We start from the raw sequence: 72,089 nt of genomic DNA, 5'->3' as shown, positions 1-72,089 counted from the left end.
TGTGTGCCTACTCTGTCCCTATCACTTGTCTGCTGCCCACAAACTGGTGCTGCCTACTCTGTCCCTATCACTTGTCTGCTGTCCACAAACCTGTGCTGCCTACTCTGTCCCTATCACTTGTCTGCTGCCCACAAACCTGTGCGCCTACTCTGTCCCTATCACTTGTCTGCTGCCCACAAACTGGTGCTGCCTACTCTGTCCCTATCACTTGTCTGCTGTCCACAAACCTGTGCGCCTACTCTGTCCCTATCACTTGTCTGCTGCCAACAAACTGGTGCTGCCTACTCTGTCCCTATCACTTGTCTGCTGTCCACAAACCTGTGCTGCCTACTCTGTCACTATCACTTGTCTGTTGCCCACAAACCTGTGCTTCCCACTCTGTCCCTATTACTTGTCTGTTGCCTACAAACCTGTGCTGCCTACTCTGTCACTAACACTTGTCTGTTGTCCACAAACCTTTGCTGTCTACTCTGTCCCTATCACTTGTCTTCTGCCCACAAAGTGCTGCCTACTCTGTCACTGACCATCACTTGTCTGCTAACCACAAACCTGTGCTGCCTACTCTGTCACTGACCATCACTTGTCTGCTGACCACAAACCTGTGTGCCCACCCTGAGTGTCACTGCTACCCATGAACCTCATTACTTGTCTGCTGCCCACAAACCTATGTGCCCACTCTTTCCCTAAATATGATTTTTCTGCTGCCCACAAACCTGTGCGCCCACCCTGTCCCTGTCCATCACTTGTCTGCTGACCACAAACCTGTGCTGCTTACTCTGTCCCTGACCATCACTTGTCTGCTGACCACAAACCTGTGTGCCACATGCTCTGGTGATTGCTTACCTGCAGGGATGTATTGTAACAAATGACACATCAGAGTTAGACACTGTGCCATGGTTAAACATTGTGCTAGTGCAATAGACAGCACTCACAAAATTATCACAAGGTGAAAAAAATAAACTTACTTCTTGTAATTTGAGTGAAAAATAGAAGCAGTAGGAATTAGTGAATACAATATTATCAATCTTGCTACATACAGTATATATATATATATTTATTTATTTTTCGTTTTGTTTGCAATCTGGCTCTTAATAGGAAAACACGTTTCTTTTCATGGTCTCAGGATTTAATGGGGTTTTGCTTTTTTTCTCATAGTAAACAGAAATATAAATTCACTACATAAATATACGTTTACATTAGGGACACAGTGGGGGGTTTTCCCCATAGAGGACCATTATTTTAATTCATGTGAATATTCATTTATTTTCTTCCTTTTTAAATCTTCCTCCCTTATTTTCCTCTGTCTTCATTTTTAAGTTATTTAAAGGACCAGTCAACGCAGTAGATTTGCATAATAAACAAATGCAAGATAACAAAACAATGCAATAGAACTTAGTCGGAACTTCAAATGAGTAGTAGATTTGTTTTCTGATAATTTTAAAAGTTATGTCTATTTCCACTCCCACTGTACCGTGTGACAGCCATCAGCCAATCACAAATGTATACACGTACCATGTGACAGTCATCAGCCAATCACAAATGCATACACGTTTATTCTGTGAATTCTTGCACATGCTCAGTAGGAGCTGGTTGCTCAAAACGTTTAAATATAAAAAGAATGTGCAAATTTTGTTAATGGAAGTAAATTGGAAAGTTGTTTAAAAATTGCTCTATCTGAATAATGAAATTTTAGTTTTGACTTCAGTGTCCCTTTAAGCCTCGCCACTCCCATGACTGACGATTTTTTTGATAATAATGTATGTATTGTATATTTTATACTTGTTTATTTTAATAATGTTAGATGCTACACAAACCGTGTTAGACTGGATGATAACTCAGTATGAAAATGATGTTGTTTTAATAAGTGGCAATGTTATTTGTTCTTCTAAAAAATAAAAAAAATTACCAACCTGCAAATCTTCCCATATATACTGATGCTATTATAATAGGAAAAAGATAAGAAGCTTCCTATAACCTAGCTAATTGTAAGCTTTGGGGTTATAAAAGTGACTCCACTGTTTGTTTTATTCAATGGCACACACATATATAAAAAATGGTGATAGTTTCGGCACTTTCATGAATAAAACATCCAAGAAAATTAGACCTCCCCCCCCCCAGGCAAGATACAAAACAATGTCAACTCACTAATGTAAACTATTTCAAAACACCAAAGGCTAGATTACAAGTGAGCTTGCGTATTACAAGTTGAAAGTATGAGCGAAACTGACTGACTTCGGATACCGCACTAATTTCTTCTCCTTTTAGACTTCTATGGGATGCACTGTAAAAAACAAAACTAACAATTATCGATTGCACGCTAACCAGACACCTCATTAGACCAACTGCGCTACAGCTGAAGTGATTTACAAATACTTTACATTCCAATGTTCTTCACATAGAAGAATGTGAAATACTGTATATATATATATATATATATATATATATATATATAAGTATTTTGTTAAAAAAAACAATATATATATATATATATATATATATACATACTATATATATATATGAATACAAGGAGAGAAGCGCTCTACCAGGAACAAACAGCTCAGTAGCTTGTTCTATGGCGATTTACCACCTAGGAGCAGCCTCTTTCTTTTAGCCCAGTTGTGCTTTACACAGAGGAAGACTTTCCTGAATTATTTAAGTCTGATCCCACCAAGTAAAGTCAGTCCAGCCCCAAAATACCAGGCAATTATCCTCTGAACAAGGAACATGACAACCCCAGATGATCGGTTCAGCCTTCTGTGGCCCTCGTCAGTGAGGTGCAGCCATATTCCTCACTGGGCAAGGAGTCCACGTCTGGTTTCTCCCATCACCCTTAGGGAGACCTCACTAGGGTCATAATACAAATGCATACACAGAGACATATATGAAAATATACACAACATGTAAATTAAGAGACCACTGCAAAATTGTTAGTTTCCCTGGTTTTACTATTAATAGGTATGTGTTTGAGTAAAATTAACATTTTTGTTTTATTCTATAAACTGCTGACAACATTTCTCCGACATTCCAAACAAAAATATTGTCATTTAGAGCATTTATTGGCAGTAAATAACAACTTGTCAAAATAACAAAAAGATGCAGATTTTTTAGACCTCAAAGGATACAAATAAGAAGTTCATATTCATTTTTAAACACAATACTAATTAACTCACCTTATGCACTTGTTTGGTTTAATGTTTTAAGCACTATTGTGAAATTTACTTTTATGTCCCTTTAACATTGCTAAAATTACATTTTTAATGTGCAGACAGCCTGATGTTCTTATAGTGGTTAGGTCACATTAACATGTGTTTGCTACCCATGCATTCTCCATGTGCTACTGTTAATGTCTTGTGAAGTCACCCCATTTAAAGTCATTTAAAGTCAGGAGATAAATGTTTTTGTACATAAACCAAAGCAGGTCATGTGGGAATTAAGGTTTTCTACTACTAGTGACAACAAATGACAGATTTTTTTCCCCTGATACCAGCATACTGCAAAATACTGCCACTAGTATTTAAAAGAGCTCCCAATTGTCCTGCAGTTTGTACCATGGATCTGATTAAGGAGCTTTATCTGCCTTACTTTTTGCATTCTTACCATGAAAATCCAAGCCTTCCAAACCCCACCCAGGGTCTCCCCACAGACTCCCCTCCTTGGACACTGTACCCAGTATCAACCAGGTTCTACCCTGATGTAGGGTTGCCATATTGCCGCTTTAAGAGAGGACACTTATGAAAAATACATGTCACAGGCTGTTTAAAGAAATGTTTGAAATATGATCCATTATAAGAACCCTAACATATGTATTTATTAATTAAATATTGGGAAGTATGATTTTCATGCTGTAAAAAAAAAGCATATGTAAACACCACTAGACAAATGGATGCAAGTATAAATTAATATTAAAAGATAGCCAAACCGTATTAAGATTTTGTAAAATATGTAATAAAATAGCAAAACCTTCATAAAAAAAAAATCTTGGTTACTCAGCAATAGTTGGAAAATAAAGCCCATAAGTCTCTCTTATCAGGATAATTCACATTAATTTAGGGCCATATTACAAGTGGCATGCTAATTAACACACTTGCTCGAGCCTTACTTACGCTAGAATTAAGCTTTTGCGTGTGTCAGGTTGCACTTGTATTATGGGTTGGAAGTAAACTGTTTTCAGTCGTGCGCTAACCTGACGAGTGCAAAAAAGCTGAACTTATAATATTGAGTGCATGTCAGGTACTCCCCAATAGAAGTCAATGGAGAAAAAAAAATGAATACAAAACATCACACTCTTGCGCAAACCCAATTGCATATTCTCATGTGCACTAAACCGACATTAAAATATAAATATTTCACATTCCAATGTTCTTCACATAGAAGAATATATTCTATTTATTCATAAATAAATTTTTCTACTTATAGCTGATGGTGTTTTGAACATTGGAATGTCAAATATTTACAGTAAATACATATATAGTTAGAACCTTTATTAAATATGAATATTGCATAAATATGCTTTTCCATGTTTTCATCTACTTAAAAGGGATACTAAACCCACATTTTTAAGCAACTTTCTAATTTACTCCTATTATAATTTGTTATTTCTTCTCTTGCTATCTTTATTTGAAAAGCAGGAATGCAAAGCTTAGGAGCCGGTGTTCTGTCGAAAGTATCAAGTCGTCGAAAACTCCAATTTACGCCACTTCTGGTAGCAGATTTCGATGAGTTGGCTCTAGTGCGCATGCGCACAAGCATCTGACATCATTACACAAACCCCGTCGGGTTTTCCAATCGCTGTAAAGGTTTCTGGGAGTTGTAGTATTTTTTTTCTTAACTTTAGAGTTTAAATATTTGTAAGGCACACAGCTACAATGTATTTGTGTCACAACTAATAAATAATTGTAAATAGGCTTACAAGTAGAGGTAGGTAACTTAAATCTGTGAAGGAAATATCCACTATTGCCCTAACTGAATCAAAGCTAAGTAATTTTATTTTGGAAAAAAATGTTCCATCATTCACACACTAAAGTTTATTAAATCAAAGTTTAACCACACATACACTTAGCAGAAGCTAAAAATTAAAAACACTACACCTAAGTTGAACTAAGATTTTTAAATTTTAATCTGAAATCAGTATCACTGGTATCAAGCAGCAAAGGATTATAGTAGTAAGCTAAGCCCTTACAATCCGAGGGCTGATTTAAATTTTAACTTTAACAATTTATTAAAGCTGCATTTTTACCAGATCAACTCAGGTGAGCAAGTTAAAAGAAAGGGGAAAGACAAAGCTTATCCCCAGGACCCCCAGGGGTCCTGGGGATAAGCTTTGTCTTTCCCCTTTCTTTTAACTTGCTCACCTGAGTTGATCTGGTAAAAATGCAGCTTTAATAAATTGTTAAAGTTAAAATTTAAATCAGCCCTCGGATTGTAAGGGCTTAGCTTACTACTATAATCCTTTGCTGCTTGATACCAGTGATACTGATTTCAGATTAAAATTTAAAAATCTTAGTTCAACTTAGGTGTAGTGTTTTTAATTTTTAGCTTCTGCTAAGTGTATGTGTGGTTAAACTTTGATTTAATAAACTTTAGTGTGTGAATGATGGAACATTTTTTTCCAAAATAAAATTACTTAGCTTTGATTCAGTTAGGGCAATAGTGGATATTTCCTTCACAGATTTAAGTTACCTACCTCTACTTGTAAGCCTATTTACAATTATTTATTAGTTGTGTTCTGTCCTTAACTTCAAATCTGTGGCAGGAGATCTCTGTGGTTAGGAGACTATAAAACTCAAATTGGGCCACCTGCCCTTAACCACTGAATCTCTTGTTATACTATACTTTGCCCTACCCCCACCCTCTCACTCTAAACAATGTATTTGTGTGTCAGGGTGTCACTGATTATCAAAGTCATTGCTGTCTTATATAAGTTTACTAGTAACGCATCTCTCCGAATCAGAAACACATGAAATGTCACTTTTGCTAGTGTAAGGACTTTTTGTGATATACACTAGCAAAAGTGACATTTCATGTGTTGCTGTGTGGGACAGACACGTTACTAGTAAACTTATATAAGACAGTAATGACTTTGATAATCAGTGACACCCAAATACATTGTAGCTGTGTTTCTAAAGTTGAGAAAAAAATACTATATCTCCCAGAAACCTTTAAGGCGATTGGGAAACCTGACGGGTTTGTGTAATGCTTTCGGGTGTGCGCGCATGCGCACTAGAGCCAATTGGAGTTTTCAAAGACTTGGCTCTTTCGACAGAACACCGGACCATTTTTAGTTCAGCACCTGGGTAGCACTTGCTGGTTGGTGGCTAAATATAGTCGTCAATAAGCAAGCCCTATATAGGGTGCTGAACCTAAAATGGGGAGGTTCCTAAGCTTTACATTCCTGCTTTTCAAATCAAGATAGCAAGAGAATGAAGAACATTTGTTGATAGGAGTAAAATACAAAAGTTGCTTAAAATTGCATGCTCTATGTTAATTATGAAAGAAAAAGAATTTGGGTTTGTATCCATTTAACTGCAAAGGGCTCCAATGCACTTATATATATATATATATATATATATATATATATATATATATATATATATATATATATATATATATATATATATATGTGTACATATGTATTTTTGTGTTCATATGTGTATATATGTCTATATATGTCTGAAAATACATATATACACATATATATATATATATCTTAATACATATACATCTTTAGAAATGTATATGTATCTCAATGTTAAAGCCCTTTGTGTGCCTTTTTTTTTTCTTACACCTGAGGTATCATATCTTTGAGCCCTTATCATTTTTATTAGATGGTGTTATTATGAGTGTAAGTGTACTTTGTACTGTATTTTTTATGTGTTTTGAACAACTTTTTTATTATGCAAAAAAGTTAAGCAGAGCTCTGAGGTTGCGCTATCCCAACGCTAATTAACTTTAATTGCGCTTGAGTGATTGCGTTTTCTTTCTACTCCTAATATGAGCGATAAACCCAACAAGCACAAACACCCACGATAAACCCCTTATTGCTCACGCTCCACTTGTAATCTGGCCCTTAGTTTTTAATTCATTCAATCTTCACTGACTCAAATGGACAAATAATTTGGGGTTTTAATATTTTTTTATTCAATAATTCAATTTTTTTCATAGATCATTATATCTCATCAAGGTTCATAAGAAAATGTATCCCCAGAAAATGCATTGTATGTATAGAGACTAAGGGCTCAATTTATCAAAGCCTCAACTGATAAAACGCTTGAATTCCTTGTTGCAAGTTTGATCCGCCGTAGTAATCAAAGCGTCAAGATCGGCAAATGTTGAAATTTGTGACGTAAAATACGATCCCGCAATCTCAATCCAACGCAGATAGATGCTTGCATCAATACAGATGTTTCAAATTCACATTCGACTCTATTTGACCCTTTTCCCATTTTATTAAACATTTAACAGGTACGATCGCGTGTATTCCTAGTTTTCAATCCACCACTCTTGAGGTCACGGATGCCTTAGAACTCAATGGGAGTCTGAAAACAATGAACGCTTATGTTCGATGCTGCAAGGGAAAGAAGTATATTACATAGTAAAAGTAAATTAGAAACTCTATTAAAATTGTATACCCTTTCTAAATCAAACAATATTATTCCTCCCCATTTAGTGCTCTAGCAGATATAGGGATAAAAATGAAAAAATACATTACTACTTATGGATTATGCTACAAATTTGTCTCTCATTACAAAGCAAGGGGACAATATTATTTCTACAAATTTGTTGAAAAGTTTTGCCCCAAACTTGTCGCACTAATAGATATAGAGATAAAAATGAAATACACAACATAATGTCAATATATAGCAGGGTTATAATACAATTTATTTATTATTATTCTTTAAAACAAACCCTCAATAAAAATGCATATACGAAACAATTAACATCAATATGTATTCCTAAATTCTTTAAGATTAGTTAAAGTTATAAACATATTGAATTATATTTATAGAAACCAGATTATAAATCAAATGATACACACTTAAACTTTTACAATATTCTATACAAAGATCATAAAAAAATATACCTTTACAATTTACCTTATTCACAATGAATCGCATTAAAATATCACAATAAAATACCAGAATATGGACCGCTAACTTTAACAGTGCCTAGTTAAACAATATAACAAGATACTTTAACAGCCAATTTCTATGCCAATTTATCTGAGCTGAAATAAATATTATTTAGCTACAATAAGGCAAATTCTAAAATATATATATATATATAGTTGCAAATATTAATTACTTAGCACTAAATATGACTAGTTATACTACACAGGACTATGAACATGGGCTTAAAATACAAATTGTGCCCTTTTAAAACTACTAATTGCAATCTAGTTGTAGTTACCAAATACCTTTGATTTAAATATTATATATATATATATATATATATATATATATATTTATCAATTGCGTATACTTTAACCAAAGCCTGTGTATTTTTCTCTCCAAAAGTTAATGCTTCTTTTAAATCTGTCTGTCTCCTTTGTCTCCTGTGTGTATGGGTCTTTATCACAAAAAATAAAGAATCGCTCCTCCTTTCTTTAATCATTCCTACAAGATTTTGATAGGCACTTACCGGTGCTTGTATCTGTTTCGCCCTCGGATCTGAACAGCTCATAGATTATTTTGGGAAACGCCTCCCTGAGTAGCCAAATACCTTTTGGTTGTAATACCATTTTTGAACTAAAAGTGGCAGCAGATAACGAGACATGCAGTTTTACCATCGATACTGCTACCGTTTAATTATTTAAACTTTAAAATATTTATTTTATTTACTATAATTTCCAGTATTAATAAATCATATGTTAAATATACCTGGCACCATATAGTGCCATTTTCTCTGATTATTTTAATATTAAATATGATATTTCTAGTAATCATATTAATAAGCAGTTTGCTGTTAATTATTTTTCTTCACAGAATCATAGCATTCAACCTTCTGGCATTATATTTTATCTTAATATGAATACAGTATATTTCATATTTCTAATAAAAAATGTTTTGAGTGCATAGACTTATGTTTATGACCAATATTCATAGGGCATCTTGTTGTCTGAAAAATAAAGAAACAGATGTTACTTTGAAATGAGTCAAACATTTATACATTTATTATACAGCTACTTATTAAGTTCAGCAAATACTTATCTAATATGTTACTCATTTAATTTATTACAAACCTGAAATGCATTTCTCAGATCCATGGAAATATACATTTTTATACAATACTGAGGTATATTTTACTTGAAATTTAAACACAAGTTGTACTTTAAAATGAATTTAAAAGTTACAATGCAACATGTGTTTCTGCTTAGCTAGCTTGATGTGTATTTAGTTGATTCAGGGGCAATTAACAGGTCTAATTACTATCTTCCTGGGCTTCTGAGCATATCTTCCACCAAAATACAGAATATTGTCTACATCACCCCAGGGGTCTGTGCTGAACTAATGAGACAAATGTTCTCTTTTGAACCCTTTAGATGTATAAGGTAGAGAGGGAGGAGGTTTGATAGGCAATCTTTGAAAACAATTCATTTGTTCTCAAATGTTCTGTAATAAGGAAAAGGCATTTCATGCCTGACCTCAGATTTGCAATACACAGAATGTATTCAGCGATAAAATGAGCATGCTCAAACTTAATATTTGATAGATTGCATACTTATTGTATCTTATTATACATAAATGTATTGTCTACTGACATTTACAGATACCCTGAAAATAATATAGCTAACTTCCTTTTTATTTTTTGGGAAAAATCGCAAAACTCCTAAAAAACTCACACACTAGTGAATTTTTCAACCACTTTTGATTGGAATATGCATAATCACATGATTTATGACATCAGCCAATCTGATTAAAATATACATATCTATCACTAACTTATCCTTAGAGAAGGATTTTAAAATTCAAATTGATGTTTGATTCAATATAATCTTAAGATGATAGCTTAAAGGGATAGCCCACCTAACATTAAACTGCCATGATTCAGATACAGCAGAAATTAAAATCACCTCTTTACTGTCATGCTATTTTCAGGGTATTTCTTCCTTCTCTTGAATTTCTTTTTCAAAAAGAAATGCCATCTTATATGCCAGCCCATTTTATAACACATGTGAAGGGGTGGTTTTTAAAACTAGATTGAAATCAGGAGGGGTTACACAGGTACAGAGAGAAAACTGGCCCAGTTCTTAAAATATCTATTGATTGCAAATAAATACATATGATACCCTGGTTACATGTTATATTTGCAATTATTCCTGCTCAGAATAATAATAAATTTACACTATATACATATAGTGGTATAAATTAACACAGCGATATAAAAAGACAACATTTTTTAGACCAAAAAAAGGAATTTAGGGACATGTAAATATGTTTGCAAAAGATTTCTGACATAACACACACACACATATATATATATATATATATATATATATATATATATATACAAGTATGTTCAAAGATATATGTACAAATTCTAGCATTAATAATCATTTATAAAAAAAAATAGATAAAAGCATATCATGACTTCTAGAAATACAAATACACATTAATTTATGTGAAAGTATCATATAACAGATTTGTTTGTATAACAAATATGTTGAGATATAAATGTAGATATTTCTTGGACATTAACAGTTGAAAAATAAAAGATTAGCTTTAGAGAAATGTGCTTGTTCATGGACAGTAATGAAATGGTATAAATAAAGTTGGGAAAAACTTGAATAACCGCGATATCGATGAGTGTTAGTTAACAACAGTCCGATGCTCTTCGCACCATACTTGACGCGCATGTTTTTTATGGCTTTTTTGATAAATAAGGGTATCGTATTCAGATCCGCGTCAGCGATGTCTGTCAAGTGTATTGACACCGGCGAATGCACTGAGATTGACGCTTTGATAAATTGACCCCTAGAACTGAAAACATGTAAAATTGATTTCTATAATTTAATTTGTTCATTTTTTTAATGTATATTATAGCTACATGTAATACAGTCATGATTTATATTTTAAAACATAGCTTTTGTGGCAGTTGATAGCTGGGATGAGGTTAACCAGTTATGGTATATGTCAGCTACAGCTCCAAAAACCCTTTACACAAACCAGTTACTAATTCAAAATTATATTTTTACTAGAAACCACTATGTCAGTGGTTAATATGGTTTATACAAATGAGCTTAACCTGGTGCATCAATTTCCTTTTTCTTATTTTGTGATTGACGCCTGTGGACTGTGGTGAAGGTATATCAACCCTATTCAAAGTGGCCAACGTTATTGCTTAACCCACATAGGTCTAGATTACAAGTAGTGTGCTATTGTAAGCAATATCGTGACCATGCTAACTTGTGAGTGCATTACAAGATGAAAGTAAACGCAACGAGTGCAAACAATTTTTTTTTATATATATATATATATATATATATATATATACATATATATATATATATATATGAAAATATTTCTATATATGTGTGTGTGGGTGTGGGTGTATGTATATATATATATATATATATATATATATTTACTTTGGAGCCCTTTTCCACTAAAATAACCTAAAACATAAAAAATATTTTTTCATTTTTATTCACTTTTAATATTTTAGAATCTGTTTTACTGTGTATTTACATTCGAATGTTCTTCATATAGTAGAATTTTTAATTACATATTCCTATATATATCTGTATATATCTATAGCTGTATATAGTCATATAGATATATAGGTATAGATAAATATTTTTATCCTAACGCTGCTTTTAACACCCGCTGGTATTACGAGTCTTGCAGGCACAGGTGTACCGCTCACTTTTTTGCCCAGACTTGGAAATACTGTAAATCCACTTACGTAAATTGTGTATCCACTTTTCTCAATGGGACTTGCATAGTGCCGGTATTACTAATCTGACAAAAAGTGAGCGGTAGACCCTCTCCTGTCAAGACTGCTGGTACCGCATTTTAAAGTCAGTAGTTTAGTTACAACGCCGTAGCATAAAACTCTTAACTAAAGTGCTAAAAAGTACACTAACACCCATAAACTACCTATTAACCCCTAAATCGAGCCCCCCCCCCCCACATCGCAAACACTAAAATAAAATTTTTAACCACTAATCTGCCGAACTGGACATCACCGCCACTATAATAAATATATTAACCCCTAAACCGCCGCACTCCCGCCTCGCAAACATTAGTTAAATATTATTATTATTATTTTTTTTTTTTAAAGGCTTCGGGTTTGCCTACGCTGCATCCAGGTGGATTCCGAAAATGGCAGGGTTCTTTCACCACCCTGCCATTTTCGGAATCCACTGGGATGCAGATTCGCTGCATCCAGGTGGATTCTTTCGGCTGCACACACAGCCAACATTCTTTTGGCTGCCTTGCGCAGCCAACATTCCATTGAGGATGCGTGCGCAACTGGCGACACCAATGGACTCGTTACAAATGTGATTATAGTACAGATAAGAACTTTCGCAGACTAATGTAATCAGTTTGTCTACCCTGGTCCTAAAATCATATACTGCACTCCGCCAGGTCAGCTTTAGAAGGTGAAATACAAATTATAATAATAATGATATTATACTTGACATTTCATGTTTTTCCCCTCACTTAATGACAGCCTAAAGGATTCATGGCTTTCTATAGCAATCATAGGGTAATATGCAGTAGTTAGAGCACCCACAATCAGCAACTATACACTATTGAAAGGATTACTGTGAACTAAGCAGCAAGAGCAGCATAACACACCATGGGGCTGATTCTAAAAACATTGCCAGCCTAGACTGGTTTTCCAGTGTGACACTAACAGGGGCAGCCTTCATGGAACGAAGTACACAGAAGAACCCGCCGTATGGGGAAATGTTAGTATCGCGCTAATACAAATCAAATTGCACTGCATTACACAGTGCAATTTAGTGTATCTTAAAATTGCTGTTATTTTCGTATGAATAGGTTTTCTTTTTAAAGTAATTAGTGTTTTGAGTATTTTGATAAAAGCTTGTTACTTTTTAATTTGTGAGAAAAAACAGTGAGATCTGTAGGGAGAAAATATTTACAGAATGATGCTGGGATTTGAGAGATCATTTCATATACGCCCATGGAACGCCCATGTGCAGACCATTTTATGACAAAAAAACAACAATTACACGTTGTATTTTGTACTTTTAAGTAAGGATTTCTATGTATTTTTTGCACATCCAGTGTCATTAAATTACTATTTATGGGGGGGGGGGCGGAGCAAGCCGGGCATATGAGCGGTCGCACCTTTAGAGAGCTCTGCTCATAAACTTACTATATCTAATAGCTAAACCGCTCGGTATTGCCCCAAAACTCGCAAAATTCACAAAGCTAGCCTTTGAAGCCTTAGAGGTCTGATCTACAAGACTTGGTAAGGCTGCGAAACCTCAAAGTTCTCACACGGAGCTTTCTTCTATCTTCAACTCACTCTGCCTGTAAGAGGAGCGGCCATCTTGCTGACTATATAGAACCTATTACCCCAACTAAGCAGCTCGAGATATAAGCCTTCAGTACATGTACTCCGCTTGACTCACATCCTCCCCCGGCCCTATATGCACCGGCTGATCATAAAGACTAGACTTTCAAGTTTTACAAGGAGACGCAACACTGCATTAGTATCCAGCGCACGCTACTATACCCTATGATGACAGCCTCTATGGTAGCCTTGTTGCGACTACTTACAGATAAAATGGAGAGACAGTTTGATTCCCTCCTGAACATCCTACATGAGGAAGGAGATCTACCACCCGCAGGAAGCACGGAGTATCTATTGTCACAGGCCTCCTCTAAACTGCAGGATAGACTGGCAGAGGATAAGCTCGCGTTGAGAGACATGAAAGCACTCACTCCCACTGACGAACGGCGGACCAGCTCCGGCCTGCAAAACTGGGTGAGAAACTACTCTGATCTGAAATCAGATTCGAGCGATAGCGGGGACTTTTTCATGGCTCCTATAGAACCTTCATATGGCCTCCCGGCTGGGGGATTCCAGATCCCGTCCACAAGCAAACTACACCCTAAAGCTCATATGCCTCTAGACACAATCCCTGAGCTATCTGGAAGCTACTCAAACGTCTGTGCAGACAGATGCGGTGTTTGGCTCATGGAGACAGAATCTAGCCGACTCCACCGCAGATCTCTAGCTTTACCCCCTATAAGCCCACCCGCGCCTGTTCAGCTACCATATAAGTTTCGGTCGGTGATGGGGCAGCTGCGGCATCTTAGGACCCTCATGGCGGATATACAGTTTTCAGTTGTTTTTATGGTCCTAAGGTTTCAGAAAAATCTCCTTGCTCTAGAGACGATCGGAACTCCCCTAACTTTGTTCTGCTGTAGGTTGGGCATTGGATAATTGACTCCATTTTTAAAAAAATAGACCGATTTCTGAGACTTAACCCTCCACTCTCCCTCATTTGAAGGTTAACTTTAATATTTACAGAGAAGCCTTGCTCGGTCCTCTAAAAGTTCTATCAGTTCTATTAGCTTCTCTAGTTTAGTAGAATTGTAATCAAATTTTATATAGTTAGATGATACTGTTTTCCTACATTTAATGCTTTAACTATCTGCATATATAGTTGCTATACATATCAGTGAACTCCCTTGATCTATAATGATACTGTCCACAGCCTACAATAATCCAACGAGCCCACAGAAAGCAATGATTGGACTAGATATTGAATCTGCTGACCCCTACTTCTAGAGTTATTGAGTCTATCTTAGACAAATGCAGAAATTTGATGTGAGGCAGATTATTGTCACTTTAGAGGCATAGTTGCTGAGTCTTGTGTCAATTGATGTCGTTAATGATATACAACGTTTGCTTTTTTTTCTCTTATTATTGTTAAACAATAAGATATATATGCACATAGAGTGGCTGTCAAGCTGTTATAGACCATAGGCATGCTAGTTACTAATGATCACTGTCATTTATTACTTCTAGTATTATTCTGGCACTGTTACATTACTTGCTGTTAAATGTATTTTACTCCCCAAAAAAACATTACCATGATACAATGCTGTACTATTAAGTCAAAACTAATTGGAATCTTTTTGACTAGCTTAATGTTCATAATATTTCAAGGCCTAAGACTTGGACTCACTCAGCTGTACACACTAGGTTGTTGTTGTACCACAACTGATATTGTCTAATATCAGCCTATGTTTTACTAAACTACCTCCATAGTACTCCTGAGGCTATTACGTATGTTCAGATATAGCTTCTTACACTTTTTATCTGAGCTGTATTCACACTTAATTATATAATCATCCATTTTGACACATATATTAGAACTCTAGAGTAGGCCCTAGACACTCCCTAATAATTGGGACGGGTGTAGTGATTTCCTCAACTTATTACAAACTACTAAATATCACTGAGAAACGCTTACTTAGTCAGCTCTGTATTGTACTCACTCTGCTTAACGACCCCTATAACTGCTTAATTTCTGCATAACTGCTACCGTTAACTCATATTTAACATAGCCGATATACTCTACTTCTCCTATTTGATTATTACCAGAGTGTTGTGGCTTTTATGGAATATCTCTCTTTGGATGTTTTCCCTATGCTAATGTTGAGACGTAGTACTTAGCTTTATTACTGTTTAGTGTAGCACAATTACATTACTATTCTATCCTTATGGGGAACAAGCCGTTAGTATACCACAGCACAGCCGCTCTATACACTGCAGTTTTAGGTTTAGCACTCATATATGGCATACATAGACTTATAAATTAATCCATTCTGCAGTCTTACCAGAGTGAGCTCCGCCCCCCTGCTTTCTCCTCCCCCTTCCCCTCCCCCCCAATATTCGAGTGGCTCTTGCCCACTGCAATCCCTCTTCCTTCCAGTGTTCTGCGACCTACTTGCGGTCATGCTAAAAACTAACCAACCACATCACCACAGAAATACTCATCTTACTCATCCTAAAGATGTGGAGATCAGAATACAATTATTAAAATACAAAATGAAGTTTCCTTCTAGTTTGCCCAACCATTTATTTGACACCTCCCTAAACATGGCATAGGTATGTTAGAGCTAGCCTTATTGTATTATTATGATTTCTCTGAGCCCTTAAACTGTACGACTTAACCTGATATATAGGTCAGCTATTCCTTTACTAGCCTAACAGATATAATTGGTGTCACAGCCTTGATGTTGTATTCTCATATTAATGTTATGATTGGACAAATGTTTTGTATTTTTTGCACCTTCTGAAACTCCAATAAAAAATCTTTTAAAAAAAAAAAATTACTATTTATGCTGTGCATATTTGATGCAATTTATTCCTTTGTAATTTACATTTAAAGTTTATGTTTTTGATAAAATACGATTTTTGCTGAACAATTCTGTTTGATGCACCTTAACAAAACATTTTTTCCTGAGTATTTTTGTGTGAATGCTTCAATTATTTTTGTATGACTTTTAAATTACAATTTTCATTCTGCACTTGGAAATATTTGCATATCCTTCCCATAGGAAAATGCAGTGTAATCCCCTTAGCCAATACACCCTGTTTTCAGGGTAAAAAGTAATTCATAGAATTTTACCAGGGAACTAGAAGCACTGGCAAAATGTCTTATAGAATCTCGTCAGCCCAGAGAGCTTTATAGAATCAGGGTCCTGCCACTTAAAGAAATGTTAAAATATGTGCAACATGGAGTGTACACAATCGACTGGGAGAAGTGTGAGTTCCCTATAGAGCTGTCAAATTTCACATTTCTGTTATGTCTTACTATAAAATATATTGTATATTGTATAGAATCTGAACATAGACGATGCAGCATACTGTTTTTTTATAGTTAATTACATAAGAGTCAAGCATTAAAAGCACAGGAGTGGCACAACAGAAATTTACATTGGCATGTGTGCCACAGTCTGAAAAAAACAGAGAAACACTGTTTAATTGCTGATGACTATAAAATTAAACTTTCCAAGTATGTTAAAAAAATTGTTATAAAACTCAAACTATCTGGATTTTCTGGATACCAATAGACAGAAATGAAATTAATATACTGATGCAAAAAAAGTAATGTCCTAATTTTTTAAAGGGACATTGTACACTAAATTTGTCTTTGCATAAATGTTTAATATGATCCATTTTTATAGCCCACCTGGTAGTATTTTTGTAAAAATGTATAGTTTAGCTTATTTTTAAATAACGTTGTGCTTATTTTTAGACTACAGGGGTCAAGTTGAGTGGGAACGTATGGGAACGGAGTTTCTGCACTATTTTTTGCAGGAGGAACTAAGTTTCCATTGGACAGAGAACAGAAACAGTTCAGTAAACACTGCTGTTGCTGGTGGTGGGAGGAGCTAGAGCACAGTCTGGTTAGAGGGATAATGAGATCCTCTAGTAATGGGCAGTAAAACTTCCTACAATACATTAAATGTAACACTGTGAGTGGTCCTGCTGTGTTATCACCCCGCACTGTGTTTAACACATGGGGGCTGATTTATTATTGTGCGGACGGACATGATCCGATATTGCATACGCTGTCGGCATTTATCATTGCACCAGCAGTTCTTGTGAACTGCTGGTGCAATACCGTCCCCTGTAGAGTCGCAGTCAATCGGCCGCTAGCAGGGGGTGTCAATCAACCCGATCATATTGGATCGGGTTGATTTCCTGCGATATCTGTCCGCTGCTTTAGAGCAGGCGGACAGGTTATGGGGCAGTGGAGCCTGAAGGCTCGCCAGAAACAGGAGGCATCAAGCTCCATACGGAGCTTGATAAATAGGCCTCATGGTGCTTACATTTCTGTGTGGCTTGCTCTGGGGTTATTTAGCTCACGTTTGCAGAAATAGGACTATTGCACCATAAGTGGGTGAGACTCTGTGACAGAGGAGGATTCTCAGGCCCAAGGCAACCCTTCAACCCTTCATTGGATTTAATTTGCTTTCATTAACCAGAGTGTATAGATTATATACTTATAAATACAGTGTGTGTGTGTGTGTATATATATATATATATATATATATATATATATATATATATATATATATATATATATATATAAAATGAGATACAGACCGCACTCCAGAATCCAAAATGACGTCCAGGGTGCACCAAACATGTAAATAGAAATTGGAAAGAAAGAGCACTCCACAGGTCTTGACAATAATAGTAATATTTACTGTGAACGTTTTCAGACAAAAAAAGTCTGTCCTCAGACAAAGTTTTGCAAACACACCCGCCACCTTATAACCCCACAACTAAGCCCACACCCAAAGGTGATGTCACCGTCCCGGGCAACGTGACGAACAGCTGTTAAAATAAAAACAAAAACAAAACATGACAAGGGATATGGTACATGATAAAGCAATGATACCTCGTAACGAATGAATCAAAACAAAGCAAAAGAAAGGCAAAAGGCAAAGAATAGGGAAAAGGTAAGAAAACAAAGAACATATGTTAAGCAACAATTTCATAGTTATGAGAAGAGGCACCAAACAAACGCTATGCAGCGAAAATGATAGTATAATATAATACACCAGATTCTGGGATATATGCAACAATATGCAATATAATTGAAAAATGATATTAGTCACTATATACAAAAAACCAAGTGAAGATCTTATTAAAAGAGTGCATGGCTCCCTTTTTTTTAGAGAAATGTTGTCTTCTCTTGACTTGTAGATAAAACTATATGAGGGTCTGCACCAATATCAATGTTTTTTAAAATAATATTTTTTGAGGAGTTTATCTTTTGATTTGTGTACTTCACAACTTTGAGTATATCTTAATAAAAAAGTAGCATGTAATATGTGTAGACTTGATGAGTATTTTTGGTTCTTATCTACCATCAAAATCTATGTTTCTATGTTTTAGACAGCTTTTAGTGTTGTTGTTACCCATTTAGAAGATGAATCACCAAACTCCATAATAAGACCTAATCACTTTTAGTCAAAACAAGCTTATTTTAAGAGCTATAATTCTTAAGCAATATATAGGAAGTGTAATGCAGGTCTCTCCTCTCTTGTGGTCATGTACAGCACTTAACTGTTATAACTTATTCTGTGTACAGTTTAAAGCAACATTTACTTTTATGACCTTTTCCAAAAGGAGTAATCAATAGCAAAAGAACATCTGAGAGTGAATAGCATCTGGATAGATATTACCAACTTACGAAATATTTATGTCAGAAATAAGCAGTGAAACACTTTAATAATTATTTATTTACTTATTTATAAAGCATAAATATAAAGTTTTAGAATAAATATTTTGTGAGAACAAAACTAAAACAAATATATACTGATTAGAAGGAATTATGTCCCTGCCCTCATGGGAGTTTTCAGTCTTAATAGTTCATTGGAGCATTAAAATTAAAGGGATATTATACCGATTTTTTTTTTATTTGTTATATTCCAAAAAGAGTATTGTTTTTATATATATATATATATATATACATACACAGGCAAAGTGCACTCCAGATCCTCCTCACACAACAGCTTCGGGTGCTAGCAAAAGCAAAGTACAGCCAAAAACAGAAAGCACTCCAGAAGTCTTGTTACTTTTATCACCTTTAATAGTGAACGTTTTCGGGCTACAAACAGCCCGTCCTCAAACTTACAAGGTTAGCAAACACTTACCACCCCACTGTGTTATAGACCGCCACCAAGACCAAGTGCGCCACGCTCTCCGCAGTGGATGCGCCGCCCCTAGCGAGTGACGTCATCGCCCGAGGCAACGTGCAAACAACTAAAAAAGGGCAAAGACAACAGTAAGATATGCGGGCATAAAGATGAAAAATTCTAAGCATTATCATAATACAGTAATATGCATTACAGGAGGAAAACTGGTAGATATATCACAAAAGTAGTTAAAACAAAAAAAGTCGTAAAGACAAACAAACTACCAGAGACAACGGTTGTCATGGTAACCGATAAACAATAAAGATACCAGAATAATACCTCAAAAATACAAAGAACTAATGCATAGACGACTATGGGGCTCCACAAAACAAATAGGATTACCAATCTGGTAAATAATTTTATAATAAACACTTATGTAATAAACATTATTGTGTAGAGTGGAGTCGCATACCCGGACAGTCAGAGAAGAAAAACAAATGATATTTATTATTTCCAAATATAAATAAATCATGGCTCTCATTAATAAACAGCAATGTAGAATGTTCATGGACTCCCCATGGATACATCATTCAACCCTGGATACGGGTCATAGAAACACCTGCCAATCCAGCTGTGTATTTAGACCATAAGGTACCAGTGCTTATATCTATACCCACCTACTAAAGCTAAAACAAAAGGAGAAAGATTTGACCCTACATGGGGCATACCTCTCTGAATATTATCGCAGAGGCTTTATCCCAAGGGGATTTCGTATTAGAAATGTGCCCACTTTGGGAAGAAATAATCCTGTGTTTTGTGATAGGTGGTGCAGCATTGAAAACAAATGCTCACTAGACCTGGTATTATTAGTTATACAGGAAGTGGGCAGATTATTGCAAATAATTAAAGCAGAGATTATTGCCTATGAAGTACCTAATTTGTCCAGATTACAGGCGGATCAGACGGAGGATTGGTTGAACAAATTACAGAGTAAAATTGACAAGTATGAAACTGACCTGATACAATTTAAAAACAAGAAATTGGAAGCTGTTATCAGCGACTACAGAGACAAACGTGTCTATTTATGGCAATTGTCTGCCAGTGAGAGACAAAGACAACATATTGCCAGGAGGAGACGACCACGCTATTATAAATCCCAGGATTTAACTACTATTGAGTGATGGTGTATGGTATACCAGCGGTTGCAGGAATCTATCCACTAAAGTGGCTATAGGCTGTTGTATGGACCCTATTGATGATACAATGGGCCTTCCAGGAGGAGGTGAAATCCCCTTATGTATTTTGGGGAGAGTGTACAGGACTGGGGTTCTCGGGTATGGGACCACCAAATAAAGATAGGTGTCTTTATTGATGAAGCCTTGTTTATAAATCAATTTGATGTATGTGTCAAGTTGTTTCTTGAATGTCTGTGTGGGGTCATGTGGAAGCGGTCTGTACGTGTCACCATTCGCAAGCTGTGATATAATCTCTGTCCTATAGTCCTTATAGTTAAGAATAACCACTGCCCCACCCTTGTCAGCTTCACGTATGATTAAATCTTTATTCTCAGCAAGATTTTTTAAGGTTTTCCAATCATCCTTCGAAAAGTTATTAAACGTCTCCTTCTGTTGTAGTGACAATGAGTGATTCACATCCTCCTGTAGTCGTCGCGTAAAGGTGTTTATACTAGCGTTACCAAAATGAGGAGTATAAGTAGATTTTTTCTTTAATTGACTTTGGTCAGTCTCAGTTCCTCCAAATTTTTCTTTCAAGGATAGTAATCTCTGGAATTTCTTGGTATCAATATAAAAATCAAAAGGGTCAGTTCTGGAAATTGGAACAAAAGTGAGTCCCTTATTTAATATCTTAATTTCAGAGTTACCTTTGTATAAGGCTGATCCCCCAAGAGTAGGTTTCAAGAGATCTAGGTCTCTACGGGACTGGCTTATTAAAACTGACCCCATACACAGTTACAAGTCTTCAACATGGCTGGACATTAAAAAACCTGGGGTGTTCCGATGTCTAGGTTGTACAACCTGTGGGGGGTTAATCACTGGATCAAGTTTTACCCATCCACATAAACGAAAAATTTATAAACACAAATTCCGCCTGACATGCACTACCACGTATATAGTGTATCTTTTGCACTGTATTTGCGGGCTTTATTATGTAGGAAAAACTTGTGATGACTTACGCACTCGGATGGCAAACCACAGATCTGCAATCAAGTTGGCACTTAACAAGGGTGCGTCTGAGCAACCAGTGGCCAGACATTTTCTGGAACATCATCACAGCATCATGGATCTGAAGTATACGATCATAGACCATGTACCACCACTACCCAGAGGGGGTGACAGAAACGGACTTTCGAATTAAATACACTGGTACCTTATGGTCTAAATACACAGCTGGATTGGCAGGTGTTTCTATGACCCGTATCCAGGTTTGAATGATGTATCCATGGGGAGTCCATGAACATTCTACATTGCTGTTTATTAATGAGAGCCATGATTTATTTATATTTGGAAATAATAAATATCATTTGTTTTTCTTCTCTGACTGTCCGGGTATGCGACTCCACTCTACACAATAATGTTTATTACATAAGTGTTTATTATAAAATTATTTACCAGATTGGTAATCCTATTTGTTTTGTGGAGCCCCATAGTCGTCTATGCATTAGTTCTTTGTATTTTTGAGGTATTATTCTGGTATCTTTATTGTTTATCGGTTACCATGACAACTGTTGTCTCTGGTAGTTTGTTTGTCTTTACGACTTTTTTTGTTTTAACTACTTTTGTGATATATCTACCAGTTTTCCTCCTGTAATGCATATTACTGTATTATGATAATGCTTAGAATTTTTCATCTTTATGCCCGCATATCTTACTGTTGTCTTTGCCCTTTTTTAGTTGTTTGCACGTTGCCGCGGGCGATGACGTCACTCGCTAGGGGCGGCGCATCCACCGCGGAGAGCGTGGCGCACTTGGTCTTGGTGGCGGTCTATAACACAGTGGGGTGGTAAGTGTTTGCTAACCTTGTAAGTTTGAGGACGGGCTGTTTGTAGCCCGAAAACGTTCACTATTAAAGGTGATAAAAGTAACAAGACTTCTGGAGTGCTTTCTGTTTTTCGCTATATATATATACACATAAACATATTTAGGCATATGTATGTATATATATATAAATAAATAAATATATATATATATATATATATATATATATATATATATATATATACTAAATAAATCAACTTTTTCTAGAGGAATTGTCCATTTCAACCAGTAAGCAACACATACAAAGGAATACTAGCATTCCCTATTAGTTTTATTTTAATGTTTAACAGCCTTTTTCCTAGTGCTAGATGATCCAAAGCTCTGGTGAGATTATCTAAGAAGTATCATTAGTACTATGAGGTCATTAAAACATTTTTAGAAAGTACAATTTATCCTTGAAAGATGTTTATCTTGGTTTCTTTGTTTGTTTGTTTGTTTTTAACAAAAACAATATCAATAAACAAAGTTTTACAAAACATTTGTTCCTTGTTTGCAAAAAACAAAACAAAAAACATTAAAGGGCTAGCCAACTCCAAATTTTTTATTGTTTAAAAAGATAGATAATCCCTTTATTAGCCATTCTCCAGTTTTGCACAGACAACATGGTTACATTAATATACTTTTAACCTCTGTGATCACCTTGTATCTAAGTCTATTTTGACAGCCCCCTGATCACATGGCTATTTGTTTATTAACTATTGACTTGCATTTTAACCAATTAGTGCAGCGTCATGCACAACTCCATGGGAGAGAGCACAATGTTATCTATAAGGCCCACATGAACTAGCAGTCTCTTGTGAAAAGCTAATAAAAAAGCATGTGAAAAGAGGCTGTCTGTAGTGGCTTTGAAAGGGGCAGAAATTTAGAGGTTTATATGTTATAAAGTATATTAATATAACAATGTTGGTTGTCCAAAGCTGGGGATGGGTAGTAAAGGCGTTATCTATCTTTTTAAACAATAGCAATTTAGGTGTTGACTGTCCCTTTAATGACAACCATCTTAAACCAGCTGGTATATAAGTTAAACACATTATTACATACATAAGAATTTATCACTGAACCTTATACTTTTGTATTACTGGATAATATAGGGAGGGATGAGGACGAAAAGGAAAAAGGAGAAAAAAAAATATGATTTTGTCAATACAAAAATCTCATATATGCATGTAAAAAATCACTAGTTCCTTCAAAAAATGTAATCTTCAATCATTTCTAAATGACATCAAGAACCTCCCCTGGCACAGATTAAACCTAATTCCAGATTTAGACTCTGCAGTTGAATTCTTTCAGTCCAAACTCCTTTAGTTTGGAATTTGCATGCCCCGCTGCATAAGGTGAGAGTAAAAGGAGCACATATGAATTGGATCACAACTAACCTCATTCAAATGTATCAGTTTAGGGATTCATTGTGGTCAAAGTTCAAACATACTGGCTCCATGTATATAGACAATGGCAAAATATATGCACTAAACAAACAAAATTGGCCAAGGCTCAATATTTCTTTGAAAATCTGAACAATAACATATCAAACCCTAGAAAGTTTTGGAAATTCATAAATAACCTACACACTCCCCCAATCCACTCCCAACCCTCCACTGTCAAAGTGGACCAGCAAACCCTGCAACTTCCCTTAGAAGTAGCAAATGCCTTTAACAATTATGTCAGATGCTCCACCACCCTGATTGACAAACTGATAAATGACAAACATCCTGAAACTACAAATGTGGATCAGGTCCCACTAAATCTGCGAATACCCAATAATAGAGAAGTTCAATATTAGACCTGTACCAATTAATGTCGTTAAGAAACACCTTAATAATCTAAAAATGAAAAACCAGTCTGGACCTGATCAAATCCCAGCAATGCTGTTGAAGCTCAGTGCGCTGGCAATTGCTAAACCTGTCACAACCCTAATTAATGAATCCTTGGTTTCTGGATACATACTTAAACTTTGGAAGACTGCAAGACTAGTGCCTATCCATAAAAGTGGTGAGTTAACCTCCGATACTTACTATCGCCCAATAGCATTGCTCCTAGTATTGTTAAAAATCTTAGAAAAATGTGTCCATACGCAATTATATGAGTATTACCAACAATCTAACTATCAGTTTTTCACCCAAATCACTCCACTACAACTGCCCTCCTAAAAGTTTGCAAAAACATCCAAACTAGCATGGAACAAGGAGACCTAACTGGAGCAATTTTCCTTGATTTTGCAAAGGCCTTTGACACAGTAGACCACGACATACTACTGCTCAAACTAAAAAACTCAGGTATTGGTGATCATCCGCTAACCTGGTTTCGATCATATGTATCAGATCGATTACAATATGTCTCCATTTTTTCTGACAGTGACCCCCTCCCTCTTCCAGTCACGTGGGGTGTTCCCCAAGGTTCCATTCTCAGCCCCCTACTATTCACATTATTTATAAATGATCTGCCAAATGTCTGCAAATCCTCAACTGTACACATGTACGCAGACGACACAGTAATCTATGCAAACAAATCCGATCTGCCGCAGCTTGAGGTAGTGCTCCAAGACCAGTTCACAGAGGTAGAAAAGTGGATCTCAAAAAACAAATTCTTCCTAAACACTGACAAAACTGTCACAATGATCATTGGGATGGTACCTAAATTACACAAACTGCAAAATTCCCATCTACGCATCAAAACAAAATCAAATTGCACGCTTACCGAGGTCCACTCTTTCAAATACTTGGGTATGTTGTTAGACCCCAATCTATCTTTTGGCCTCCACATAGAAAAACTTGCATCTAAACTCTATAAAAAACTAGGTGCCCTGTACAGAAACAAATCCTGCCTCAGCCCTACAGTAAAGGAAAAGATTTACAGCAAATGCTGATGCCAATTATGGATTATGGGAATGTAGTATATGCACCTGCACCTGCACCGCAAACTCACCTAAATAAACTTAATACACTGTATAACTTGTTCTGCCGCTTTGTGCTACAATGTAACTACAGGACCCACCATTATGACATGCTAAAAGAACTAAACTGGCTGCCGCTGGAATCCAGACACACCCTCCATCTTTCCAGCCTTGTGTTTAATAGCTTTTCTGGGAAGCTCCCACCCTACCTGAGCAGAATGCTCTCTCCAGATGTTCCCACCTCCCATAACCTCCAATCCAGTAGCAGCACATTATTTAGTCTGCCTCCAAACAAAAAGAAAGCAGCTCGATCCTCCTTTTCCTACAGAGCACCACAATTATGGAACGACTTCCCGCACACTTTAAAACCTTCCCCAAGCCTAAAATCCTTTATGAGATCCCTCTTTGCATATCTCAAAACAGAATGCACCTTTCATGGTTGATTGTATATTTCCTACCTGTTCTATGTTAAATTTTGCATATATTGTGTATTAATATTGTTTTTGTATTTTATTGTACCCTCTTGTATCAATGCAGTGTTTTGTGGACCCAGGACATACTTGAAAACAAGAGAAATCTCAATGTATCCTTCCTGGTAAAATATTTTATAAATAAATAATAAATAAATATAAGCATTATAAATTTTGTCAATACAAAAATCTCATGTAAGCCTTCTAAAAATAATAATGAAGGCTACTACTCTATAACCCCATTAAAGTGTAGAGAAAAAAATTCCATGCAAAATAAAAATGTATAGAAATCTCAGATGAGCCTTCTCTAAATACTGAAGAATACAGTGCAACAATTTAATCAAAGTAAACACAGATATAAATAAAATGTAGCGCTAATTCTCCCCCCTAATAACCTTTTATACAAAAATAAATATATTCTCAGCTGTTTATCATGTTATGTAGGTTATGGGTATGAAGGAGAGAAACGTATTTTACAATATCATGATGAAAAAAATCCCCCAAATATTTTTAGTGATTTCTACAGACAGCATCACTGACGAGGCCCACACTAGGCCGAAACGTACATCTGGGGTTTTGCTGTTTCTCTCGTTCAGAGAGGGATTACCTGGTATTTCGGGCTGGACTGTTAAGTCAGGATCAGACTGATATGCTTCAGGAAAGTTCTTCTCTGTGAAAGGCACATGTTGAGCAAAAAGAGTCTGCTTCTTGGGTGGTTACTAGCCATAGAACAAGCTATTATGCTATTGTCCGTTTCCAGGTTGAGCGCTTCTCTCTTTTTATTTAAGCATCACTATAAGGGCCTGATGTTCTAAAGTTCTCTACTCAGGTGAGATGATCTAAAATGATCCTCCAGCACTGAGAGTTTTCTCCCAATAATTTTCTATACTTTATTAAGGGGTGTTTCCTGAATTTCTGTATGTGAAGGAGAGACAGGCTCAGTGCAATATAGCTTTGTGTGACATAAGAGTTCTATTACATTTACACTTTGTGCTTTGTATTTTATATTACTTTAGACTTCGGATTATGTCCTTTAAGTTTTACTAAATTTTAGCTTTGTATGTTTTTTTTTCTAATTTAAATCATTTAGATTCTGTATATAGCAGTGTGCTTAAGACTGTGATTTTAAAAATTCTGATTATGCTGGGAAAGTTTTTGTTATTATAGAAGTATCACAATTTGTATATTTCTGTATATATTTTACACTTACATTAAACTTTGCATCTGATCTATGTGAATTAAGCCTGAGTTTCAGAAAATGGGAGGGACATGGGAAGTAGTGGAGTTCCCATGGTTTCTGAATCTCTTTCACAACCCTCATGATATTCCCTTAGCTTTTTACACCAATAAGTCTCACTGATTTATCTCACCAGCTGTATGCAAGCAAAGTTTGCTTAACATTCACAATACACTTATTTAACTGTCAAACAACAAATGTATACTAAACTAGAAGTAAATGCAAGTTACATTGCAGTGAAAACATCTCAGTTAAATTTTTATTTGCTGCAAACTGAAACCATAAATTCACTCTCCCCTATGAGATTTATTATCCCAGAGAGCTTCAATACTTTCATCAGGCCCTATGACAGAGCAACGGGAAGCAGCTATGGAAAAGGTGGTATGGCATATGATTGGCTGTCCTAAAGTATAAAAAACAAAAACAATGCATCATGGGAGCAGTTGAACATGCAATAATCCACAATTAATATTATAGTTTTTTTTTATTATTATTTTTCAGCTTTAAGATAGACATAATGCAATGTACAGTAGACACCATCTCTTTAAATAAGCACCGGTGATACATTTTCATATTTTGTTTTTCCCTGATTTAGAAGACATACAAAGACATAGTAGTGTTCAAACAAATTTTAGAACTTTTGCAAAACTCAAAAGCTTGAGGACCACTGGTGTGGCTAAATCCTGTAAGTGGATTTAAAGGGACACTGAACCCAAAATTTTTCTTTCGTGATTCAAATAGAGCATGCAATTTTAAGCAACTTATTACTCCTGTTATCATTTTTTATTTGTTCTCTTGCTATCTTTATTTGAAAAAGAAGGCATCTAAGCTTTTTTCTTGGTTCAGTACTCTGGACAGCACTTTTTTATTGGTGGATGAATTTATCCACCAATAAGCAAGGACAACCCAGGTTGTTCACCAAAAATGGGCCGGCATCTAAACTTACATTCTTGCATTTCAAATAAAGTTACCAAGAGAATAAAGAAAATTTGATAATACATTAGAAAATTGCTTAAAATTTCATGCTCTATCTGAATAACAAAAGAAAAAATTTGGGTTCAGTGTCCCTTTAACATCCAATCAGCCAATAGGATTGAGCTCGAATTCTATTGGCTGTTCCAATCAGCCAATAGAATGTGAGCTCAATCCTATTGGCTGATTGCATCAGCCAATAGGATTTTTTCTACCTTAATTCCGATTGGCTGATAGAATTCTATCAGCCAATCGGAATTGAAGGGACTCCATCTTGGATCGGATGACGTCATTTAAAGGAACCTTCATTCCAGAAGAGCCTTTGGATGAAGAGGATGCTCCGTGTCGGATGTCTTGAAGATGGACCCACTCCGCGCCGGATGGATGAAGATAGAAGATGCTGTCTGGATGAAGACTTCTGCCCGTCTTGAGGACCACTTTGCCCGGCTTGGATGAAGACTTCTCCCGGCTTTGGTGAGGACTTCTGCCCGGTTGGGTGAAGACGTCTACCGGTAAGGGGTTAGTGTTAGGTTTTTTTAAGGGGGTATTGGGTGGGTTTAAGAGTAGGGTTGGTTGTTTGGGTGGTGGGTTTTAATGTTGGGGGGGTGATTTGTACTTTTTTTTACAAGTAAAAGAGCTGATTACTTTGGGGCAATGCCCCACAAAAGGCCCTTTTAAGGGCTATTTGTAATTTAGTGTAGGGTAGGGCTTTTTTTATTTTGGGGGGGGCTTTTTTATTTTTTTAGGGGGATTAGATTAGGTGTAATTAGATTAAAATTCTTGTAATTTGTTTATTATTTTCTGTAATTTAGTGTTTTTTTTGTACTTTAGATAATTTAATTTAATTGTATTTAATTGTATTTAATTTAGTTAATTTATTTAATTATAGAGTAGTGTTAGGTGTTAGTGTAACTTAGGTTAGGTTTTATTTTACAGGTATTTTTGTATTTATTTTAAGTAGGTAGTTATTAAATAGCTAATAACTATTTAATAACTATTGTACGTAGTTAAAATAAATAGAAACTTGCCTGTAAAATAAAAATAAACCCTAAGCTAGCTACAATGTAACTATTAGTTATATTTTAGCTAGTTTAGGGTTTATTTTATAGGTAAGTATTTAGTTTTAAATAGGAATAATTTATTAAATTATAGGAATATTTATTTAGATTTATTTAAATTTTATTTAAGTTAGGGGGTGTTAGGGTTAGACTTAGGTTTAGGGGTTAATAACTTTAATATAGTGGCGGCGACGTTGGGGACGGCAGATTAGGGGTTAATACATATAATGTAGGTGGCGGCGGTTTCTGGAGCGGCAGATTAGGGGTTAATAATATAATGCAGGTGTTGGCGATGTCAGGGGCGGCAGATTAGGGGTTAATAACTATAATGTAGGTGTCGGCGATGCTGGGGGCAGCAGATTAGGGGTTAATACATATAATGTTGGTGGCGGCGGTATCCGGAGCGGCAGAATAGGGGTTAATAATATAATGCAGGTGTCGGCAATGTCAGGGACGGCAGATTAGGGGTTAATAAGTGTAAGATTAGGGGTATTTAGGGTGTTAGGTGTAGACATAAATGTATTTTCCCCATAGGAATCAATGGGGCTGCGTTAGGAGCTAAACGCTGCTTTTTTGCCAGCTCACTGCTAACGTAAGCAGCGCTGGTATTGAGGTTAGATGTGGAGCAAAATTTTGCTCTACGCTCACTTTTTTGTGGTTAACGCTGGGTTTGTAAAAACCCGTAATACCAGCACTGTCTGTAAGTGAGCGGTGAGTATAAACTGCTCGTTAGCACGGCATAGTCTCTAACGCAAAACTTGTAATCTAGCCGTTAGTGTATTGTTGAACTGTCTTTAACATTATTGGAGAAGTTTCACACCAGGTCCATTTGGAAGAAAAAGATACCTCCATAATTGTCAGCCTTAATCCCTTTATTTCCCCCATTTAAGCATCCAAATAAACTTGTGTTTGCTTTGTTTACCCTTAAGATATGCCTAATCTTTTTTTTTTTTTACTTTTCCTGTGATATAAATCAATAGCGGCTAGATTTAGAGTTTTGTCGGTAACGACCCACGTAGCTAACGCTGGCTTTTTTCTGGACGCACCTTTAAAATAACTCTGGTATTGAGAGTCCATATAATGTCAGCGTTAGGCTCCAAAAAAGGAGCGTAGAGCATATTTAACGCAACTGCAACTCTCGATACCAGAGTTGCTTACGGACGCGGCCAGCCTCAAAAACGTGCTCGTGCACGATTCCCCCATAGGAAACAATGGGGCTGTTTGAGCTGAAAAAAAACCTAACACCTGCAAAAAAGCCGCGTTCAGCTCCTAACGCAGCCCCATTGTTTGCTATGGGGAGACACTTCCTACGCCTGCACCTAACACTCTAACATGTACCCCGAGTCTAAACACCTCTAACCTTACACTTATTAACCCCTAATCTTCCGCCCCCGCTATCGGGGTGTAAGATTAGGGGTATTTAGGGTGTTAGGTGTAGACATAAATGTATTTTCCCCATAGGAATCAATGGGGCTGCGTTAGGAGCTAAACGCTGCTTTTTTGCCAGCTCACTGCTAACGTAAGCAGCGCTGGTATTGAGGTTAGATGTGGAGCAAAATTTTGCTCTACGCTCACTTTTTTGTGGTTAACGCTGGGTTTGTAAAAACCCGTAATACCAGCACTGTCTGTAAGTGAGCGGTGAGTATAAACTGCTCGTTAGCACGGCATAGTCTCTAACGCAAAACTTGTAATCTAGCCGTTAGTGTATTGTTGAACTGTCTTTAACATTATTGGAGAAGTTTCACACCAGGTCCATTTGGAAGAAAAAGATACCTCCATAATTGTCAGCCTTAATCCCTTTATTTCCCCCATTTAAGCATCCAAATAAACTTGTGTTTGCTTTGTTTACCCTTAAGATATGCCTAATCTTTTTTTTTTTTTACTTTTCCTGTGATATATATCAATAGCGGCTAGATTTAGAGTTTTGTCGGTAACGACCCACGTAGCTAACGCTGGCTTTTTTCTGGACGCACCTTTAAAATAACTCTGGTATTGAGAGTCCATATAATGTCAGCGTTAGGCTCCAAAAAAGGAGCGTAGAGCATATTTAATGCAACTGCAACTCTCGATACCAGAGTTGCTTACGGACGCGGCCAGCCTCAAAAACGTGCTCGTGCACGATTCCCCCATAGGAAACAATGGGGCTGTTTGAGCTGAAAAAAAACCTAACACCTGCAAAAAAGCCGCGTTCAGCTCCTAACGCAGCCCCATTGTTTGCTATGGGGAAACACTTCCTACGCCTGCACCTAACACTCTAACATGTACCCCGAGTCTAAACACCTCTAACCTTACACTTATTAACCCCTAATCTTCCGCCCCCGCTATCGCTGACCCCTGCATATTATTATTAACCCCTAATCTGCCGCTCCGTAAACCGCCGCTACTTACATTATCCCTATGTACCCCTAATCTGCTGCCCTAACATCGCCGACCCCTATATTATATTTATTAACCCCTAATCTGCCCCCCACAATGTCGCCTCCACCTGCCTACACTTATTAACCCCTAATCTTCCGACCGGACCGCACCGCTATTATAATAAAGTTATTAACCCCTAATCCGCCTCACTAACCCTATAATAAATAGTATTAACCCCTAATCTGCCCTCCCTAACATCGCCGACACCTAACTTCAAACATTAACCCCTAATCTGCTGACTGGAGCTCACCGCTATTCTAATAAATGTATTAACCCCTAAAGCTAAGTCTAACCCTAACACTAACACCCCCCTAAATTAAATATAATTTTAATCTAACGAAATTAATTAACTCTTATTAAATAAATTATTCCTATTTAAAGCTAAATACTTACCTGTAAAATAAACCCTAATATAGCTACAATATAAATTATATTTATATTATAGCTATTTTAGGATTAATATTTATTTTACAGGTAACTTTGTATTTATTTTAACCAGGTACAATAGCTATTAAATAGTTAAGAACTATTTAATAGCTAAAATAGTTAAAATAATTACAAATTTACCTGTAAAATAAATACTAACCTAAGTTACAATTAAACCTAACACTACACTATCAATAAATTAATTAAATAAAATACCTACAATTACCTACAATTAAACCTAACACTACACTATCAATAAATTAATTAAATACAATACCTACAAATAACTACAATGAAATAAACTAACTAAAGTACAAAAAATAAAAAAGAACTAAGTTACAAAAAATAAAAAAATATTTACAAACATAAGTATTACAACAATTTTAAACTAATTACACCTACTCTAAGCCCCCTAATAAAATAACAAAGCCCCCCAAAATAAAAAAATGCCCTACCCTATTCTAGATTACTAAAGTTCAAAGCTCTTTTACCTTACCAGCCCTTACCAACCTCTTCTTGCTCCGCTTGGATGAAGAATTTGGCTCGGCTGGGTGAAGACGACTCAAGGTAGGGAGATCTTCAGGGGCTTAGTGTTAGGTTTATTTAAGGGGGGTTTGGGTTAGATTAGGGGTATGTGGGTGGTGGGTTGTAATGTTGGGGGGGGTATTGTATGTTTTTTTTTACAGGCAAAAGAGCTGAACTTCTTGGAGCATGCCCCGCAGACGGCCCTGTTCAGGGCTGGTAAGGTAAAAGAGCTTTGAACTTTAGTAATTTAGAATAGGGTAGGGCATTTTTTTATTTTGGGGGGCTTTGTTATTTTATTAGGGGGCTTAGAGTAGGTGTAATTAGTTTAAAATTGTTGTAATATATTTCTAATGTTTGTAAATATTTTTTTATTTTTTGTAACTTAGTTCTTTTTTATTTTTTGTACTTTAGTTAGTTTATTTCATTATATTTATTTGTAGGAATTGTATTTCATTTATTTATTGATAGTGTAGTGTTAGGTTTAATTGTAGATAATTATAGGTATTTTATTTAATTAATTTATTGATAGTGTAGTGTTAGGTTTAATTGTAACTTAGGTTAGGATTTATTTTACAGGTAAATTTGTAATTATTTTAACTATTTTAGCTATTAAATAGTTCTTAACTATTTAATAGCTATTGTACCTGGTTAAAATAAATACAAAGTTACCTGTAAAATAAATATTAATCCTAAAATAGCTATAATATAATTATAATTTATATTGTAGCTATATTAGGATTTATTTTACAGGTAAGTATTTAGCTTTAAATAGGAATAATTTATTTAATAAGAGTTAATTAATTTCGTTAGATTAAAATTATATTTAATTTAGGGGGGTGTTAGTGTTAGGGTTAGACTTAGCTTTAGGGGTTAATACATTTATTAGAATAGCGGTGAGCTCCAGTCGGCAGATTAGGGGTTAATAATTGAAGTTAGGTGATGTTAGGGAGGGCAGATTAGGGGTTAATACTATTTATTATAGGGTTATTAAGGCGGGAGTGAGGCGGATTAGGGGTTAATAACTTTATTATAGTAGCGGTGAGATCCGCTCGGCAGATTAGGGGTTAATAAGTGTAGGCAGGTGGAGGCGTCGTTGTGGGGGGCAGATTAGGGGTTAATAAATATAATATAGGGGTCGGCGGTGTTAGGGGCAGCAGATTAGGGGTACATAGCTATAATGTAGGTGGCGGCGCTTTGCGGTCGGCAGATTAGGGGTTAATTATTGTAGGTAGCTGGCTGCGACGTTGTGGGGGGCAGGTTAGGGGTTAATAAATATAATATAGGGGTCGGCGGTGTTAGGGGCAGCAGATTAGGAGTACATAAGTATAACGTAGGTGGCGGTCGGCAGATTAGGGGTTAAAAAAAATTAATCGAGTGGCGGTGATGTGGGGGGACCTCGGTTTAGGGGTACATAGGTAGTTTATGGGTGTTAGTGTACTTTAGAGCACAGTAGTTAAGAGCTTTATGAACCGGCGTTAGCCCAGAAAGCTCTTAACTACTGACTTTTTTCTGCGGCTGGAGTTTTGTCGTTAGAATTCTAACGCTCACTTCAGACACGACTCTAAATACCGGAGTTAGAAAAATCCCATTGAAAAGATAGGATACGCAATTGACGTAAGGGGATCTGCGGTATGGAAAAGTCGCGGCTGAAAAGTGAGCGTTAGACCCTTTTTTGACTGACTCCAAATACCGGAGGTAGCCTAAAACCAGCGTTAGGAGCCTCTAACGCTGGTTTTCATGGCTACCGCCAAACTCCAAATCTAGGCCTAGGTTACTACAAACATAAAAAAAACTTTCATTAATTATTTAACACTGATGTGATCATCTTTACAAAAAAAAGCATAGGTAATTGAAGTAAAATTAATAGGTAGATTCAAAACTATTATTAGAATTCTCAAGAGTTTTATTCCATTTTTTTTTTCTTGGAGTAGGACTGTGGCAGCTCTTTATGAAACCATTAGCAGATTGAAATCTCAAGACAGGAACAGACCACATGTAGCTCCCCCCCCCCCCAAAAAAAAATAAAAAAAATATGTTTTCCCAATGTAAAAAAAATGCATAAAATAACTTGATAGTCAAAATCAGCAAACGGATGATAACTTTTAAGGCTCAATTGGGCCCCATTTGAAAGTGCCACGAAGCAGCGAGATATTCAAAAGAGCTGACAGTACTGTTTAAAGGCAGCATTGCGAGAGGTGTTTTTACCATAGATTTCAGTGGGTGGTGATGCTTCTCTGATACTGTTGATTTACTCAAGGCAGCGCAGCATCACACCTAATGTAAATTATCCCTTTACACAGTACTGTATGACAATACAATTTACATGTGTCAACAGAAACTCAATCCCTGTTCATTCAATACAGTTCAATAATAAACCAATAGGAGATGGGGGATTGTGGATATATATGTGTATACATTGTTCAATCTATATGTATTGTATAGTATAATGTTAGAATGTGTATGTAAACTGTGTAGACTAATCTTATATTGTGCAATTTTACTTATTTTATGATTGCTAATGCTTATTCTCAATATTCAAATTTACATTATATTGCAAACACGATCGCAATATTCATATTTCACAATATTGTGCTGTTGAGTTTGTAATATTTATAGTTTATATAATATCGCAATTGCGCAATTGTGTTTTACTTATAAAATATATATAATATATAGATATATATAAATATAGAACGCTACAGTGCAGGGGTGTATTATGGCCTAGGCCAACAAGGCACAGGCCTAGGGCGGCAGATTTGAGGGGGCAGCACTTTTTGGAGGCAGAGGAACTCAAGAATTGGCCCTTTATTGGTGTCTGACTGCAGTCCAGTGGCTGGCAACATTCATTATAGCGGCGGCTGCGCAACAAGCAGTGGATGGTGCTTAGAGCAGAATTGTTACTGGTCACTCTAATGCATGAGGCTAAGGAAGTGAAGATTGCTAAAACACCACTCCAAGCCCTTTCAAACTCCAGCAAACAACTGACACTGATGGGCTTGTGAGAGAGGAAAATAGAATCCAGGCACTCCAGTGCGGTACACGTCGTAACGGCATAAATATTTATTCCTGACAATTTGAATGGCACACTTATGATTGTCCTTCCTTGTGCCATTTAAATTGTCAAGAATAAATATTTATTTTTTGGAGCCTTTTTGAGTGCAGCTGTTTTTCTTTTTGTATTTGGCTTCCGCTTTCCGGTTTGCTCAGCCGTTACGGCGTGTACCGCACTGGAGTGTCTGAATTCTATTTCCTCTCTGGGCCATCTGTGTCAGTTGTTTCCTGGAGCTCGAAAACTCTTGGAGTGGCGTTTTAGCAATCTTCACTTCCTTAACATCATGCATTAGCGTGGCCAGTTTTTTCTATCTGCTTTTGGAGCCTTTTTCAATGCGGGAGAGGAGAGTGCTTGAGCCGGCATATAGAGCGGTCAGGTGAGCAATCAGTTAATTGATCAGACCGTGACAACCACTTTATTTCCATACAGCCCAGCCAGCAACCTTCTAATGGGAGCTGTCACTATGGCTCCATGTATAAATATGTATTTGCTATATGCAAGCTATTAGCTATATATTTTAGTGTCCTCACTGGGTTTAGCAGCTCACGGATCACACAGACATCTGCACTCAGACCCTATGGAGGTTAATAAGAAAATGGGCCAGGGTAGGAATTCCTGTAAACTGCAAGTTACTTTCTATAGAAAATAGTGGGTCTCTCATATATATATATATATATATATATATATATATATATATATATATATATGTGTGTGTGTGTGTGTGTATATTTATATATACAGTATATATATATATGTATATATTTATATATATATATATAAATATATGTATATATAGTAAAAAAAATATAGTATATATAGACAGACACACATATATATATAGTATATATATAGACAGACACAAATATATGTATATATAGTAAAATATAGTATATATAGACAGACACATATATAGATATTTGACCTGGGTGTATGCAGGTTTAATGAAAGTTACATTATACCCTGACCGAAAAATATTATGGCCAAAAAACTGCCTAAAACCTAGGGGGTGGGGGTTTAGGGGGCAGCAGAATTTTGAGTGCCTAGGGCAGCACAAAAATCTCAATACGCCACTGCTACAGTGTGATCGCAATATAAGTACAACATGATCGAGCAATCACAATATTGTGAAGTATGGATATTACAATTGCAATATTGTGAAATTAATTTTACAAAAGCAACATCACAATTGCAATATTGTGAAATATGAATATTGCGATTGCGAGTTCTGAATAAAATGTGAATATAAATATTTAGAATGTAAAATACCAATAAGATTAGTACAATCATGTTTACAGTTTACATACATATTGTAACATTACTATACAATCACCCATAGTTTTAATAGGAATTATCCAATGGGAGACACATTGCCACTCATCAGCACAACAAAGCAATTTCTTGTTGGTCTGACGATGTTTTGAATATTAGGGCCTTGATGAGAACCAAAACTATACCTTTATCACTTGACAAATAGGTAAAAAAGAAAAACTAATTCAGGAAACTCAGGGACAACTCCATAACTCATGTTATACATTTTAACATAATCTCTTTTAAATAGAAAAAAAGAGAAAGTCAAGTGGTAAGTCTCTTTAATTGAGATTTCACATTACACATGACAATATTGTTTTTATTGTTAGAAATACCTCTTTGTTTATTTTGAATGATGTAAAAATATGTACGTTTTAAACTTCCTTTAAGATTAGCACACTAAGTTATATAAAATAGCCTTAATCCCTAAGTCAAGATTTATAACAAATAGCAAACCGTTTACCAGGCCGGTCATGCGACTTTACCAGCATAAGGTGGAAATTATGGTTTCTCGAATCAATGGCTGAAAGTCCCCACTTACCAAAAAACTCTTACTAAAGTACTGCAAGTTTTAACACACAGTAGCAAAGTAGGAGAGAAGGGTAAAATAGTGTTATGACAAACTTGGAAACTAACTATAATATTGACAGACAAACTAAGAGGTTCTGTACAGACTCTGTGCATAACAAGTTAGCTTAATTAATACACTTCAAGATTACGAGTTTTGTTTTTGTGTTTTAATGCTGAAAAAATGGCAATTTCAGCGTTAAAACAGCAACACAGCCATTACGAGTCTTGTCGGTATAGCTATACAGCAAGCCTTTTAGCCTGTAATGCAACGTCAGTCCCGCACTAAAAAAAATTACGTTTTTGTGTGAGATTTCCATAGCGCTGCCATTACAAGCTTTGCAGTGAGGCTAAAAAGCTTGCGTTGCAGCCTATACGACACAATCCGTTCCGTAATCTGAGACCAGTACTTATGAGTTTTACGCAACACAACTGTTACACAAAACTCATAACTAAAGTGTTACAAAGTACACTAACACTCATAAACTACCTATTAACCCCTAAACCGAGGCCCTCCTGCATCGCAAACACTATATTAAAGTTAAATGTATAAATAACAAATCCCAGCACCTGAGACTTAGGAACAAAACATTTTTTAAATTTCTTTATTATTCAACAGATATATATTAGATATCTTTCAACCTTTTCACAATGATGAGAACTTTGATGTTTGTCTGCTCCCATTCTCACAAAGCCCATCCACCATACGAAACCGCACACAAAATTGCTCAATATAATGAGCAGAAAAAAATATAAATAAAAATATATATACACTATACTACTCCCAAGGTGTCCCAAGGGGGAATGACCAGCACCACCTGCAAAAATAAATTAAAAAAAAGTGAACAAAAAAAGTCTCTCAGCCTCGGTAATGTAATAATATTCTTTGGAAAAATCTCTTAGGAATTGGATTTTTATATGCATATATAAGTAACATCATACGCTCCTTCGTATTCAAATACAGATTTAATCACAGTCCGTAATTTAATTTTCCTTACGAATATTTCCCCTAGGGAGGCTTGCAGTGTCTATTGTGACAGTTACAAAAAGGTAATGACAGAGGTAATGTTCGTAATGAAATACTCCAACCTCACACCATTAAGTCTTCACTCACAGTGCACATCATATCCAACACTTATTAAATCAGCTCTTACAGCCTTTACGTATCATGCTGCAGCCTCTTACACAGAAACAGACATGTATCAGTGTTACCTGGATCTTTGCTCTTTGCTCTCATAGTGCCAAGTGCAGCCGTGAGACTTACCACCTCTCGTGTGGAAATGGAATTCTTCGGAACCCCTCCGGTCCCCTACCTCAATGTCAGCCTTAATCCGTGTATACTTTTAAGTTTGTAACTCGTCCGACACAGGAAGATGCAGGTGATAGCGTCAATTAATTCCGACGTGCGTTTTGGGACACCGCCCTTTGTCAAGGAATATGCAAGTGTATCTTGGTGAGGTGCTTTTTAAAGGTCAGTTACTCAATCTTGATTGGACAGACCCAAGCACACCTCTCATTCAACCAAATTCACTCACACTCGTCAGCTTCTCATCATAATCGCAACATGTTAACTTTTACATATAAACTCTATTGCGGATTCATACTTTGTCCACGGAAATGCCAATATACTTGTTATAAGTTGGGCCATAGCAAACACCTCTTAGCATAATCTTGCATAAACATACCAATATACACCGCAACATGTATACAATACAACGATTGGATAATTCCATTTCAAATGCATAGGTATACATAATAAAACACTCTTATCTTCATATAAGATTAATACATCTACATAGAATAAGAGCAATTATATTATATAGATATGCTTCCTAGCAAAAACCAATATTAAAAGGGACAACACAAAAAATTATACACATGTTGCAGTGTACCACCGGCACATTTTAAACACTCATATCTATGAAGATACTCCAATTAAAAAGATTGTTTCTTACATATAAGAAAGGATAGTAGAGGGTACAATAGTCAAATAGTCAAGGTCAAAAAAGCTCAGAAAAATACAATATTAATCCAAATTGTCAAAGTAATATCTCAAGGAAACCCAGTCAAGCCAAGAGTGAAATACAAAACCAAATTACAAGGGTAGGGGAAGGTTTCTTGGAAAACACAGTCAAACCAAGGGACGAGAATACACAATCCATATTAGGGAAGGAGAATATCTAAAGGAAAAACATAGTTAAACCAAGAGACACACAAAACCAAATTATCAAAATAGCAAATGTCAGAGTTCCTAGAATACAAAAGCATAAAAGTTCCAAAAAGCCTCAAAACACAGCACACAACAAAGACAAATAAAACACAAACTCAGTATACAAACACAACACAAAAAGAGAAGTAAAATACACAAGCACCATATATATAGCTCAGGCTGATAGAGTCTGCAGGGGCTCCTTAAAAAGCACAGTAAGCCTAACCCAGCAGACAGTAAAACTTACATAAAGTACACAATACACACTGTTACAAAAAACTACAGCTATGACAAGTTTACATCTATTTTACCATTTAAAAAATCACAAACCTAAATGTAAACATTCTGGCATTTATTGTACAGTGCCAAATAAATCATCTTGAAGTTAATTGAGTGGAAATGTTTGAATTACAGTAAATAGTCTGCCTGCCATAACAGTTTCAGAACCAAATACGCCCTCTCAGTGCCCCCCAGCACATTAGGAACCAATGAAACTTTATAGAAGTTCAACATCACTGCATGCTACTCTTCAGCTGTATGTGAGAAACAAACTACATGGAAACATTATAAAATGAAAGACAGCCGGCAGAATAAGTGACCTTCTCCAATGTCTCATTAGGATAGTAGAACCCAATAGAGACACCAGCAAATTCACAATTACAATTGCTCAATAGAAACATAGAAGAGAGTGCACTTGTGTGCACTCATTATACCTATTTGTTATAATTGGTCTATTGTGTTAGTACTGCCAGTCATGGGTCAGGCACCTTATTCTTTAATAGAACTTTCATGAATTCAAACTAATCGGGATGCAGATTGTGTCACAAACAAACTCACTGAAGAACTGATCATTTTGAAATGAGATGCATCTAACTGGGTTTCATTGATCTGCCTCAGCCTGTACAGTCACACAAGTCAAACCAAATATAATGTTATTTTATATGGGAATGACAGTTTCAACACAACCAGAATGTTGACCACTTCATAAATGGAAGCCTATAGATCTTTGACTTGCTTCTTGTGATTTTCTTTTTAATCTCCATATACTATATATTTATGCATCTTATTTTCACCTCCTTTTCTATCTGCTGCAAAACTCTAGTGGGCATATTGTTTTTTTTTTTATACAGACTGTGTGAGTGTGACTCATATCTGCTAATAACACTGATAAATGCTTCCTGTACTCTATTTAGCTGTTAGAACTGGCAAACATTATTCATCAATAAGAAACATAAGGATTATTTATCAGAGGAAGCTTAAACTAATGTTAAATTAACTACATTTTATAGTAATTTGGCAACCATTAATCAGAGCGAGATTAGTTTTTGATAAATATTTCTCTGAAATAATAGACAGCATTGCATTATTTTGTCTCTACAACATTGTTGATCTCACACACCAGGTACACTATCATTGGGGGCTCTATTCCAATTGATAGGAATTACTTTTCAAATTCAAAACTTTATGAAACCCTGCCATACCCAATGTATTTTACATTTTTCAAATGAATTATTTTCCTATACTTTGCCTGAGGATAATTCAGCACCAGAATTCCAATCAGAACTTTTCAAATTCAACAGCTTGAACCTGTTAAAAAAAAAAATGTTGCCTATTGAAGTGACAATTTTTGACTGTTTTTAGTGCATTTTTCAGTGGTAATTCCAGTTCACATGAATTTAAAGTGAATGTAAATTTTCAACAATGAGTGCCCGGTTTTTAAAAATACTTTTAAAAACAACAGCACTTTCATTGATGAAATTTTACATAGCACAGGATTTGTTGAAATACCTTTTACTTCTCCAAGACCAGATTGCCAATCCCGGCCTCAGTTCCTCTGTACTGAAATGACAAAACTGGCTTTCTCCAATCATGGCTTCCCCTCCAGAGCGTCCATCTCGTGATGCCCGGCTGTGATTGGAGGAAGCCGGTTTTGTTATTGCTGTGTTTGTACAGCAGGAAGAAGAAGGCGGGGGATCGGCGATCCGGTTTTGGACAGGTTAAAGGTAAGTATTTCTACAAATCCGGTGCAATGTAAACTTTCATCAATGAAAGTGCTCCTGTTTTTAAAAGTATTTTTAAAAACCGGGCACTCGTTGCTGAAAATCGACATTCACTTTAATTAGTTTAAAGCACATTTTTAAATGATGAAACTTGTACACAAATTATCTCATTAAAATGTTTATGATTGTATTAAAGTGTTTGGAGATTTATACATTTTATAAAATAAGTCAGAAACAAGTTATTAATTGCACACATTTCAAGAATTGATATTAGTGGGTAAGTGAAAAAAAACTTTAAATGTATTAGACATTCATAATTAATATTGAATTAATTTGCTTTCATGTATTATTTGCACTGTCTGTGAAAAGGTCTGTGAAAATCCATGCAAAAAAATCCCTTGTACATTATATTATACTGCTGTTTGTTACACCTTTTTTCATGTGTTTAACTAGCTTTACTGTTGTATCATTTATTTGTTCTAACACTTTTCTTACTCAGTCAGGCATCTTTGGGGGACAGGCGAGTGTAGCTGCTAGCAATGTGATACTGTGATCATCCTTTTCCCCTTGGTCTTTGGCATTGGCAGGTATTATTGGTCCCTCTATTTTTACTGTTTGCCTCCAATATATGGTTCCTGCTTTCTTATTTATTGTAATTGATTTGCTATGCAATGTTTTGTCCTTAGATTCCAACTGATTGGAACAGGGCATAGTTGCCAGAAAACATTTGTGCAAGAGCACAATACTTTATTCAAGTAGAGCCTTATATCATTGCATTGTAGTGTCACTTTTATTTCTTAGTTTTGTTCAAGTGTTAAAATGGACAAACACTAGTACTTAAACATTTATTATTAATAGTTATGTATTTATTAATAAATTCATAAATCAGATGGTTAAATAATGCTAAACACAGGAAGTACAAATTACATTCATGATATATCCCTGAAATACAGAGTTTTCTATCAAGTCAGTAGCAGAGAAATCTAAGGATAATAAACGCCATGCTTTGATGGGACCTTACAAATTACAACATGCTACTATATGGAATAACAGTAGTTTGTAAACCCCCAAATTTCACTCTGTCTATTGAAGTCTTCAGAATCCCAAAAGACCTTCAGAATAGCAGATTACTTGCTTTGCCATATATTCCAGAGCGCAAACATTGTAAAACTGAAACTGGATGTTATAGTGGATTAATAAGCCCATATCAGTATGTGCAGTTTGTAGCCACATATATAAAATGTGTTATCTTCTAATATAGTTTTATTCAAGTTAATGTTTGGAATTTCATTTTTATATTGAAAAATATTCTGGGTAACAGAGAGCATACAGCACATTAACATCAGATCTGCACAGTGCCTCCAAACAAAGAAAAAAAAGCCGAAGGGGCCTATCTATCAAGCTCCGAAAGGAGCTTGACGGCCCGTGTTTCTGGCGAGTCTTCAGACTCTCCAGAAGCAGCAGTTATGAAGCAGCGGTCACAAAGGCCGCTGCTCCATAACCCTGTCCGCCTCCTCTGAGCAGGCGGACAGGAATCGCAACAATTCAACCCGATCGAGTACGATCGGGTTGATTGACACCTTGACACCTCCCTGCAGGCGGCCGCGAGTCAGCAGGGGGTGGCATGGCACCAGCAGCTCTTGTGAGCTGCTGGTGCAATGTTAAATGCGGAGAGCATATTGCTCTCCGCATTCAGCGATATCTTGCGGACCTGATCGGATCAGGTCCGCAAGACATTTCTTAAATATGCCTCTAAGGCTCGCTCAACCTAGCAGCATTCCTCTTGTGTGAGAGGAAACACAACTATGACTTTGCCTCCCATAAAACCCTTATCTATATATCAGCTAGAAAATGTATCAGCTAGAAAAATGGGAATGTTGTAGAATGAAAAGCAAATGCATTTCCAACTCACAAACACTCAATAGTTAATAAATCAAACTTTAACAAACTGAGATATAAAATACTGTATATTCATAACACTTAAGGTTTTAATGCAGAATAGTACTCTTGTACTTTTATAAAGCAAACATGAGGCAAGAGCACACCCTTCTTAGGGCTAGATTACGAGTGGAGCGCAGGTTAAATTCCGCTCATATTACTAGTTGAAAGTAAATGCAAACGTGTGAGCACAATCCCAATTTACACTAGAATGATTACCATGACTTCAGAGCTCTGGTTAAACGTTATGCAAGTCAAAAAAGTGTCACAAAACACATCAAAAATAAATTTAAATGTAAAGTTACACTCATAATAACAATATCTAATAAAAATTATTTAAAAAAATATTGCATTAAAAAGTTATTAGGGCTCAAAGATATGAGGTCTCAGGTGCAAAGGGCTATAACCAGGGATAGGCACAGACAAAGGCTGTGGTGGACATTTTCCAAAGTACAGACCTTATTGAAGGACACCAAGGTACATTTGAAATTAAAAACCTTATTTTATAGTGCTTGCCGTTATTATACTGATGCAGATACCACTGATACTATAACCAGCCCTCCTATGGCTGTACCCATGAGCCAGTGTCACTACTGTGTCATTATATAGTGCTAGGTGTTATTATACTGATGCAGATACCACTGATACTATAACCAGCCCTCCTCTGGCTATACCCATGAGCCAGTGTCACTACTGTGTCATTATATAGTGATAGGTGTTATTATACTGATGCAGATACCACTGATACTATAACCAGCCCTTGTCTGGCTATACCCATGTGCCAGTGTCACTACTGTGTCATTATATAGTGCTGGGTGTTATTATACTGACGCAGATACCACTGACCCTATAACCAGCCCTTGTTTGACTATACGCATGTGCCAGTGTCACTACTGTGTCATTATATAGTGCTGGGTGTTATTATACTGATGCAGATACCACTGACCCTATAACCAGCCCTTGTTTGACTACACGCATGTGCCAGTGTCACTACTGTGTCATTATATAGTGCTGGGTGTTATTATACTGATGCAGATACCACTGACCCTATAACCAGCCCTTGTTTGACTATACGCATGTGCCAGTGTCACTACTGTCTTTGTATAGAGCTGGGTGTTATTATACAGATGCAGATACACATCCAGTATTTCACTCAGGCTTTATTTTTTCCATAACTTATCACCCAATCTCGCTAGCAGTCTCTTGACAAGCCACTAACTTTATTTACACTACATATTTTTTTTATTCCTATTGTTTAATGAGAAAGAAAAAAGATATACTAAGGTTGTGGTGAACACTGCAAGGGCTAGCATTTACGATTCTGATCTAAGCACCCAGGGTGCTTCCAAAAATTTTCACTGTCTGAGGAAGGGGTTGAAACCCCAAAATGTCACATTGAACAAAGGTGATTTGTTTTATATTTATTTTTTATTTTGGAAATCCTGGTGAGTGCATCCCTTCTTGGATACTATGGGGACGATTTATCAAGTGTCGGGCAGACATGATCCGATGTAGCGGATCATGTCCACCCAACATCGATATATGCTGACAGCTTACGCTCTCCGCATTTATAATTGCACAAGCATTTCATGGGGAAATGTTTGTGCAATGCCGCCCCCTGCACATTCAGGGGGTGTCAATCATCCTGATCGTATGATGGAGGAGTTAAGGAGCTGTGGTCTTACGACAGCTGCTTCTTAACTTTTGTATCTGTGGAAACTGCTCCATTCGCAGCATGATAAATCGGCCCTATATATATATATATATATATATATATATATATATATATATATATATATATATATATATATATATATATATATATAATTGAACTGGAAAAAGGAAGAGATAGTGGTACCTGATAATATTACTATTCAAAAGACATGGAATTCAGCACTTTTTTCAAAAAATGTATTAAAACAACAATCTCAGAAAGTAAGTATCAAAAAGGCAAGTTTATTAATACATAATATCAAGTATGGACTTGCAACAGTAACAGTAGCCAAAGAGTCACTGAGAAGTAACACATAAGGCAATAAAAAACACAATATATATATATATATATATATATATATATATATATAATGTCCATTGGAGCCCTTTGCTGTCAAGTAGATGAACACATGAAAGATCATATTTATGCAATATTCATCTATACTATAATCGCGTTTGTAACGCACCAGTCGCCATTGGCAGTTGCGCACGCACCCTCAAAACAATGTTGGCAGCGCGAAGCAGCCACCAGAATGTTGGCTGCGCGAGCAGCCAAAAGAATTCACCTGAATCCTATTGGCTGTTCAAATCAGCTAATAAGATTTCAGTTGAAAATTTCAGCCAATAGGAATGCAAATGCCCTACAAAAAGCCCTTTTAAGGGCTATTGGTAGTTTAGTATTAGATTAGGGGGTGTTTTTATTTTTGGGGGGGATTTTTTATTTTTATAGGGGTATTAGTTTAGGTTTAATTTTACTATTTTGGATAGCTTTGTTTATTTTTTTCTGTATTTTTACTTTTTTATTTTTTGTAGCTTGGGGGCGTTACATTTCTAACACATAGACTGCCCTCTGGGCAGGCTTATCAACTAGTACTTAATAAAGTGTTATACCGTATGTACTGTAGATATTTCAAATTCCAATGTTCTTCACATAGGGGAATATGCTTTATATATATTTTAAATATATACTCCTATATATATCTAAATATATATAATATTGATATTGTCATGCGCAGTATAGACAGCACGAGGACAAACACACCTGGCCTTACCTGACATGCTGTTTGTGGCGGTGGGGCGAAAGTGTGCGTTGCCGGACGGGAGCATGGGGGTGGCTGGGTGTGGTCGGCGTGGTGGGGGCGTGGTCTGGCACGGTCGGCGCAAGAGAGAGGGGAGAGAAATAGAGAGGGGGAGAAACAAAAAGAGATAAAATAGAGGGGGAAGAGCAGAAGAGAGGGGAAAGAGCAGAAGAGAGGGTGAGAGAGAGCAAAATATAGGGGAAAGAGCAAAATAGAGGGAAGAGAGAGAAAAAGAGAGGGGGAGAGAGAGAGAGAAAAAGAGAGGGGGAAGAGAGAGCAAAAGAAGAGAGGGGGTAGAGAGGGGGAGAGAGAGCATAAGAGAGGGGGAGAGAGAGTAATAGAGAGGGGAAGATAGAGAGCAAAAAAGACGGATGGAGAGAGAGAATAGAGAGGGGAAAGAGCAAAATAGAGGGAAGAGAGAGAAAAAGAGAGGAGAGAGAGCAAAAGAGAGGGGGAGAGATAGCAATAAAAGAGGGGGTGAGAGAGGGCAATTGAGAGAGGGAGAGAGAGCAAAAGAGAGGGGGAGAGAGAGCAATAGAGAGGGGGAGAGAGAGCAAAAGAGAGGGGGGAGAGAGAGAGCAAAAGAGAGGGATGGAGAGAGAGAGCAAAAAAAAAGGGGAGAGAGACAGAGCAAAATAGAGGGGGAGAGAGAGAGCGCAAAAGAGAGGGGGAGAGAGAGCGCAAAAGAGAGGGGGAGAGAGAGCGTGCAAAAGAGGGGGAGAGAGAACACAAAAGAGAGGGGGGAGAGAGAGCGTAAAAGAGAGGGGGGAGAAACAGTGCAAAAGAGAGGCGGAGAGAGACCAAAAGAGAGGGGGGAGAGAAAGCAAAAGAAAGGGGGAGAGAGGGAGCAAAAGAGAGGGGGGAGAGAGCAAAAGAGAGGTGGAGCGAGAGAGAGTGAGTGCAAAAGAGAGGGGGAGAGAGAGCAAAAGAGAGGGGGGAGAGAGAGAGCAAAAGAGAGGTGGAGAGAGAGAGAGCGCAAAAGAGAGGGGGGGAGAACACAAAAGAGAGGAGGAGAGAGCACAAAAGAGAGGGGGAGAGAAAGAGCAAGGGGTGGGACCGCTGTACTGCAAAAATGGCCCGTATAAACGGGCTTTAGGACTAGTAAATATATTTTTGTACAAAAATCCATCAGATATAGATTTAAATATCTCTTTTAAAAATAAATACAACATATTGCGCTATTTGCAGAACTTTGTGAATTATAAAATATGCAATATTATCTTCTTAAATTGCGCTTCTAAATAACCGTAATCTTGTTTGTGTGATTTGTGGCCCTAAGTGTAATTAAAGGGACATTATATTCCAAAAATGGCATGCACTAATTCATTAGAGCAAGTAATTTTAGCACTAGCAACCCTGCAATGCTTTATGTTTAACCCATGCAAATGTTTTAAACACATAGTTAAAATAGCATTATTGAACTCCAGACAACTGCTGGTACCTAGTAGATATAGTTGGTGATCTAATCAGTAGAGGTAGTTGCATGGCACAGCTGTACAATTGCAGGTGATGATAGACTTAGCAGCACTTTCTACTCAGAACCAATAGTTATTTGTGGCCCCAAGTGATACTTTAACTATGTGTTTAACCCCTTCAGTGAGGGTTAAACATATAGCATTGTAAGGTTTTTAGTGCTAAAATTACATCAGAGCATGTATTTTTTGCACAATATTGTCCCTTTAAGGTTTCTATATAAGGCTAAAACCAAATCAATATATGTCCTTATAAGGTACAAATGAATACTTTAGATATTAAATAAATAGGAAATAGTTCATCTGCATATGTTATAAATCTTGTATTGCTACAGACTATGCTGCTATTTTGAGAATACACTCAGTATTAAACTTTAATTTGACACATATGCCTTACAACACGCAGAAACACTATCATACACTCACAATAATACCTACAAAATATACATATCAACAATAGCAAGCAAACACAAATAATTAATAACTTAATTCATTAGGGAGCTATGAATGCATGACCACTGAACCATTTGATCTGACTGTGGCAAAGAATGAATGGATCATGGAAGTGAAGATAAAACAAAGAGGTACTTAGTTTATAATCTATAAAAACAGAGCATGGTAAACATACATACAGCTGAGACCATAACTGGGATGCTGGCTCCCTGTCCTGTTGCAGGTCACATGATCAATTGATATTCTGCCCTAGAGGCACGTAGAGAAGATGACAGATGGGAAAGTGTTTAAGGCTACGACAGACATGTGCCCGTGTGATAAGCTCAATGTTGTGCTGAGGGATCATGTGTATGCTGCATGGGAGGGTATATTCAAGCCTAATAAACTGTATACTCTTCCTACCATCTGGAACTTCTCTAATAGAATTATTACTGGAATCAAAAGTATGAGCACAAAAACCTCTAATTGATGGCATGTTAATATCAGCACAGTAAAACAGAGACAGCTAAATGTAAAAGGCTGACATTTTGATGTGTACATTCACCTTGTAAATGCACAAGCTGATGTAGGATTCATGCTTTCCTGTTAACTGATACAGAGGTTCTGCAGTTCCCTGTCCCTGAATATGCTGCCGCTTTAAGTGCATCAAACCCACCACTAAACCTATGGCTCTCTCCCTGCATTTCACAGCTGAAATTGTACACAAGTCATGGAGGATGGCAGATAGAGCATGGCAGACGCAGAGTATGTGTCATGACCTTACAGCCACAGTGCTATTAAGGGACAGGTGTCCCTATAAGTTTACACAAACAGCCATCAGTTTACCCATCATTCAGTATTTACCAGCAAAATGTCAACACCAAAATGTTGACATTGGAAAAACAAATTTTGTGAGTTCTGCAACATTTTGCTAACATTTAGACTGTGAATTAATAGAACATGATCAGTGATGTCCATTTAGTACGAGGAGAGACCTGCCTGTGTATTATTACTCTTCATTTATTTATAGAGTAATTATGTAGCCTAGGGGAAGTTATTGTGTATCATTACAACATATAACTGTTTCAGCTGAGGCTCAGAGAAATGTAATAGTAATAACAGAGAGGTTGTGATCAAAATAAAATATGTTCTGTTGCAACAAGGAGTAATAGCAGCCATAGACAGCAGACATACTTGGATTTAATAGGGGAGAAGTACAGTATTTATAGTAAGATATGATTCATGCTTGGCCATATGATGCCCTAAAATATATTTGCATGTGTAACAAAGTTATAAACTGTTACAAGTGGTTAAATCCTTTATATCAGGGCTTCTCAACTCCAGGCTTCAAGTGCCCATGACAGGCCAGATTTTAGTGATAGCTGAATTAGAGCACAGGTGAACTAATCAACTGATGGCTGAGAGCAGGTTAGTAACCATGGTTACTGATCAGATGATTATTTCACCTGTCCTCTAGTTAAAAATAGTCCATAAAAATCTGACCTGTTGGGGATACTTGAGTTGAAAAACACTGCTCTGTACTTTTATTCAGAAACTATTACAAGTGGATCAATTGTTTAAACGTCTATACGAACAATTGCATATACAATCTAAGGCTGCTTTTACAAAGTATCTTGGGAAAAATACAGCAGATGATAAGACTAGAACTGGAATTTTCAACATATTTGCAATAATTTATCGCTATTGTATAGTCCACCAGTATTGGACGGGACAGAAATTTACATATGCATATGTATTTAATATGTGATATCTCGAACCGCTAATAAAATCTGTAGGAAAAGCGAGAAAACAGAAATTATAACCACAGCATCTACAAATGGCGTTTTGCAATCATGTTTTTAAATGCTTCATTTCATACTCACATTTTTGGGATAGTAATTTACAGTACTTGTCTTTTAAACTGAGCTATCTACTGACAATTGCGTTGTCATGATTGGAATTTAACTAATTGCTGTTCTATCTTGTTTGTTGGTGACCCAGATGTTTTAAATGTTTTTTTTTTATCATCAAGATGTGCACTATCTAGAACATTGTGTTGCCATCTTCATACACTAATAGAAATATTAGAAATTTCTTAAAGGGATATGAAGCACATTTTTTTATTTCATGATTTAGACAGAGAATACAATTTTTTAATAAGTTTCCAATTTACTTCTATTATCACATTTTTGTCATTCTCATGTTATTCTTTGTTGAAGAGATATCTAGATAGGTAGCGTGCACACACATGTCTGGGGCATTACATCACAGGAAATAGGGCTGTCATCTTGCTAATGCATAACATTGTTGCAAAACTGCTGCCATATATTACGGAAGACACGTGCACGCACCTGAACGTAGCTTCCTGCTTTTCTACAAAAGATAACAAGTAAATGAAGGAAATTTGACAATAGAATAAATTGGAAAGTTGTTTAAATTGTATGCTCTATCTGAATCATAAAAAATGTGGTTTTTATGTCCCTTTAAGTTGTGTTTTTCTATTTTAAAGAAAAAAAACCCACATATTAAACCTGTCACAGGAGATGATTTGAAATATTTTTTTAATAAATATACACCAGTATTCAGCAAACACAAACATTGTTCTGTACAATAAAGTTTGGAACCTTTGGTGATATTTTAACCCCTATAGCAATTTACATTTATAGAAGATTATATCAGTGGCGGACACTTTCTTCTAATAGAAAATTATTTCCTGCACTGTTCTTGATTTCAGATGAAAATCTTGTCACATCTGAAAATAGTGTTTTCTCAATGAATGAAAAATACTTTTAAAATATTAAAAATTAAAAAAATATATAATTGAACATAAATGATTATTTTTCTTAGACAAATAGACAAAAGGATCAATCGAAACATCACAATATTTTTTCTAAAAATAATAAATTCATACAATTTTGCCCCATCTGTCTTCTTTTATGAGGTATAATCTTTGGCCAAACTTGAGCAGTGGTTAAACAATAATTTGTGCAGCATAAATTTAGTTCAAACTATTGTTTAGTGGACCCCACTGATTTTAAGGTAGCCAATAATAGCTATTTACAAAAAATGTTCTATGCAAACTGCAAAGAGATGTTAACAGTTAACAGCTGCTGATAATTACTGGCAACTATGAAAATGGTGTCTATTTTTTGACTAACATTCTATATGAAAATGTATATCATAACAGGTGGCGAAGTGGTTTAAGAAGCAGCGGTCTGATGACTGTTGCTTCTTAAATCTCGGGTACAGGTTCGCTTATGTGAACCTGCAGCCGGCGGCTCTCCTACCCCTTGATAAATGGTGCTCTATATATCAGCACAGTGCAAGCAATATTGTCTATTAATTTGAATTGTTTTTTATTGGCTGACAGTCTTTGTGTTTGTACTTGTCTTAAAGTGAATGTCAATTTTGATGCTAAAGTGCCCGGTTTTTAAAAATTCGATTACAAACATGGGCACTTTAATTCATCAAAATTTACATTTCACTCCTGTTGAGAAAACATTACCTTTTATTCTTCACAGCAGCTCCAGCTTCCTCCACCCGTCGCAAAGTCTCTTCCTGGGTCTAAAATGAGGAATCCGGCTTCCTCCAATCACAGTGTTGAATCAGACACTGATTCCCCCAGGGGGGGGGAGCCGTGATTGGAGGATGACCTATCCATCATTTCTGACATCAGAAATGGCTTGCAACAACCGGAGGAAGCTGGAGCTGCTGTGAAGATTTTTTTTTCTCAACAGGAGTGAAATGTAAATTTTGATGAATTAAAGTGCCCCTGTTTTTAATCAAATTTTTAAAAACCAGGAACTTTAGCATCAAAATTGACATTATTAGTACAATACTGTACAAAAATGACATGTTCTGATTAATCAGAGCATTAGTAATGAATGTACCATGACAACTAATAAATCTAACAGAACACAGCAGTACTTTTGTTGTGATCAGTTTATTTTACTAGTACATGGTCTATGAAGATTAACCCCTAATATATCATTTATATTTGTATTAGTGTACACCTCTTCATCTGCAAAGCTAGTAGGAAAAAAATGATTGGCCATGTATGTAATAATATATAATACACTGGTTTTCTTCTGTAAGGAGCACATTTGATCAATAAAGACCGTACGCCAGTTTAAGTAAAGTGGCTACGTGACCTCTAGATTGTAAATAAACATATATATCTTGTCCTATTATTTAGCCACAATAGAGTTTGGCCTTAAATTCCTTAATAGTGGTTCAAAGTTTACAGAATTTATTTGCACAGTGCACAGCAAAGATAATTTGAGTGTTTGCCTTGCATTAGTTTGAGACATTTAACAGTGTGTTCAACAGTGATTTATATTGACTGATAATAACAAGACTTGCTGGTAAGCAAGCAGTACTATTGCAAACACGTACACGATTATTAAAAACAAATTTAGCTAACATTATACTGACGTACTAGTAAGCATTAAAAATTGCAATGAATTTTAAATATTGCATTACACAACTGTTATAAATGTTAATTTTGTGAAATACTCAGTATAATACTGTATATAGTTTTAAGACCTTTGTGCATATCTTTAACTGTTTAACCAGATGCCCCCTGCCTCCAATTTTATATATATATATATATATTTTTTTATTTTTTTTTAAACAAAGTTTTGCCTATGGTAGTACGGCCAACAAGATGCCATCCTGCATGAGTGATTATGTTTCTCTTTCTGTCTACGGGTTAGATGATATGGCATCTATGGTAAGTATGGCTGCCAGCTTTCTTCAACAAAAATACAGAATATATAATAATTTATATATCATTTGTACAATATACTTGTCGACAATGACAACCAGGAAGCCATTTTGCAGTATATTTGCATATACAGAAATAGATACAGTGATAAGTAAAGGTGAAAGGAATTATTTAATAAAATTATGAGCAGAGATGCCCCTGGGTTGTAAGCAGGTGAGACCATTTGTACTGTACACTACTTGTGCAGAAACTTGGGACTAGGTCCTATGGGCGTCTGCAGAAATTTCTCTGGTGTGATGCAAAAAATAAAATGGTCCCTCCCAAATTAATATTACTGCTAAGTGCAATAGGATAGATTCCCTGGTTGTAAGCATGAGTTGCATTTCATTTTAAAAATTGTGGCTCATTGGCATAAAAAGGTGACTCATGTTTGGATATGGTGAGCAAAATTTAATGGGGAGGGACATCTTCCAAGTCATGGTGACATTGTATGGGAGCAACCAAAATATAGCTAGAATGTCATATGACCGTCACTATTAAACACACAGTGCTCCTGCAGACACACTTTTACCTTAAAGGGACAGTATGCACCAATTTTCATTTAACTGCATGTAATAGACACTACTATAAAGAATAATATGCACAGATACTGATCTAAAAATCCAGTATAAAACCGTTTAAAAACGTACTTAGAAGCTGCCAGTTTAGCACTGTTAAAAAAATTAGCCAGAACACTTACTAAAAGTGCTTCTATAGCAAAAAGAGCAGACACTCCCCCTTCATCTGCATATGGAAAGACCCTTTACACAAACAGGAACAAGCTGGAGGAGGTATACATCAGTATTCTTCTAAAACTTTGGGGCTTGGTTAGGAGTCTGAATAGTAGTGCAATGTTATTTAAAAATAAGCAAAACTATATAAAAAAAAGCTGTATAGGCTGTATAAATGGATCATCCACAAAACATTTATGCAAAGAAAAATCTAGTGTATAATGTCCCTTTTACTGCACTGTCCTGCATCTAATCACAACACCCCCACTGCAAAAAATCATAATGCCTATTTCCTCATCGGCTGCTTCACAGAAATTCCCCTACTCCATTGTACATAATCCTCCAACACAGAACCCTTAAATTATCAAAATAAAAAACTCCTGTTCATCCTCTGCTTCTCCATTTAGTGAAATAATCTCTGTCAGGTTAACCAATCACAATTGGTGCTGGTTCGAACAGTAATCATTTACAAGAGTTAAAGAGACAGTCTAGTCAAAATTAAACTTTCCTGAATCAGATAGGGCACGCAATTTTAAACAACTTTCCAATTTACTTTTTTTTTTTTTTTTAAATATTTTTAATGATTCCAGCAAAAAGTGAGAAACAAAATAAACATATGTCAGAATACATTTCAAAATAATAGCCCCAGCAGGCCTACATACATGGATTAGTACATTTGAGAAAGCAAAGTAAATGGTTCACAGTACAGTAGTTCAAACAAAATAATTACTAGTGTCTGACAATCATAACATCACTGGAGTTTTTTTTGTTGTTTTTTAAATACTAACCAAACAATCAAAAAAAAAAAAAAGAAAGAAAGAGAGAGAAAGAAAAAAGAAAAAAAAAAAATGAAGATATATCTTTCTTTTCTTGTCCCTCCTCCTCCGCCACCCAACATCACCATACGTAACCATCGACCTTAATATTTAATGTCTTGTCACTAACTACCTACCCATTCCCCTTCTCTCCCCTTCCCTTTCTCTCCAGAATAATCCTTAAGTCCTATCTCATATAGTAATCTCCCGGTAACCGGATACCCATAGTGGTGGAAACAGTCCTAATATAACCAATTCTAAGAAAGCTATCGTATTTAAGAAAGGCTGTAAAATACGCCTTTGAACCTGGAGCGGATAAGATATAATTAGCGGAAGCCAATCCATAAGGAAAACTCTGATTCTACTGTCCGTCAAGGATTTAGTGTGAAAGGATTCAAATAAAATTTGAAACTGAATTTCTTTAAGAAACTCTGAAACCCTGGGGGCTATATGGTCTTTCCAGCCCTTAACAATTAACTGTCTTGCAGTTAAAATAATAGTATTTAGTATTTTTATCACACGCTTAGGGCGCAAATCAGCATTGGTTAAAAAAAATATCTCTTCAGCAGCTATCGGAATCATATCTTTATAGTGTTTACTATACCAATATCTTATCTTTTGCCAGAATTGTTGAATCTTAGGACAAGACCAGAATATATGAAAAATATCAGCCTTATCCAGAGAGCACCGTGAACAGACATACTTTTGGGTGGGAAAAAATCTAGCCATCTTAGCGGGAGAGAGATAGTAATTGTTGACTAGTTTTAAATGCGTTTCTTTCCATGATATAGAAATTTGTAATTTTCCTAACTCTCGGAAGCTGTACTCTATCCTATTCTCGTCCAATTGTGGGAAGTATCTCTTCCAAAAAGTATATAATTTATCCAAATTGAGATCCCCCTGCTTAGCCAGGAGAATATCATAAATCAAGGATATAGAGGAGCGACCCAAAGAGAATTGACGGATTATATTCTTAATATCCAACCAATCCACAAACACCTCAGTATTCCACTTTTGCGAAAATATATAATGACGTAGCTGAAAATACGCAAATAAATTTGAATGGGGTAAATTAAACTTATGAAATAATAGTTCTGAGGAGATTAGCTGATTAGAATCAAATAACTGATGAACATATATCAGACCTGCCTCTGCCCACAATCTAAACACCCTCTGGTTTAAACCCGCAATAAATTTGGGATTACCTGTTATCGGGAGAAATTCAGAGAATAATGGAGAAATTTTTAATACTCGGCAGATTTTATGCCAGGCTATAATAACGTTTTTGAAAGAGATCAATTTATTAAGATTCGAAGGCAATTTTTTTACCGGACAGTGAAGAATAGCTTTTAGAGAGAGGGGAGAAATCAAAAAAGTTTCCAGTTCTACTGAAACAAATTTGTCTATCCCTGTAATCCAATCACAGGCCAATTTGACTAGACAGGACCAATTATATAACCTAAAATCTGGGAGGGCGAGCCCTGCCTGAGAACGTTTCTGCATTAACTTGTTCAAACTAATCCTAGGCTTTTTATTGCCCCATATAAATTTAGATTGCCAAGATTGTACATCTCTAATGTCCTTATTAGTCATTAGTAACGGAAGATTCTGAAGAAGATATAAAACTCTGGGGAAAATAAAAGTTTTAATCAAATTAACTCTTGCAGATAATGATATTGGCAAAGAGGACCAGTTTTCTAGGTCATGTTTAATTTTCGACAAGACTGGGGGGAAATTTAGTTTGTACCAATTTGCTGGATTTCTGTGAAGAATAATCCCTAAATACCGAAAGGACTCAACTACTTTAAAAGGATGCTCTCCCCAATAGAAGCCGTTCTTATGTATCCAAAGGAGTTCACTCTTATCAAAATTAATTTTATATCCTGAAAAGGAGGAGAAAGCCTTAAATAATTGTAACACTATTGGAATATAATGTTTAGCCTTATCCAAGAATATTAACAGATCATCGGCGTACAAAAGCGTTTTTAGTCTAGTGTGACCCAGTGGGATTCCTGGTAACCTATCCCGTAACAGAATGGCAAATGGCTCCAATGCCAAGTTAAAAAGCAGGGGGGATAGAGGGCATCCTTGCCTAGTTCCTCTTTTGAGTGATATGTATGGGGAAGAGAAACCGTTGATGCAGAGATAGGAAATCGGATTTTTATATAAATTTTTAACAAATTCAAGAAACTGATTCCTAAATCCGAAATGCTCAAGAGCCGTAAACAGATAATTCCAATTCACTGCATCAAAGGCTTTCTCAGCGTCTACAGTCAAAATAGCTGCTTCCCTGATCTTCTTAAATTCCTCCTTTTCAGGATCTAAATTCCAAGCATAGTCCAGAAAAGTGGTAACTTTACGGATATTCTTAAGGGAGTTCCTGCCCTTCATAAATCCAGTTTGATCAGGATGTATGATCCCATCTAATGATTTAGCCAGTCTTGTCGAAACAATAGCCGTCAGCAATTTGTAATCGGCATTAAGTACAGATATAGGTCTATATGACCCAGGATCCTCCGGATCCTTACCTTTCTTTGGAATCAGAGATATACGTGCAGCAGAAAAATAATTAGACATTGACTTACCGGAGGAAAAATAATAATTAAACAAATTAACTAACGATAACTTGATTTCTTCCTTTAATATTTTATAAAACTCTACCGGAATCGCGTCCGGTCCGGGAGATTTATTAATATTAGCTGATTGTATAGCCTCCAAAACTTCCTCCTCTGAAATAGGCCTATTAAGATCTAGCAGATTCTCTTCCGTAACACCCGAAAGTTTCAGACCGGTCCAAAAATTTGCTGCATTATCCAAATTTACCTCAGATTCTGAGTACAGCTTTTCAAATACCTTAAAGAAAACTTGACTAATATCCTCTGTATTAGAGTACTTCACATTATTAAATTTAATAGCCGAGATTAAATTCTTATTTTTCCTAACTTTTACTATGCTAGCCAAAAATTTAGCAGAGTTCCCATAGTGGCCTCTAAATTGATAATTTAACTTTAATTCTTCTTCTTGGGACCTCTGTTTTAAATAGATGTCTCTTTCCCTTTTTAATTTACAGTATCTGTCCCAGTTATCTTTTGTCTTGTCATTATAAAATTTCCCGAGCGCATTTCTGACTTGAGCAGCTAATTGTAATTCCTGCTCCAAAATTTTCTTCCTCCATGTAGCTAGATAGAGTTTAATTTCCCCCCTCAAGACAGCTTTTGCTGCTTCCCAAAAGACCTCTGGTTTACTAAATTGCCCGACATTAAAAGTAACATAATCCTTCCACTTTTGTTTTAACCAATTGCCAAACCTCGGGCTGTCAGCCAGATACCGCGGAAAGAAGAAAGATGTATTAGGCATCTTAGAGGGGGAGCTAGCCGTCAATGTGAAAGAGATTACTGCATGGTCAGAAATAGTAATATCGTAGATATTAGCTTCTGATCTGCAAAGAGCCAGTGACTTAGAAATTAAAAAAAGATCAATTCTAGAGAGTGTCATATGGGATTTGGACTCACAGGTGAAACTACGTTGTTCTGGATTTTTAAATCTCCATATATCAATTAATCTTAGTTTGTGACAGAAAAGTTTAAAATATTTTGCCAATTTGGCGTTTTCACGTAATTTTTTTAGCGATAATCTATCCAAAATAGGGCACAATGTCATATTGAAATCTCCCCCTAAAATTAAATTAGCTGCTGAAAATAAGAATAGTTTGCTTCTAATAGAGTCCCAAAAAGCCGGAGAGAAAGCATTGGGGCCATATAGATTACATATAACAAAGTTACAATTATTAATCTGGATCTGTACAATCAAAAATCTACCCTCTAGATCAGCCTCCGTTTTTACAATATTATAAACTAAATTTTTATGTAACAATATTGCTACTCCTGATTTTCTTTTAGCACCTGACGCTGCAAGGCATTCACCTACCCATTTACACTTCAATTTAGCGGCTTCAACCATATTAAGATGTGTTTCCTGTAGCATCACAAGATCAGGTTTAAATTTAGCGAGATATTTAATGATTAACTTGCGTTTTCTAGGAGACGTAATGCCCCCTACATTCCAAGAAAGTATATTAATCTTGGAAGCCATCAATCCTTAACATAAGATAATAGATAATATTCCATAGCTTTTGGGCTGTACGTATAACCCTGGGCGGGAGGAGGGGGGAGAAGAAAGAAGAGAGAAAGAAGAAGAAAAAAAAAAAGGGTTAAAAAATCTGCCATCCTGTACCAACATAGTGAACCTAAGAGGTATCTAAACTTAGAATAGAAAACATTCAGTTCCAAAGGAGAATTTTTTCCCCTTTTAAAAATATTAATAACCAGTGTATCCAGCCAGGATATAACTAAAACAATATAACCACTTAAATAATACATCAGTCTTGTTCAGAACAGATTTCCATTCTGGAAAGAATTAATTCTCCTAAAATGCTATAGGGTACTGATGAACTCATGGGCCTCTTGGGGATTATTCAAAACTCGCCTAACTCCATTCTCTTCCATTACAATCTTCGCAGGGTATACCACCCAGGCTTTAAACCCTTTATCAATAATTTTGGTACATAAAGGAATCATTTGTTTCCTTTTAGTGGACGTTTCTATTGAGAAATCCTGAAACATTAACAACTTGTTGCCTTCAAATACACATTCCCCTGTCTCTCTATATGCTTTTAATAGATCTACCTTATCCTGATATCTAAGCAGTTTAAAAATGACCATTCTACTTCTATTGCCCACAGCTATACTTGTTCTACTATACCCAACTCTATGGGCTCTTTCAACTGCAAGAGGGAGTCGTTGTTCAGGGAAACCTAATGCCTTGGGGAGTAATAAGGAAGTTACTTTAATAAGATCCTCATACTTGGGGGATTCGGGGAGTCCAATAATTCTAATGTTATTCCGTCTGGAGCGATCCTCCAGATCCTCCAGACGGCTTTGTAGAGATGAGATTTTAACTTCATGGTCTTGCATTAGTTTATCTTGAATATTAACCTGGTCCTCCAAGTCAGAGATCCTGTTTTCTGCCTCCCCTATTCTAGCGGCAAACTGCTTAACCTCATTTGACAATGAATTAATGTCTGTAGATATACTGCTAAACTCTTTCTTAATTGTATCAAACTGAGGAGTAAATATGTTGGTTAGTTGCAATACTAAATTACCTGTATCTAAATGGGCCATACCCCCCTCCACAGAGGGGTCCAGTGAGGTGTCTGCACTCCTAACCTTTCTGTCCTTACTTTTTGGCGGCATTATAGGGGAACTCTGTTTCGCATGTATAACAAATCTTTCCATATACCCTGTGTTTACAAACAATATGTGCAGAGCTGCAAATGCAGCGAGAAAAAAAGAGAAAAAAAGAAAAAAAAAACAAGGAGAAAAAAAAAAAAAATAGCACGTGCAATGACCCTCAAAAACAAACACAAATTAAACTCTGTGTGATTTCTGTGTATTCAGATCCAAAGAGAACTAACGTCCCTTTAAATGAAAGCAAACCAAATGGATTCAGCTGTGAAGGTGTTTTTTTTTTTTTTTTTTTTTTTTTTTTTTTGTGTTTTGTGGTTTTTGAATCTATGTATAGAGAATGGGTTAATAGTGATATTAAGGCCTGGTGGCTTTAAAAATTATGGTTATAAGTAGTGAACACCTGTGTGATTGAATAAGTATAGTATACAGCAATCTATTAATACAGAGTAAGCCCCTTTCTCTAAGAAAATTTTACCATTAAATTTTGACAGAATAATGTATACTCTCTCCAGCTAGACACTGTTCTAGCCAAAGGGAGGGGTGAAGACCCCTAAGAGAATCTCTGCTATGGGAAAAAAAAACAAGAAAAAATAGAAAGAACAAGCAAACATCAGTTTACATTAGCCAACATTAAGCAGTCCTTTGATAAACATTAAATCTCTTTTTTTTTTCCCCCTCCTCTCCTTCTTCACTCCAACCTCTCCCCTTCTATCTCCTCTCTTCTTCTTCTTACTCTCAGCCTGCAAATAAATCCACAACCGATGGAACAAGTAAGGTGGGGAATGGAGAGTCAGAGAATATCAAAGTCCTGCAGCAGGTATGCTGCACAAACGACCTCCAACTGCCTCAGATGAGATCACATAGACTAAAGTTATCACCACTAGAGCAAAAGACAAGTATAATGCCGATTCTCCTTATATCTCAGGATTTACTTTCATACATTAAAAGGGGGAGGTGATAGGCATGACAAGTTCCATTATGCTGTAGTATCAAATATCAGAATATCCCACATTCATTGTTGGAAAGCACTTCTCCCCAATATTACCCAGCGACTCAGATGGAAATAAGCCTAAGGTAGCAAGTGCAATATAGGTAGTTAGTGAGGGTTTCTTGTCACTGGCTCACTTCAGGTCAAAGCCCCCTTGACAAAACAAAGCAAGTGTCTCAGCTTATATGCAGGTCTCGACCCCCAAAGGCATAGGATACATCAGTGTAGGGGGAGTATATGCCCAGAGGCTCAGCAAGTCTTACCAGCTCCTATTAAACTTGGCAGTCCGCTTGCGAAGAACTGTACAGGGGTAAGTCGGCGTCTCCTCACCTTCCAGTCAACCAGGTGTAACACTCTTCACCGCGAGGAGGGAGCGCTGCCTGCCGATCTCTCAACAGACAAACTGCCCACTCCTACCAGCGGCTATTCCCAGCAGTAAGTACGACCGTTTCACGGGCAAAGATCCAGCTTTCCCGCCTTTGACGCCCCTCGTCCCTCTCTGCACGGCTCCTCCAAGGTGATTGCGGTATCCACTGCCGGGCTTTACCGCCAGTACCAGGGCTTCCTCTGCACAGGCGTAGACGCCGCCTGTTAGCCTGCACCGGACCCCAGCGATTCTGGGTCACGCAGGCAAATAAGTGCTGGGGGAGATTTTCTTGCTCCTATTCTCCGGAGCACCCGAGCTGTGCAGCAACAGCGTGTCTAACAGCTCCACCCCCACCGGAAGTCCTTCATCTCCAATTTACTTTTATCATCAAATTTGCTTTGTTTTCTTGGTATTCTTTGTTGAAAGCAAAAGTTAGTCACACTCAAACTGATTTCTAAGCTGTTGAAGGCCGCCTCTTATCTCAGGGTATTTTGACAGTTTTTCACAGATAGACAGTGCTAGTTTATGTGTGTCATATAGATAACAATGTGCTCACTCCTGTGGAGTTATTTAGTCAGCACTGATTGGCAAAAATGCAAATCTGTCATATGAACTGAAATAAGGGGGCAGTCTGCAGAGCCTTAGATACAAGGTAATCACAGAGGTAAAAAGTATATTAATATAGCAGTGTTGGTTATGCAAAACTGGAGAATGGGTAACAAAAGATTATCTATCTTTTTAAACAATAAACATTTCCCTTTAACACTAAACTGCTTTGGACTAACATCATTTTAATCTCACATGCTGTAGACCTGTTGATATTTTTGCACATTTACTCCCTCTTCCTTATAGATTCTTGAGTTTTCTAATATGCCAACATGTGCTATAGGGACCAGTCAGTAGTTGTTCCTGTGCTATTGCATTTCTCCATTTGTGCACTAACATAGCTACAGAGGTCTCAGATATCTCAAATGAGATTTGGTCCGGACCTAAAGAGCGTCTGGCCCTGCAGTCAGTAGTCACATCACTACAAGCCGGCCTGGTCTCCACCTGCGTTATGTCTGGCCCCTCTGTATGCCCCCTCATTTAAAGAAATTGATTTGACTTAAAGGGACAGCAAACACCTTGAGCGTTTTTATATAAAGTGTTTAGTTATGCATAATGAAACAACTTTGCAATATATTTTATTATGTATGTTGCCCCCTTTTCTGCTCTGATAATTGAGCAATTTCAGATTCTAAGAACCTGAAATGCACCCTGCAGATGTCTCAAGGCTAATATACTGCTGCATATATGTACCTAATTGGCTTTATCAGTTAAAGGGACACTCAAGTAAAAATTTAACTTTCATGACTCAGATAAAGCATGCAATTTTAAACAACTTTCCAATGTATTTCCATTAACAAAATGTGCACAGTCTTTTTACACCTTTTGAGTCACCAGCTCCTACTGAGCATGTGCAATAATTCACAGAATATATGTATATGCATTGGTGATTGGCTAAAGGCTGTCACATGACACAGTGGGAGTGGAAATAGAGATAACTGAAATTTGTCAGAAAAAAAATCTACTACTCATTTGAAGTTCAGACATAGGGGCCGATTTATCAATGTCTGTCCGACATGATACGCTGTAACGTATCATGTCCGACAGACATCACTGAATGCTGACAGCATACTAAGTCGGTATTTAACATTGCACTGGTGAACTGCTTGTGCAATGCCACCCCCTGCAGATTTGCTAGCAGAGGGTGTCAATTAACCCGATTGTATAGGATCGGGCAGATTGATGTCCGCAGCTTCAGAGGCAGCAGACCAGTTAAGGAGCAGCGGTCTTAAGACCGCTGCTTCATAACTGCTGTTTCCCGCAAGCCTGAAGGCTCGTGCGGAAACGGGGGCATCAGGGGCCATTCGGCCCTTGATAAATCGACCCCTAAGTGCTATTGCATTGTCTTGCTATCATGCATTTGTTGATTATGCAAATCTACTGTATTTACTGGTCCTTTAACAACTGCAAAACAATATACTTTATACTAACTGTATGACAGTGGTTAGCCTTATTGTTTGTAGCCTTGTAGCTAATCCAAATAAGCCAATGGTGGGTGGAGTTTGGCTATTGAAACATATTTGCAGTAAAAAAGGTGTTAAAGGGACAGTATACACCAATTTACATTTAACTGCATGTAATAGACACAACTTTAAAGACCACAGATACAAAAATCCAGTGTAAAACCTTTTAAAGATAAGCCAAGGACAACCACTGAAAGGGGCTGATAGCAGAACCTCCCCCTACCCCTCCCCTGAATATGAAAAGACCTATTATACATACAGAAGCAGTCTAAAGCCTGTATACATCAGTATACTTCTAAAACTTTGGGGTTTGGTTAGGAGTCTGAAAATCAGCACAATGTTATTTAAAAATAAGCAAAACTATCATTTTTTTACAAAAACACACCCAAATGGACTATATAAATGGATCATCTACAAAACATTTATGCAATGAAAAATCTATAATGTCCCTTAAATTTGTTTAAAAATGTTAAAGGGACAGTCAAGTAAAAAAAAAAACTTTCATGATTTAAATAGGGCATGTAATTTTAAACAACTTTCCAATTTACTTTTATTACCAATTTTGTTTTGTTCTCTTGGTATTCTTAGTTGAAAGTTAAATCTATGAGGTATATATGCTAATTTCTTAGACCTTGAAGGCCACCTCTAATCTGAAAGCATTTTGACAGTTTTTCACCACTAGAGGGCGTTAGTTCATGTGTTTCATATAGATAACATTGAGCTCAGGCACGTGAAGCTCCTATGAGCAAGCACTGATTGGCTAAAAATGCAAGTCTGTCAAAAGAACTGAAATAAGGGGGCAGTTTGCAGAGCCATAGATACAAGGTAATCACAGAGGTAAAAAGTATATTATTATAACTGTGTTGGTTATGTAAAATTGGGTAATGGGTAATAAAGGGATTATCTACCTTTTTAAACAGCAAAAAATTCTGGTGTTTACTGTCCCTTTAAGACTTTGCCTATATGTTGTTATTCTGTAACAACAGAAATATCCTGTAATTACAAGTTATTATTATTACAAGTTTGGTTGCAGGGTTTCCAAGATGGCGGTCACAGTGTCGCTGTAGAGTAAAATAAATGTCATCATATCTGTACAAGGATGGCTGCACAAGTGTATATACTCTAGCATAGACAAACTAGGGGGAAGATTGACTTACAGTCAAAAGACGCATCTCCTCTTCTTCCTATATGCTGATTGCATACAACCAGAAAGGGAGCTGGTAAAATTTGTTGCCACAGCCTTCTCTACCTTGGGGCTCAAAGAGGTCTAATTATGCCCCTGATACTTAGTCCATGGTACTTATGTTACACACACTTTAAAACTATTTAAAAGTTTGTCTTCTTTTTAAGCCTTGTTATGCTTACCAGTATGTAACGATCAATAATTATTTCCCTCTTTATCAGTTACTTCAATTTCTAAAACTGCCATTATTATTGGTCGTATTATAAAATATATGAGGCCACTCAAAATTGTATAATTAATGTAATATTAATAATGTATAAACTGAAATCCCTTGACAATGGTCAATATTATGGCTAAAAGTGTTTTTTCCTTAGGGCTCAGTTTATCAAGCCCTTCTCCTCCCTATGACTGTAGGTTCTCACAAGAGGACTTACAGTCCGTATTTATTAAGCAGCGATCATCAGAACACTGCTTCCTAGACTCTTCACCACCACCTCTTAGGTGGAGAACTTCAATCTCGCCGACCTCGTCTGACCGGGAAGATTGACAGCTCCTGCATGTGCATGATTGGCTGTGCGTAGGCAGCGGATTGCTGCCTGCGAGAGGAGAGCTGGGGCAAACAGGGGCGAATATGTACGCCCTGTCCTCCCTTGATTGATAAATCGAGCCCTTAGTGTGCTTTTGAAATGCATGTGATATGTCATGGACACCGAAATGACTGCATTTATGTGATACTAACCTTATTGGGGAATGTCAAAATGTACTGTATATGTTAGAATGTTTGTTCTTTAACTCCTTCCTTCCAGTAACACACATTCACACCTATAATATTGCTTAACCCTCTTCTTCCAGGATAAAATGAAGCACTTTGCCTTCTTAGATGCTCAATTCCCTAGTCACAATCAGATACATTTTCACCCTGCAGAGACATTTATATAGACCACTAAACACAGTTGAAAAGTATAATTAATAAATAAATAATAAAGAGACAATATTTACTTAGTTTGAATTCCAAATGAGTAGATTTTTGTAAAAGTTAGTTACATTTGCCTTCCCACTGCATCATGTGACAGCCATCAGCCAATCACAAAATGTATGTTCTGTGAATCTTACACATGCTGAGTACGAAATGGTGTCTCAAAAATTGTGCATATAAAAAGACTGTGCACATTTAGATAATGGAAGTGATTTGGAAAGTGTTTTAAAATGGTGTGTTCTATCTGAATCATGAAAGTTTCATTTTGACTTGAGTGTCCCTTTAAGCAGAAAAAGTGGGGAGAAACATTGAGAAATACACAGGGAAGTTGGTGACGGTTTCTCCTTTATACCTTGCAAGGCTGCAGTTCCCAATTAAACAAACACCTTGCTGTGGTGGCTGCAGAGGGTCATTTTACAGCTTTAGTAACCTTACAAGAGGGACGGTATTTTTAGGCAGAGCATTGGGCATCCGCTAGCTCTAAATGTCAGTATTATACAGTATTAGAGGCAGCTCAGACCCCGTGTTCTTCCATAAGTTATTATGTAAACCAGACTTGAGGCTTTATATATTCAGTGATACTAGATAAAAATAATATGTAATCCATTTAAATCAGGGATTTTCAACATTTATCCTTGAGAGCTGGTGCTTATCCATGTGTGAAAGAATCTAAGTGTTTGAGTCACTAAATGACTCACCTGTGCTAGCACAAAAAACCTTAACAAATTTGTCTTTCTCCAGCTGTCAGTTATAAACATTGGAGTTAAATTAATCACATATTCCTTTTGCATTAGCAGAAAATGCTGGACCAGTCTGTCATGCTTTTACACAAATAAACACACATAACATACCGGTGCTACTAAAAGGGCTTTGGGAGTATCTAACTTTGGAGAGTATCTAGAAAGTCATTCTCTTGTGCCAACTCTCTTAGCGAGCCACATTACTCTATTTATTTTATCATAAACCCAACAAACCTGGCACCCAAGGATAAATGACTGGCTAAATTTACTATATACATTGTAGAATAAATTGTAGAATAAGTGATCTCCTTGATATTCACGATCAATTAATTCTGTAATAGTATTATTAATATATTAATAATATTATATTACTATGTTCTGTTTTGTAGTGTTTTCCCAGTAAATCAAACCTTACTGTAAACTGAAAGTGATGGTAAATTTGAGACTTTAAGAATGTTGCAATGTAAAATATATTAGTGTACAAGGAAACTATTTTTTTTTTTTAAAAGTGTATACATATATGTTATAATACAAGATTTCTAATCCTACTTGGTATCTTCTGTTCCTCCACCCCCCTTTATTTCCTCTTTTGTCTTGGCTGTGACATAGAGAGCAGTCCCATCCACTCTTTACATAGGTTTCCTAAGGGCTTTCAAAGGACTGGACTTCAAGAGTGTCATATGACACACACACTGATTGGATGTTCATTGGAATTGTCATAATAAAAAAAAGAATTCCTGTCAGTGGGCCGGCATAACATTGTAATAGAAGCATTACTATAGGTGTGGATTAAACCTTTTTCACGGATAGATTTAAAAAAAAAAAAAAAAAAAAAGATACATATATACTTTTTTAATGGCAAAGATGAAATACGGTATATGACATTTGATTAGCTAAAGTTTACCATCACCTGAAGTGAAATGAGGTTTAAACATATTATATTAGTCAACAATTGACATACAGTGTATGCAAACAAATCATATTAGACAGTAACTTCATTTATAAGTTGCAATGTTTTTTACTTGGACCATATATGTGTTTAATATAACTAGATATGTTAATTCATTTATATCTATTATCTAATCTTCTAATTTAAATGAAGATAGCTCTTCTTAAAGAACATTTAAATGGATTATAAAACAAGGCAAAAAAAAAAAAGACGGGAATGACATACAAGTTATACAATGTTCTTGTCATTCTTAACAAAGACTCATATCCAGTATACTCTTCCAGATCCTGATTTTTACCTGACCTTACTATGCTGTTGCCAGCTTCTGCCTGTTCCTGACATTGCTCCTGTCTTTTGTTTGTGGCACCTCTGCCTCTCTCTGCTTATGAGCTGGCTTGCTTGTTGTGGGTCACATGGGTCATGTTAATAACATTTTTTATTTATGCACTTAGGGGTAAAGATAGCTATAGATAGCTGCATGCGAACCAATATGATGCCAAAGTTATGAAATGCAAATGTTTTAATTTTGCAATATTAAAAGATAGAAAGAAAGAAAGACAGATAGACAAGTAGCTAGATAGATAGATAGATAGATAGATAGATAGATAGATAGATAGACAATGGACTGACAGACAGACAGAAAGATAAATAAAACAAAGAATTACCCTATCGGTAGAATATGCAACTCTTTAGGCGTGATAATCCCCAGTAATCACACTAATGATATGAAATGTACAAGAATTAAGAGTGCGCTCAGGAGAGCTCTACAAAATTATTAGTAAAAGTGTATTAAAAAAAGTGTATTAAAAAGATAAATAAAATCTCTTTGGAAAACCTATTGTGAGTAAATATTTTTAAATTTTTTTAATTTATTGTCCACTAAAAATTTATTAGCAGTAAAACATATAGACACATAAATATAATAAGGTGCACCTTATAAAAACACACAGTATAATAACAGAATTAAAATGTATAGGATTCAGCATGTTTTTATCAGCGTATTGCTTTTTGTATCCAAACTTTGCAACAATCTTGAACTGGGTAGCCAAGTCTTTGAAATTTATCAGATAATTTCCAGATGTATATATTAAATGTCTCATATAACAATTTGGCAGTGAGGGTAAAGCAATGCCCCTGTAGATGGTTTTACTCACCGGAATCCGAAAGTTATAGAATTCACTCTTGTCTTTCTCTGACCCAATGTTTTTCTTTACACTTTCCTTCTTGCGAGGGGTAGTCGGCGTTCTATTAGCCGTTAGCTGTCGGGTCGGATTCTGACGTGTCTATTAACACATGCTAGGCTCATCCGCCAATCACTGGGTCAGATTACCGGTGAGTTGATTATTCAAAAAACGGCAAAGTGTTCCGTGCAAAGTATCGATGATTGCTCCAAATCCACCAATGTAGATTACTGTGACACCTTTGCTTCCTGGGATCCTGCCAATAATCCAACTTATATCCACTTCGTTTCCTTAGATATAGTCAGTATTTTCTTTTAGGGAAGTCCACGTTAAGCTGGCCAGCTTGCGTAGGTACAGGTCATCGCCTCTGGTTCCTCTCTTTCTCTTTTTTTCAATTTTAATCTCTCTGTTTGTTTCCAGTCTTCTCCTAAAAAAGAAGAGGATGTACCCTGTTTAGGACTAGCTGTATTTTTTTTATTTTTTTTGGAGAGATAGACGGATGGATAGATAGATGACAGATAGACCAACGGACGAACGGATAGACAGACGGACAGACAGACAAACAGATAGATAGATAGAAGATGGATAGATAGATGGGAATGGATAGATAGATAGATAGATAGATAGATAGATAGATAGATAGATAGATAGATAGATAGATAGATAGATAGATAGATAGATAGATAGATAGGTAGATTTTGTCATATTTTACCTACATTTTTTAATAGGTTTATTACAATTTAATTAAAATATTTACTTTATGTTCATTTTTAGTTTCAAAGTAAATGGTAGTAAAGTGTTTACACTAGGTTTGAGTGTTATGTAATACGGTTTAAAAGGACAGTAAAAACCTTGAGATTTGAATATAAAGGGCTAGATTACAAGTGGAGCACAAGCAATAGCGAAAGGGTGCATTATCCTTATCACAACTTTGTATAAATAAATGCACACAGGGCTGGATTTTAATTGGAGCGCAATCGATAGTGCAGGTTGCATTATGTTTTATGAGTCTAGCTCCAAAAATATGAAATAAACTGGTAATACAAACGGATCTTTAAATATTTCAACCAAAGCCTCTTCTTAACCAGATCAAAACTTTTTTAGTGCACCCTAGAGGTTTAATGTATAGCATAGGGAGCACTATTAGCACGCTTACTGTGCTTGTATTACAAGTTGTGAGTTAAAGGGATAGGAAACCCCAAAAAATTATTTTGGGATTCAGACAGAGCAAACCATTTTTAAAAGGGTTTTGTTCCCACAATATTCTGTGTTGAAGACATACCTAGGTAGGCATCTGGAGCACTAAATGGCAGGAAATAGTGCTGCCATCTAGTGCTCTTGCAAACCTGCTGCCATATAGTGCGCCAGAAATGGGCTGACTCATAAGCATACCTCCCTGCTTTTCAACAAAGATACAAATAGAACAAAGAAAAATAGATAATATAAGTAAATTAGAAAGTTGTTTAAAATCACATGCTCTATCTGAATCATGAGAGAAAAATTTGGGGTTTCATATTTTTTTAAGTGTTGCGCTTTAGCTCAAATTACAGCTGTAAAATGTATCTCTTTTTAAGACTTGAAGTAAACCCTTAGATTATAATTATTGCACAGACCGACATGAAGATCTACTTGTCCCATCGGCTTAGCGCTTCAGCAATAGCCAACGTGAATTTTACTAGAATACTGCTAGAGTAATACAAAATGACTTTGAACTTAATAAGAAAAATAGAAGCACTATCGATTGCATTTGAGTCCAATGTAATCTATGCATAGTAAAATAGCTGCAATATACTTTCATTATTTATTTTGTCCATTTTTTAATGTAATTTAGCTCTGAAAAGTGTGTTTTTCTAATTGTGTAGCCTTCCAAAGGCTAACACTGCTACATATAGTTCCCTAAATGGCTTTAACAGATAGCAACTGCAAAATAAAAGCACTTTGCGGTAGCAATTAGCACTTATAAAATTAAACAGAGATCGGATCTCTGGTTCATTTTATAAATATGCCCCAAATGCCCCCAAAATACTGTTTAGTGTTTATTAAAAAAAAAAAAAAAAAACAAGCATCTTCATTTTTTAGTAAATTTACTGCACTCGGCAGTATATTGGAGTTAAAGTTGGTGGGAGTGTGGTGTTAGAAAAAAAACGCACTGAAAAGTACCTTTACATTGCTGTCAGTGTGTTCCCAGTAAATATATATGAATATGCTTATATACATATATATATATTTATGTTACTATGTATATACCCATATTAACACAAAAATATATATGTATATATCATCAGATACATAAATATTTGCTGCCATCGTTGCACTACTTACCACCTTCGCTGGTGCTGAAGTTCTCATGCCATCTCTGACGGCATCAGAACGAGGCTCCCATAGGAGCCTATGGAAGCGCGCTCTCGTGAGCGCAATGCTTCCCAGCAATGTGAACGTGAGGTCGCATTCGCATTGCTGTGAACTTGTAATACCAGCGCACATTATCATGCGCTGGTATTACACAGTGGAGCTCTAATATTGCTTTCATGAAAGCGATTTATAGCGCTCCACTTGTAATCTAGCCCATAATAAGCATGGCTGGCCTAGTTGTCTGCAGACTCAAGCCCAAATTGGCTCCTCCAAATAAGGCAAATGGTGGGGGGAGTTTGGCTATTAAAAAACTATTGCACCAAATAAGATGTTTTTTTATTTTAAAAGTGTTTAGACTTTGCTGATACAAGTGGAGCACTATTTTGCGCAAGGTATCCAGCGATTTTACCATAAGCATCTGTGTACTTATAGGTTGAGAGTAAACAATTTCCGCTCTCGCACACAATTTGTTTTTGTACAAATGAGCAGTTGAGAAAGTAAACCATGATTACCTTTATTGTGTTTCCTGAAACCTACCCGTTATTATTATTATTCTCCTTTATTTATAAAGCGCCAACATAGAGCTGTCCATGGGTACAATTCATTTAAATAAAACAATGATAAAAGACAGGACAACAATTTACAAGCAGCACATACAGGAGGGATTGAGGGTCCTACTCACGTGGGAATTTACAACCTAGAAGGGTAGGAGGCTGAGAAACAGGAGGTGAGGACTGCAAGATTGAGGAAGATGTTAATGCAGAGTTAGGGAAATGTTAGGTAAGTAAAATGAATTTATTAATTTCGCTTACCTAACATTTTGATGTTAAACAATTGCAAGTCACTAATACAATGGCCCTTCATCAGTTCTATTTCTTACAGGTGTGTGAAACCTTTGTACAGTATGAAATGATAATAACCATTTATATGTTTAACATTAATTATTTCTGTTCCAAAACATTAAAAATAATTATTTATCTTTTTTAGCTGCTGCATTATGGGTATAGTGAGCATGTGTGTAGGACGTGTTATTTCTATGCACTATATTGTATCATTTCTTAAATAACATGTTGTTGTTTTTTTAATTTTGCAACGTTTTCTGCTAGAATAGCACTTAGTTTGCATTTCAAATGCATATATGTATATTCTGTGATTTCTTGCACATGCTTAGTAGGAGCTGGCTCTTCACAAATGGAAGTGAATTGGGAAGTTGCATGCTGAATCTGAATCATGAAAGTTTAATTCTGACTTTAGTGTTCCTT

Source organism: Bombina bombina, chromosome 1 (genome assembly GCF_027579735.1).
Source record: "Bombina bombina isolate aBomBom1 chromosome 1, aBomBom1.pri, whole genome shotgun sequence".
In the NCBI taxonomy this organism is placed as follows: Eukaryota; Metazoa; Chordata; class Amphibia; order Anura; family Bombinatoridae; genus Bombina; species Bombina bombina.
The sequence above is the reverse complement of the archived record's forward strand: the minus strand, read 5'-3'. Positions refer to the sequence as shown.